Source organism: Elaeis guineensis, chromosome 7 (genome assembly GCF_000442705.2).
Source record: "Elaeis guineensis isolate ETL-2024a chromosome 7, EG11, whole genome shotgun sequence".
Lineage (NCBI taxonomy): Eukaryota > Viridiplantae > Streptophyta > Magnoliopsida > Arecales > Arecaceae > Elaeis > Elaeis guineensis.
In genome coordinates this window covers 84,395,684-84,467,772 of record NC_025999.2, presented here as the reverse complement: position 1 = coordinate 84,467,772, position 72,089 = coordinate 84,395,684, and the positions used below count along the sequence as shown (strand labels likewise).

Here is a 72,089-nt window from a genome sequence, read left to right as displayed (position 1 = left end):
AGTGAAGTCATATATATTATTTAGGATGTCATATATATTTATAGGAAGTCATACAAGACATTAAGAAGTCATATATATTATTCAGAATATCATAAAGATATAAAAAGTCATATATATCATTCAGGATGTGATATATATTCATAAGAAATCATACAAGATATTAGGAAGTAATAATACCATTCTTTTTTTGTTCTATGGAGAGAAGGATATTCTTGTCATTGAAAATTAGAGGAAAAAAATTAAGCGGTATTAAATATCTATCCCATCTAAATGCACTATGTGCCTAAATATTATTGGGTGGTGTGCATCTATTGTACTGCACGAGGTGCACAAAGCATTAAGCTCAAGGTTGGACTGCATTAAACCCAGGTTCGGCCCATTTCATGTTTCAGGCCAGCCTGGCCTGCTAGTCTTAAAAGCCAAACGAGGCTTGTTTGAAAGCCTCTGGGCCCAAGCAAGCTGGGTGGGCCGTTAAGCCCATGAGCAGGAGGATAATTGGGCCGTTAAGCCCAATTTAAACTTAGTTGACAGGTTTACATGTTAGATCTAAAAATATGATCTATATTAACTTACCTATAATTCTAGGCCATCATGTAGGAAAATAGATAACATGTTTTAAACTTGATTAGTGTCCGTACAAGATATGTTAAATACGAAAGTATGTGATGCATGCCATACCTTTTTTTTCTTGGACAGATCATATTTCCAGTCCGAATGAATGTATAAGCCCAAATGATCGAACCGGCCTGATTGTATTAGAATTGTGTTGAATCATGAGTTGAGATCCAAAACATCTGCAACACCACTCAACCTGCTCCCGTGCCCTTCTCATTCCCTTGCCATCTCTCTTGATTTTTTCACTTTCTTCATTCCCCTCTCTACCTATACAATTATTAGCTTAACAATCAAGTGAGATGTGCATGGCGATGAGAGATTTGCCGGAGCAATACAAAAATGTCATGTCAAAAACATTGCATAGTTGATGCACAATTTTAAATTCTTAGCCAACCAGACATTTTAATATGCCACATATTTCATGATTTCAAGATTGGATGAATCAATGCTATTCAACCATTCATCCATGATTCATGGATGAAAGATCTCATTAAACATGTATAGATACTAGAGGTGACAATTAGGTTGAATCGGATCAAATACGGATCGGATCCATACGGATCGGATCAGAAAATTATTAACTCAAATCCGATCTGTTTATTAAATTGATCAAAAATTTAAATCTGAATTCAACCTGTTTATTAAACAGATAATCCGATCCGATCCATTTAACCAATTTATTAAATAGACACATGAATCAAAAATAGGTTAAATATGTTAAATTAGGTTAAACGGGTTAAATGAGTTAAACGGATTAAACATATCAGGTTAAATAGATCAGAAACAGGTTAAGTAGATTTTTAACACATTAAACAGGTCTTAAACGGGTTAAACAGGTTAAATAGATCGATTTAAATGGATCAAAAATAAGTTAAACAGATTAAATAGGTTAAATAAATTAAATAGATTATTTGATTTAATCCGACTTAAATATTAAATGAATTAAACGGATTAAATGGACCAGATATCTAAAACTAAATCCGATCCAAATATTAAACGAATTAAATGGATTAATCCGTTTATGATCCAAATTCATTTAGTCTAAATCGAAATTTATTTATGATAGATTAAATATAAATTAGATTAATAGATCGAATTATATTTTATCAGTCCTAATCGATACCCCTCCATGCACTTTTATCCATTCAATAATCGGATTCATCTAATCTTTCATAACGATTAAGGAGCTATACAATGCAAAATGAGTAGGTGATCTTAAGTAAGGCCTCGGTGCATCATGGTCATTTTTTAATACATCGTGATGGATAATTGGGTGGATGGTGAATAGAGGTATATTTTTTTAACACAAAAATATAATAATTTTTTTTAATAAAAAATATTTAAGATTTATAGCTAGCGTTGGACACTTGGACCAACCCACTTGTAAATTATTGTGTTGGACCTCTTCACCTCAAGTTCCAATTTTACACTTAGAGGAAGCATGATTGCATAATTTAAGTGCATTGGACAAACTTTACTTTCATCACCGAGTAGTTTTTGCGTATTTTTAATTATTATTTTTATAAAAATTATTTTTTTTGGTTTCAAAATGATGTTGTTTGATGTTTTGGTTCTGAACGGGAGCATGAGACGGGCAGTAATCTAGATGAATATATATCAGATATTCAAAATGTATGCATCAAAATTCAGTAATTATGTATTTATATTTAGATCCAGAGATCTGAAAATTTTTAAATATATACTGATATGAAAAAAAAATCTTGCAAAATAAAAAATTGAATAATATTTTATTCCGATTTTATTCAGTGTTCCTGCCCAACCTGTCGCTGTTAAAACCTAGTAGCGGTGCGCCAACACAAAAATCAATTAGCGAATGTTGTACTCGTCCGTTCATTCGGGGTGCGCCAGCCACCCCGATACCGGTTGTATCTTCCGCGAGAACGAACGATTTCCCTTCTTTTGAGACGTTGACCGTTAGATTGCGCAATATCCGCTCCTATCTGTGTAGGCACACGGAGGAAGAGATCGTAGTGCTTTGAAAGCCGTGCAAGTAACAAGCCAACGGTTGATATCGAAAAAAAAATAATCATTCTTTCGCGCGAAAGATACAACCGCAGCCCTCCTAGCCGTCACTCCTTCCTGTCGTTCCCGCGAGGCCAAAGCTATCCCATCTATACGGAAGATAGAGGAAGAGAGGAGGACGAAAGGGTCATCGAAGGGGCGGAGATGATGCATCGCCCGCGAGGCCTCCTCTCCATCGCGCGATCCCTCCACCGCCCCCCCTCGTCCCCCACCTCCGAGCCCTCGTATCCACTACTTCCCTCCTCCAAACACTAGATCGGGACCTCTCTGCCCAAACCCTAGCCCCCTCATCTCCCCCTCTGCCGCCGGCCCGGACCCTCGCTGACCTCCGGCGGCGCCTCGCCGTGGAGTCCCCCTCCCTCTCGGACTTCGTCTACTCGGTGGAGGTCGGGACGAAGAAGAAGCCGCTCCCGAAGCCGAAATGGATGAAGGAGACGATCCCTGGGGGGGCCAAGTACGCGGCCATAAAGGCGAAGCTGAGGGAGCTCAAGCTCCACACCGTGTGCGAGGAGGCCAGGTGCCCCAATCTCGGGGAGTGCTGGTCTGGCGGGGAGACTGGGACGGCCACCGCCACGATCATGATCCTCGGGGACACCTGTACTCGTGGTTGTAGGTGAGATTTTCTGGAATTCTATCTATCTCCTCATCCTTTTCCTGGTGTTTTTTTTTTCTTGGTTGGATTTGGCTGTTTTTTCACATTATATGAGACCGTAGAACAAATATAAGAAACAGTTTGAGATGAAAAAGAGTAAGCATTTTAATCGATTACAATAATTCTTAAAGTTGTTCAAGAACTTGAGTGTAAATCATGATGGTTTTCCTGTTGATTTTGGCATCAATTTTCTTCTTAATTTAGTGAATTGCTGAACATTACATGTAAACAACTGGGCCAGTCCGAGGATCAGATAGGGTACATGTAACTCAGTGTTCGGTTAACATTTTAAACATGGTAGAAAAGATCGCAAAGGCAGCATGAGGATCATAGGAAATACAAATGGGCCTACAAAAATATATGCTGATAAATATTTGTACGAATATGTGCAATTTTCTTGATTTATGGATTGAACTGTGGGTAATTCTGTCAGTTTTCTGAGGGGTAATAGAACAAGAATATGATAATGGATAGCAGCATTGTAACCAATTTGCTTCTATGTTAAGCAGGTCGACCAAGGGTCTATTCCCTGGCCTGGTGACTGATTGGGAAAAGAAATAGAATCTGCCCATGATTCTTGTTGACTTGAAAAAAGCGTAATATATTGCTTTGCAAGGTAATTTGTGTGGGCTCTGTGACTGCTGAATACACATATGATGAAGGGATGCATATAGGATGTTTTGTAGTTGTCACATTCTTTTATCACTTATGTGTTACTTCCATAAAATTGCTATACGGTCGTTACCATTGGTTGGTTAGAATGTCAGCCATTTTAGAGGGTCCAGGACATAAGGCTGCCATGCAAACGATAGTACCGACATGGATATTTGGTCGATGCATCAATGATGTTGTCATGATTGAGTAATGCAAAGGAATTGCAAGTCCTACACCATTCAGGATGAGTGTTGGTCAGCTATCTTAAATAATATGATCTTGCATAGAAGAGATCTCATATGATCCTGCATAAAAGAGATCAAAGATGAGGAAATGGTCTTGGATCAATCTTGAAGGATTGCAAAAGAAGAGCAAAAGATCTACGATAGCTTGAATGGAAATTGTAAACATCATGATCACAATCCAAGACTGTTTTCCCACCAAATATGGGGTCAGCTATAGAGCTCAACTCTTAATTGGATGGTTCAATGGAATGATTGAGCAGTTTTTGTTACCGGATGTAAGCTTGACATCAACCTTGTAAGGCTGGTGCCATGTTCCTGTGCATGGCAAATTTGGACAAAAGAGAGACTTGTCATGAAACCTGTATGGTCAGTAGGCAGATAAGAAGTTTTAGAAAGCGCTACTGAAACAGTTGCTATTGCCTATAAGGCCTCTTGGCCATGCATTATGATAATCAAGCTGGAGAATTTGCTACTTGTGATAAGCTGCTTCTGGAAGCTTGTTTTATCATTTATAAGTCAGAAAAATAATTTGCGTTCTGTGCAGTGCTCCACTTTAATATATGATTTGAGCAAAATCATTTCTTTGAACCATCAACCTTTTAATCCCAGTGCGATTGAAGAACAAATAGAAAAATTGTGATAGTAAAGGCTAACATTCAATTTTTTGATATATGAATTCACAATGGATTGCTCGCATATCCAAGGCAAGAAGGTAACAGAGAAGAGTCTGTTTTACTTCTGGTATGGTAAACCACCAAGAGCACCTCTAGTAACATAAATAATAATAATAATAATTTATTATCATTATTATATCAGGATCAGTTCACTTGCTACACAAAGTGGGATTCCATTTATATATATGGGAATAATAATCAGGGCCGGTCCTGACATTCTTTAGGCCTGGGGCCAAATAAAAAAAATGAGGCTTCTCTATTAAAAATTAATATATTTTAAATATTAATTATCATTAAAAAATTAATCTACGTGCATTTTGTAATGCAAAATTTCTTATAATTTCTTTGTAATCAATATTTGACAATAATTTTTCTTCAATAGGTATTATAGCTAAACCATTTAATCTTTCTTGTAACATCGTTGATCGTAAATATGATTTTAATAATTTTAATTTTGAGAAACTTCTTTCAGTAGAGGCAACAGTGACAGGTATGGTCAATAATATTCTATATGCAATTGATACATTTAGATAACAATTCATTTAATTAATATAATTAAATATATTCATAGCAGTATTTTTTTCTTTTGGCATAATTGCTTTTAGAACTTTTAATTCTGAAAATAAATCAATCCCATCAAGATCATAATGATTATCATTTGTTAAAATACTTTGAAGATTAAGATAAAATTTTTTCAAACTTTCTTCGTCCAATGAAATTAATGTTTTGAAATCAAACAAAAATCCAAAATTATTTTCATATAATTGAAATTGTTCAAACCTATGTTTCAATGAAAAGATAGCTTGATCTACTAAATATAAAAAATAATTAACTTTAAATGATTCTTCTGGTGATTGTTCAATATCCACTAACATCTTCATCAAATTATCTTTTCTTTTTACTTGATATTTTATACGAAATATAGGATCAAGGGAGGTGTTGCGAGGCGATGAGAGGGGATGAGAATTGAGAAATTACGAGAGAAATCGAGATGACGAGAGCTAAAAAGCTCTTGCCAGGAGCTGTTGGGGAGTTGGGACTCCGGAGAGGAAGAATGATGTTTGGTTTACCCAAAAAAAGAACAGGGAGAAAGGCGTTGTGAGGTGATGAGAAATTACGGGAGAAATCGAGACGATGAGAGCTAAAAAGCTCTTGCTGGGGCTTGGGAGCCATTGGGAGTCGGGATTCGGGAGAGGAAGAATGGCGTTTTGTTTGGGGAGTCGGGACTCCGGAGAGGAAGAATGACGTTTAGTTTATCCAAAAAAGAACAGGGAGAAAGGCATTGCGAGGTGATGAGAAATTACGGGAGAAATCGAGATGACGAGAGCTAAAAAGCTCTTGCTGGGGCTTGGGAGCCGTTGGGAGTCAGGACTCGGGAAAGGAAGAATGGCGTTTCGTTTACCCAAAAAAAAAAAAAAATTAGGGCCTGGGGCGGTCGCCCAATTTGACCCGCCCCAGGGCCGGCTCTGATAATAATAACCAAACAAAAAATTTAGTAGCATATGTTTCATGTTATCTTTTGTGCTGAGGGAGAACCATTCGAAACTAAAAGTGGATTTTTTAGGGAACCTATTTCTCAAAACACCAATTGCATGCTGGAATCTGGTTTTGTATTTTCCTTAAATGGTTCAGAAGTGTATTATCTGAACTTTAACTTCGCCTTTAAATCATAAGACTTTCTGGAGCATTACTATTGACTTTCCATATTTGACAATTGAAAAACCCTGCTACAGGTTTCATCACAAGGAGATGAGAAACTAATGAGAATTGAAAGCTAAGTTAATTTGATAATAAATTCAAGTTTGATGCCCAATGGTTTATGTGAAGTGGGCATGACAATTACTGCAAGTAGTGCATTAGTTTTTAATTTCATGATATTGGATGTCAGATATATATGGTAAAAATGTGCTTTTTCTACATTTGATCTTTCATATTTGCTCATATTAGAGATAGTATTGTATCATCTCCAGTTTTAGACATAATGTTATATGAACCATCACTGATCTGGTTTTGAATGTTTTGCTGGTTTGAAGCTGAAAAAACTGATTTTTTTTGTTCTATTAATTTTCTGGATATTCTAATTCCTGATGTTTTTATCTTACACATTTTCAGGTTTTGTAATGTAAAGACATCACGCGCTCCCCCTCCACCAGATCCAAATGAACCCTCTAATGTTGCTGAAGCAATTGCCTCATGGGGTTTGGATTATGTGGTGATTACCAGCGTTGACCGCGATGACTTGCCTGATCAAGGAAGTGGACATTTTGCAGAAACAGTGCAAAAATTAAAGTTTCTGAAACCAAAGATGCTAATAGAAGCACTTGGTATGAATCATTTATGCGTTATGTCATTTAATTATGGCCATTTTAAATAAATTTAAATGGATTCCTGCCCATTTAGAAGCCACTGATATCACAATAATGGATATCTGGATACACAACCACATTGCATCTTGGGCATGAATGTATGACATGACCGCATCGATTCTCTAATTCTTTTGAGAATATTGAGCAGTGTTGCTGAGTCCTCTGACCTCCATAATTTCATGTCCTTGCAATTATTTTGGTGCATGAAAAATTCCTGCTATGCTGCTATGTACTTGAGAAAAAAAGCTTTGTGCTGTTTGATTGCCTCATCTTCTAGAAAATAGCTGAGGACATGCTGTTTTTGTGAGTTGTGATAGCCTATTTTTCCTTTACAGTCTTCAAATCATTGGTGCTTTATCTCATGCATAGTCAAATGATTGTGTGTTCTGCTCGGCTGCTAGATGCAATGAATGCCACATCATGACTTAGTTTTGACTTTGGCTTTTAAATCACTCTTTTGGATTCCTGCATCCTTGATTTGTCTGTATTAATGATTATGCAGTTCCTGATTTTCGAGGAGACCCCAGCTGTGTGGAGACAGTTGCAAAATCTGGGTTAGATGTTTTTGCTCACAACATCGAGACTGTTGAAGAGCTGCAGCACATGGTTCGAGATCATCGTGCTAATTTCAAGCAATCAATTGATGTCCTTAAAATGGCAAAAGAATATGCTCCTCCAGGAACTCTGACAAAGACTTCAGTAATGCTAGGTTGTGGGGAAACACCTGATCAAGTGATTAGTACAATGGAGAAAGTGAGGGCAGCTGGAGTTGATGTCATGACATTTGGTCAGTACATGAGACCATCAAAGCGGCATATGCCAGTCTCTGAATATGTTACCCCAGAAGCATTCGACAAGTATCATTCTCTTGGCATGGAAATGGTATTTCTTTTGGACATAGAGTTGCATGCTTATTGATCGGATAATCAGTTTGTCGTTGAGTCTAAACAAGATGATTAATTACTTCATGTTAGTCCCACTTGTTTTGCGACCACACATTTTATGAAGTCTAAATTAGGGAACATATAACTGAACAATAGAAGTTTTCATTTTGCCTTCTTTGTAGGAAATCCATGTTTAACAAATTTAACCATACAGACTAATTTAACTACCTGCAAAACAAATTTCAGGCTCGATTGTGTGCATACTTTCTAACACATTATTACACTTATCAGGCACAAATTAAGGTGTAAATGAAGTTGAAATATGACCTATATGATGCTTCTGTTGCAGGGATTCCGATATGTTGCATCAGGTCCTATGGTACGTTCCTCATATAAAGCAGGTGAATTTTATATCAAGTCGATGATTGATGCTGATCGAGCGAAGGCTTCTATAAATCCACATCATGGGTCTTAAGCTGAAAGTTTTCTACCAGCCACTTTCCATAACCATGTTATCTCATTTGGCTTTTTTGATCCATATTGTAGTTTGATTCAGGTTGTTATCATCTTTGTCACTGCATACCATCCTTTATGGATCCAGCTCGTGCATACGCTCTGCTATATTATGTAACTTCATCAGCTATGATATTCACATATGCTTCATTCATTTAAAGCAGGAATAATACAACCAATACTTTCCTGTATCATTTTTCTCTGCGTCTTTCTTCCAGACTCAACCAGAGGTAGTTCACTTTGAATAAGTATTAGCTCCTATATGATGTCTTGGTATGCCACATTGGATCGTCTATATGCCTGTCTTGAAGCATGGGCTTGAAGGTCAGTGTGGTGCCATCTTTTAGTGTTAGTTGCTTGTTTCTCTGGTTATATTTGTCTTTTATCCTAAGTATCAGATTGGCCTATGTGCAACTACCATACTCAATATGATATTACCTGTAAGTAACATCTATCTGCAACCGATGTTCATGAGTATTTTTTTTCAAGTTAGAACCGGTCTCGGCAGATGGCCTGATGGAGCTAGCGAGAGGTAAAATTCCAGGTTAGTGTTATTTCATCAAAGCCTCTGGTAAGTGATGGTATTACATTTTAGTACCTCGTTTGGTGGGGAAGTGCTCTTCCCACCTAGAGGAGGTTTTGCAGCATTCTGTTTAATTCTTTTAGACGAAGTTTGCTGTATTGTATCGAATTGAGCGATACGAGGCATATCGTACCATATCGATTTGGTATTGGTATATAGTATAAGGTGCATATTGACAGTTGGTTTGCTGAATCGATTTTTTACTGACACAATAATAAGTTGGCACTGGTATGGGATCTAGTATCGGGATGGTAAATTTTGTTTCTAGATGAGATTAGTTTGGATAGAAGATGATTGCAGTACTATTGTCAACTGAATTGAAGGGCAAGAAGATCTAGAGCTGCCTGTATTATATGACATTTGGGTTTCTTTCTCTCCAAGAGAAAAGCAACCAAGTTGCTGATTGCCTGCCATACTTAGCTTCTGACTTGAATGTGCCTGTTAAGTGGTTCTCTGGTTTTCTGATTTCCTTCCCATGGTTACTTTTCTCCTATGGATTGCTGCTGGTTGTAGGTTTTTTCTCCTTTTCTTCTACCCCCAAATCTTTTCTCAAATTTAAACTGGTCTTGACATGCCTTCTGCCGATACTTTGCTCACTATTTTTATTTTAGAAAGCCCTTGATAAGTAAATATTTTATCTTAGCATAATGTTTTTGGTCGAAAACTTTCCATCCAACTGCTAACAAGTCCTTCACAGCGCCCCGCTTGACCACACGATCCCAAAATTGCCGATTGGTTATATCTCATGGAAGTCCGCAACAAGTAACTACATTACAATTTTTTTAGCACCTTAACTTTTGAAGGTTGCACATTGATACTTTAGTTAAGACTTTAAAAATGATTTTACTGATTAAGCATTTACCTGATTTAGGATATTTTTTATAGTCACACCCATGTGTGTCTTATTTTTCCTCTTTTCTCAAGATTAGATTTGAAGTATTACTAAAATTCATTAATCCTAACCATATATACAAGCGGGCAAGCAACTAGCTCTGGGATCCGTTTGTTCCTACTCCGGAGCTTCGAGCTATTTGGATCGGGATCATGGATATCCATAGGTCCTTTTATGCAGAATACTTGTTTGTCAAGAGTGACTCGGCCGCGATTGTGATCTGGCTCCAAAAGTATGTACCAGGAGACACCAGCTACCCCTCCTGCAGCTACTGATTTTATCATAAGACATTTTTTGAGAGACAGACACGGCAATTGATTGGGTAGCGATTTTTATTGTGCAGCATTTGGAACCGTTTATTTGGACCGATATGCAAGATGCCTCTAATCCATTTAGGAATATTTTATTTTTTAATTACTTTAGATGTATGATCTGTGTTATTAAAAAAAATATATAAAATTTCAAATTATCTATGCATAAGTCATTGCCTCTATCCTATATAGAAAAGTTCTATGTTTTTCTACAATATTCGATTCTATTTTTCTATGCATTACATCACGTAAGACACAAGCCTGTAGTCGCTTTTCATCATCTTCCATTACTATTATTTATCAAGTTAGAAGCGTTTGCATCTGGCTTATAAAACCCTCCAAACCAATGCTTTCATTTTTTTTTTGCTTTTCAAAAAAATAGTCAGCATAATTGATGTTTTGATTTTTTTTTTATCCCATCTATGCTTATCCACACACGTATTTGCACGTAATAAAGCACTTATAATAGATTGTACAAGTGGAGTTTAGTGAAACAATGAAAGTGATCACTTGTTTCATTGAAAAAATAAAATATGATAGTGGGGTATTTTAATTACTCGTATCGATGGGATATTAGGGTTCTTCTTTATCCTTTTTCTGGTCTCTGCACATCTTGAAGGCAAGTTTATCGTTAAATAGTATTTAACTAACTAAATGGTCTAAATGCTATTCACAGTGAGATTTAATTGAAATAAAAAAAATATTTCATCAATATATAGGTTTTTCATATAATGCAGCATATAATATTTTCATTAACTAATGAATCTATATCCATACTAATCTTTATCTTCGATAACTTCTTCATTTAAACTGAAAATTTGACCATCTAAAAATTTTATAAAGTATTACTTTTTTTAAAATGTTCCCTAATAAAAAATGATTAAAAAATAAATGATAGTATTTGAAATTAAATTATCTTTAGTATAATCTTTTTATCCTTATTCCATCATTTTGAATCCATATCACAGATAAAATCCAACGCAAATCGAAGCTAGAACACAAGTCCTGAGCACAAAATATATAAGTCTTTATTGTAAAATACAAACATCGAACAACATAAATACATTAATGCCATAAAAATATTAAAAAAATAAAAAAATTAAAGTACTTGCAATATTTTTTTTAAAAATTATAGGAATATCTCCTCAATTTTAGTTTAATTTCACTTACACCTCTTGTATTTTAAAAAATATCAAATTGATCCTTCTAATTATCGATATGTTCTAATATGGTCCAATCATCTCGCCCACCACCTACTAACCCAACTGATAAATAAGTGATCTAGATTACTCTAGATCATATCCGTGACTTTCTTCTTCTCCTTCCCTATGCAAACCCTAGCCGCTGCTTAGGGTTGAAGCTCCCTTGGCTCAGTTTTATGCTCCAGAAGGTCAAGGATACTCTTCCTATTCCCCTCTCCGGTGCCACTTCACAGAGATAAGTCTCTTTTATTTTTGCTTAATTACTTTCTACCACTTTTACCTCTAAAGTTACCTCTTTTATTGCATCAAGTGTTACATCCCCTCCTACTCTAAAGGATCCTTGTCCTCAAGGATCAAACTAAGAGAACTGGCCCTTGAGGACCCTGTAATCCTCTTAGATGGCTTCTTCCTCACTGAGGTTACTCCATTTGATGAGTACTTGGGTGATTGCTCTGTTCCCTCGGTGGATCATTCTACGGTCCAAAATTTTCTTTGGCTGGACTAAAGACTGCCCGTCTTCCTTGGTGAGAGGGACTATCGGTGAGGCTTACTGTGGATTCTGAATCCCTCTTTTTAACATGAATACATGAAATACTGTATGTATTTGGGATCCTTCGGAGAGTTGAAGCCTATAAGCTACAGATCCGATCCTTTTTAATATCTTGAAGGGGACGTAATATCATAAGGTAAGTTTGAGATTCTTGCGGATTGCCACTATGCTTTGTTGATAAGGCTGGAGCTTAAGGTATGTCATATCTCCTTCCTTGTACTATGTCTACTCTTCTCTTATTTGCATTTTGTTTCATGTGGTTTTGAGCCTCTCTAAGTCTGTCCCTTAGCATCTGTATCATTTTGCTCCTTTCCTTATTCTAGTCTTCTACTATAGTATGTATGCCCATTCCCAGATTAACCATCGGATACATCGGAGGTGGGTGATCATATAAGGCTTGATAGGGTGTCATCCCTAGGGAGGAGTGGTGGTTGGTATTGTACCACCACTCAGCTAGAAATATCCATTCGAGCCATTTGTGGGGACTATGAAAGCACAAATAGCGCAAGTAAGTCTTTAGACATCGATTCACTTTTTCAATTTGCCTGTCTGTTTGTGGGTGATAGGCAGTGCTCAAGTGTAATTTGAGCCCCATTAATTTGAACAAATCTTGCTACACTTGACAGTGAATATCTTATCTCTGTCTGATATAATTTCTTAAAGCATCCCATGCAACTTGTACACAGTATCCAGGAAGGTCCTTGCTACATCTTGTGCTGAGTAGGGATAAGTTAGGGAAATAAAATAGACATATTTGGTGAGTCGATCTACTACTATTAGTATAGTATCCTTCTCTTCAGATTTGGGCAGAGCCTTTATGAAGTCCATACTGATTTCTTGCCAAACTTGAGTCAAAATTTGTAATGGTTGTAGCGGCCCAGCATAAGAGGTCCCATCGATTTTATTCCTAATACAAATCTCGTATTCTTTTACCTTTTTCTCCACCTCTTGTTTTATTCTGAGCCAATAAAATAATTGCTTGATCCTCCTGTAAATATGGTTTATTCCAGAGTGTCCCTCCAAAGATGATGCATGCATCAATTCTAGGAGTTTTTGTCTCAATTCCTCTGTACTTCTAATATAAATTCTCCCTTTGAATTTAAGCACCCCTTGCTTGTAGGAATAATTAGGTTGTGATTCAGGTTTAATAAGTACCTTTGCCATGATCTGTTAGATCTGCTGGTCCCCTTCATAGCTATTGGCAATCTCAATGCTCCAAGTAGGTACTACTGCTATGATAGCTTGCATGTTTTCTTCCCCAAAGCTACATCTAGATAAGGCATCCATAGCAAGATTTTCTTTCCTTTTCTTATATTGTATTATATAATCTAACCCCATGAGTTTCAACATTCCTTTTTGCTGAGCAACAGTGGTTATCTTCTGCTCCAATAAGTATTTGAGGCTCTGGTGGTCGGTTTTGATGATGAAAGCTCTGGGATTGATGTAATACTTTCATTTAGACATCATCAGCAGGATGGCTAAGAATTCTTTTTCATATGTTGAGAGTCCTCTATGCCTTTCACTTAATCCCTTGCTTAGGTAGGCTATGGGTCTTCCTTGCTGTGTGAGTACTGCTCCGATCCCATACCCACTAGCATCCACTTTTAGGATAAAGGGTAAGGAATAGTTGGGCATTGCTAGGACTGGGGTTGTTGACATTACTCCCTTCAGTCTTTCAAATGCCTCTTGAGCTATCTCATTTCAATGAAAATTGTCTTTCTTGAAAAGTTTAGTTAGGAGTTTGTTGATGGTCCTATATTCTTTTATGGATCTCCTGTAGTATCCTGTGAGTCCCAAAAATTCTCTCAATTCTTTGAGTGTAGCTGGGGTAGGCCACCTTTTCATTGCTGCCATTTTATCTGGATCAGTGGCCACTTCTTCTCTTGAAATAATGTGACCCAAATATTCCAACTGCTACTGCTTGAAGAAGCACATGGATCTTTTGACATATAATTGGTTCTTCCTCAATAGGGTTAGTACCTCTTTGAGGTGTCCTACATGCTCCTCCAATGCTTGGCTATATACAAGAATGTCATAAAAAAAACTAATACAAATTTTTTGAGATAACTAGAAAAAACCTTATAATGGCTTGGAATGTTGCAGGTGCATTGATTAGTCCAAAGGGCATAACCAAGAACTCATAATGCCCCATATGAGTTCTAAATACTGTCTTGTGCACATCTTCTAGACTCATCCTCACTTGATGGTATCCAGATCTTAGATATATTTTAGAAAAATATTGAGACCCTTTAAGTTCATCCAAGAGATCATCGATTAAAGCAATAGGATATTTGTCCTTAATAGTAGCTTTGTTAAGTTGTCTATAATCCACACAGAACCTCCAACTATTGTCGTTTTTTCTCACTAAGAGCACTAGTGAGGCATAAGGGCTGGTACTGGATTGGATGATTATAGACTTGAGCATTTTTTGTATCCATCTCTCTATCTCATCTTTTTGCCCAAAGATGTACCTGTAAGGTCTAATATTGATAGGGTTGGATCCTGGCAATAGTGGTATTTGATGATCCTATGGTCTGTTAGGTGGCAAATCCTTAGATTCTTGGAATACATCTGAGTACTGCTCTAGCACCTCCTTCACTGAAGAAGGTATCTCCGCTTCGACTTTGTCTCCCTCAGAATTCACCCGGTGCCCAATAACACAGCAATTTTCCTTCAGCCTTGCACCACTGTGTGGCAGTAATCTTTGGAGTTTAGCCTTAGTAAACTTCAATTTTGACCCTTCTATTATTTTCTTAAGAGTCATTTACTTCCCATCCTTGATAAAAGTTATAGAATTATCTTGATAGTCAAAGGTCACCTTCCCATATATCCTCAACCAGTCTATTCCTAAAATTATGCTTGATCCATCCAGCCTAATCACTATTAAATTAGCCTGATATGTCTCTCCTTACATGGTCTACTGGAAGTTAACATATTTTAATTTGCTCAGGACTTTGTATCCATTGGCCATGATCACTATAAATGGGATTGCTGGAGTAAGAATAGCCTTTACTTCTTTGGCCACTTGAAAGTTTATGAAACTATGAGTGCTGCCAGTATCAATCAAAATGACTACCATCTTTACCAGCTTCTCCTCAGATTTTAATGGTTTCATGCTGATTCCATCCTACTAGAGCATAGACTACAGTCCCCAACTCATTCTTTTTTTTCCTCCATCAAAGTCTCCTCTTCTACTTCTTCCTCATGTAATAGGTTCTCATCAAAAACCTCATCTGCTTCTACTGTAGCATAGAATGGGCTGATTTCTGTGAACACTGATGGTTGAAGTGGTATTTCTCTCCACATCTAAAGCAAAGTCCAGTTGCCTTTCTTTGTTCCCATTGCTACTTACTGACTCCCTAAGGCAAGTTTGGATTTTTAATAATTGGAGACTTAATATCTTCTCTATGTATAGCTGATGTGGAAGTATGGCAGCCTACTGATTGTGTTAAAGTTGTTCTATTGGTCATCTTACTCTTTTTCCACATAACTGACAGTGCTTGCTCATGGAGCTTGGCTTGTTCATATACTTCTGCTAGTATTGTTGGATGGGATAGGTCAATAAATGGAACTAACTCTTCCTTTAGTTCACTAATGTAGCTTTTTATAAAGTGCTGTTCAGTGAGAGCTGGGTTGTAATATAACATTCTGACCGTCATATCCTCAAATTTTTCCTGATGTTTCTCCACAGTTTCCATTTGTACCAACCTATTGAATTTTTTGACAAACTATTTTATGCTGTTGCTATCAAATCTTCGACAGATTGCCTGTACTAGCTCTTTCTAGTTCAGATTTAGTTTGTCAATGAAGTAACCTTCCTTTCACTGATGTGCCTTCCCTATAAAATGCATTGTGGCTATCTCCACCCAGTGGAGAACTGGTATCTGATATATTCTAAAGTACTGTTCATATTTACTGTTCCATTCTCTAGGTTCCTTTCCACTGAATGTTGGAAAATCAAGCTTCGGGTAAGGTATGTGAAAATCAGTTTTGTATTAGGTTTCTTCCATTCTGTCAAATGACCTGTGTGGAGTGGGTAACAATCCTTCATCGTTGTCTTCATTTGATATTGCTGAAGTACTAGCACTAGGATGTTCATATGTATTTATTTTTCCTTCTCTTATGATTATGGGAGTGCTGTGTGTAGAAAATTGGTTAGTAGAATGAGATACAGATGGCTGGAGGGAAAGAACTTTAGCAACTGCTCATGTTTGTGAGTCTGTTTCTGTATCATAATTTCATGCCTCTTTGCTGCTTCAATCTATAATGCTTCATATCTTTATTTTTCTTCTTATTGCATTTCATCCGACTGTCTCGCCAAAACTTCAATTTTAACATTAAATTCTCTTGTAACCTATTGCAATCTCTCTTCCATCTAGTTGTGATATTCGATGGTAAGCATTTGCATTTTTTCTTCTAAGATTCTAAGATTTTCACTAATATCTTTCAATTTGGTTCCCTCTGCCATATTTTCTTCTACTGACTTAGATTGACTGTTGTATTTGAATCTGTTTCTGTGTTTCATCCCTATTTTGAGTTCTTTTGAAATTATTTTGAGTAATTTTTATAAACACTTGTTGAGTGCTTCTCATGTATGCTCCTGGCAACAGTAAACAATCAACCAAGGTGGCCAATGATGTTCCTTTGAGGCCTGGTTGCTGTTCCTAACTATTTGAACAATAATCACCCCCCGATCTTTGGTACAGTTTTTAGATCTATTACTATTTTTGTCTACTGTGAATGAAATTCAAGCTCAGGCTTAGTATCTATTATCGAACTACAAAGCTTGAAGGATCTATGGATTGTGGTGTTCATGCTCTCAGATCCGAAAATCTCAGCTGCTCTGATACCAAATTTGTAACATCCCTGTTCTCTAACGATGAATGTTACTACCTATAATGCCCTAATCATAGGTATCTTCAGGTACAGTGAAGAGAGGGAAGGGTTTGGATTGAGATCAAAGGGGAAGAAAGAGGCTTTGGGGAGTGTACTCAGAGAGTTAAGAGAGAAGAGGGAGAGATCAGGGAGGTAGATTTGGAAGAAAAGGAGAGAGGAAGAAGTTTTGGAAGAAAAATATCCATTCATTACCTAACTCTGTTATCCTTGTTATAGCCTATTTATACTCAGCTATTCAGCTAAAATTACAAAGAAATTTATATGAAATGCATAATGAAATATATGGGTATTTGATTAATTTGTTCGATAGTTGGATAGTCAGGATTGGTCTTCCTACGCTCCACTTGGGCTGGTTGGATGCTTCTCTATCGATTGGACTTGGGCTGCTCTCGCTGCTTCATAGCGGGTTGGAAAGGTGGATCAGATTTGGTCTCGCCTACCACCCTCTAGCCCGACTGATACATAAGTGATCTAGATTACTCTGGATCTTGTCCATGACTTTTCTCTCTTCTTTTCTTTCCCTGTGCAAACTCTAGAGCTATCGCGTAGGATTGAAGCTCCCTCGCTTGCTTCAATTTTGTGCTCCAGAAGGTCAAAGATACTCTTTCCGTTTCTCTCTCCGGTGCCACTTGACGAAGACAAGTCTTTTTTATTTTTGTTTAACTACTTTCTATCACTTCTACTACTAAATTTGTCTTTTATTGCATCAGGTGTTACACATTTATATTGAAGATATCTATCATATGCACAATGAGATTTTTTTAGCAACATTCTTTAATTAGAGAATTTTAATCCACCACGAATCAATCATTTAATCTTCTATTGTGTTCGGGAGTCTATACATAATGAACTATTAAAACTTTTCGCTTCTCTCCTCTTATGATGAGATTTAGCAGTAGTAAGATATCAACTTTGCTGCCCTGAAGATTTTTTTTAAAAAAAAAATAATAACTTGGTAATGGTTATGTGAATTAACCAGTTTATATAATGCCATTTCCCATATACGCATCTCACATTCTATTACTTCTTGATTCTTGTTGGGTGGATGTCTGGCCAGGACACCACCTCCCAAGATCTTTTCAGTACCACGCGATGCAACAGGAAGAAAGAAGAAACAAAACAAAAGAAAAAACAATCAAAATACATGGATCAGCCACAAAAGGGCTCGCTTCCACGGGGCATGCAAACTTCACTATGAAAAAGAAAATTTTACAAGAAGAGACCTCACCCTCAACCCTTGTACACCCAGTTCTCTCTCATCTGAAGTTCCCTTCACAAAAGCTCTCTCTCTCTTGAAGACCCCCTGAACCCCTGAAGTGCCTGGCGACCGCTGTCCAGGAGCCTCCTGCTCCTTCTCTCTCAGCACTCTCGCCTCTCTCTCTCTTCTCGAATTCGTACGGACTTCGTACGGTGAGAAACCTGAACCACCTTTTCTCTGTTCGTCACAGGACCCTTTTAAAGGGTTAAACAGAGTTTAAACCTAATTAGATTAGATTTAAGAGTCCTAAACAAGCCAAATCAGCCTCCTGAACCGTCGGATCGTCACCGAAAATCACCTGGGCCCACCGATCGCGCTCCGGTCCATAGGCCCCGTCGTGGACCGTCCGATCCACGGTGGACCGGGGCAAGGGGCCAGCAGGGTCGGCAGGGCCTGGGACGCGCTTGCGCGCGGGCCTGCACGCGCCTGGGCCGCGCGCCCGGCTGGGCCGCGCGCCCGCCTGGGCTGTGGGCCTGGGTGCCGCCGCCTGCGGCCGTGCCGCTGCCGCTCGCCGGCGGTCCTCCATCGCCTCGATTCTCGTGATGACTTCAAAAGCTCGTATCTCCTCCATCCGAGCTCCGATTCAGGTGATCTTGGTCTCGTTGGACTCCATTTTTCACCGTGAACCTCGCTGTGGGCTCAACATGGACTGAATCTCGAGGCATCAAATCCTAACAATCTCCACCTCGACTCGATATTCGGCCTCCTTCAAACTTCGAGAGCTTCTGGATCTCCGCGCCCCCATGCCCTGGGATAATCGCCTGCTGATCATGGATGGGCAAACATGGGAGTCGAGCCAGGCTGCTCGATCCCATCTCCGTCGTATGCTGTGCTCCTTCTAACCTGAGACCTGCTCGGGGCATCATCCTGCGGCAATAGGAATCTCACCTTGCGACGTCGCCTCTCGTCCTCCCGAGTCTCCTATCTCGTGCCCGATCTGCCTCCTGGAGCTCCACCTCGCACTGGGCTCCCTGCCAGGTAATAATATCCTCTACTCCCCTTCTTCCCCTCCAGCACAATCCTATCGCCGTGTAGCACTCTCAGGATTCCTCCACCAGCTACCGTCCTGTAGCCTCTCGAATCCAGTTTGCTAAGTGAGATAAGATTCCGCCTGAAATCGGATATGTATCGGACCTTCCCCAATCTCCTCACTGCACCGTCATGTGTCCTCCAGCTGACCATCCCAATGCCTCTGATCGCACAGCTCGATCCATCCGGCAGATATACAGTGCTCTCACTGTTCTCCAGGGAGTCAAACTGCTCCTTTCTGCAACACACATGATAGGGGCATGCAGAATCTAATATCCACTGCTGGGAAGAAGTAGATACCTCGTCAGATATCTCCAGGACATCTCCATCTGAATCGCTGCCGGTCGTCGCTACAGCAGCCACCGTCCGATTTTTCAGTTGAGGGCAATCTCTGGCTAGATGCCCCAACTCCTCACACCGGTAACACCTGGTTTTGCTCAAGTCCCTCCTGGAGTTGGATCGCCCTCGTTGCGATCTCCTATCGCTCCGTCTACCGCCTCCTGCTCCTCCAGAAGCCACCAAAGCTGAGCTACCGTCACCTGAGCTCGAAGCTGGGTTCTCCCTCCTGAGAACCTCATTCTGGAGTATCGCCGCGGTGACCTCGTCCATCTTGATAGTGCTCTTTCCCACTAGAAGAGCAGTCACCAAGGACTCGTACGAAGGGGGAAGCGACGCCAGCAAAACCAGCGCCATGATCTTCTCCTCAACGTTCTCGCCAACGCTGAGAAGGTCGGTGAGGATCTTCTGGAAGTGACTCAAATGCTCCTGCACGCTCTGTCCCTCAGTCATCCGCAGTTGGTAAAACTGCCTCCAAAAGAAAAGAGTGTTGGTGAGAGACTTCGCCATGTACAACTCCTCGAGCTTCGACCACAGCACCGTCGGGGAAGTCTCGCTCAGCACATGGATCACCACCTCATCCGTCAGGTACATACGGATGGTACTCACCACCTGCATCTGTAGCTGTTTCCAATCTTGCATCTCCATGGTGGTCGGCTTCTCATCGCACAAGAGAGCATCGATTAACCCCTGTTGGATGAGCACGTCCTTCACCCTTGCCTGCCACAAGGAGAAATTGCTCTTACCATCGAACTTGTTGATCTCCATCTTGATTGTTCCTGTTTTCTCCATCTTCACTCTTGCTCACCACCACTGCAATCTGCGTCCTTTAACCACCTTGCTCTGATACCACTTGTTGGGTGGATGTCTAGCCAGGACACTACCTCCCAAGATCTTTTCAGTACCACGCGATGCAGCAGGAAGAAAGAAGAAACAAAACAAAAGAAAAAGTAATCAAAATACGTGGATCAGCCACAAAAGGACTCGCCTCCACAGGGCATGCAAACTTCACTATGAAAAAGAAAATTTTACAAGAGAAGACCTCACCCTCAACCCTTGTACACCCAATTCTCTCTCACCTGAAGTTCCCCTCACAAAAGCTCTCTCTCTTTTGAAGACCCTCTGAACCCCTGAAGTGCCTGACGATCGCTGTCCAGGAGCCTCCTACTCCTTCTCTCTCAACGCTCTCGCCTCTCTCTCTCTTCTCGGGTTTGTACGGGCTTCGGCGAGAAACCCGAACCACCTTTCCTCTGTTCGTCACAGGACCTTTTAAAGGGTTAAACAGAGTTTAAACCTAATTAGATTAGGTTTAAGAGTCATAAACAAACCAAATCAGCCTCCTGAACCGTCGGATCGTCACCGAAAATCACTTGGGCCCTCCGATCGCACTCCGGTCCACGGAATAGTACCGTGGACCGCGAGAAATGCGTGGGAAACACCCACGCGGTCCACAGGCCCCACCGTGGATCGTCCGGTCCACGGTGGATCGGGGCAAGGGGCCAGCAGGGCCGGCAGGGCCTGGGCAGGCGCGGCCCAGGCCCGCGCGCGGGTCTGCACGCGCCTGGGCCGCGCGCCCCGCTGGGCCGCGTGCCCGCCTGGGCCACGGGCCTGGGTCGCGCATCCCGCGCGCCGCGCCTGCGACCGCACCGCTGTCGCCCGCCGGCGGTCCTCTGCCGCCTCGATTCTCGTGCCGACTTTAAAAGCTCGTATGTTTTCCATCCGAGTTCCGATTCAGGTGATCTTGGTCTCGTTGGACTCCGTTTTTTGCCGCGAACCTCGCTGTGGGCTCAACGTGGGCTGAATCTCGAGGCGTCAAATCCTAACAATTCTCATCTTGATTTTTTATATATGCAGGTGTTGTTATGTCTAATTTTGTATAATAAGGTATTCGAAGAAATTGAGAAAGATGGAACCAAAAATTGACATGGAAGTTATAGATACAGGTCTTGCCTCTATTGCTTATATGGTTACTTGGCTGATCCAATATCATCCTTTGCACCATTAGCCATGCAATTCTAAATGATGTAAATGCCTTTCTTTCTCAAACCTTTCCCAAAATCCAAAGAAAAGTGAATAGAACGAAAATAGCATGAGGAGATGGATGCACTTTGCCGCCCGCTGTGCTATTGCCACCGCTCGCTCCGACAACAACCCCATCCTCCTCCGTCGGCAGAACCAGGCCCTCTCCAAGCTCATCCAGAGCGGCCGCCTCCATGAGGCACAGCAGTTCTTTGATGCCCTCCTCCACCGCAATGTCATCACCTGGAACTCCATGCTTGGTGGCTATGTCCGCCACCGTGAGCTTGCCCTTGCCCGGAGGCTCTTCGATGAAATGCCACAAAGAGATGTTGTATCCTACAACTCCATGCTCTCTGGTTATGCCCTCTCCAGGGATGGTGGGGAGCTCAAGGAGGGACGCCGCCTGTTTGATCAGATGCCACTAAAGGATACTGTGTCGTGGAACACCATGATCAGTGGGTATGCGAGGAATGGGAGGATGGATGAGGCGATGCACCTCTTTGATACAATGCCGGAGAAGAATGTTATCTCCTGGAACACTATGATCACTGGCTTTCTTGGAGTTGGCGATGTTAGAAGGGCAACTGAGTTGTTTGAGAGGATGCCAGTTCGAGATGCAGCATCCTTGAATGCTCTAGTGTCAGGTCTCATTCGGAATGGCAGACTTGAAGAGGCTGAAGAAATTCTCATTCAGAGTGGGACAATTAACAAGATCGAAGGGGCTGTTGATGCATATAACACTATGATTGCTGGCTATGGCCAAAGAGGAAAGGTTGAGGAAGCTCGAAGACTATTTGATTTGATTCCTTACCAACCTTATCAAGAAAGAAAAGGAGGTGAGGAAATAAAGAAAACACGTCGCTGCCTCAAATGTTTCGTGCGGAATGTGGTGTCATGGAATTCTATGATCATGTGTTATGTGAAAGCTGGGGATCTTTGTTCGGCAAGAGCTCTCTTTGATGAAATGCCTGAAAGAGACTTGTTCTCATGGAACACGATGATCACAGGGTACGTGCAAGCACAGGAGATGAAAGAGGCACGATCACTCTTTCAAGAATTGCCAGATCCAGATGCCAGGTCATGGAATTTGATGATATGTGGGTTTACTCAGAAAGGTGAGGTCGAACAAGCACGAGAAGTTTTCGATAGGATGCCTCAAAAGAGCACTGTTTCTTGGAATACAATGATAGCAGGATATGAGCAAAATGGAGACTATGAAGGAGCCATTGAGTTGTTCTCGAAGATGCGAGTGGTTGGAGAAAAACCGGACCGGCATACCGTGTCTTCGGTGCTTAGTGCTTGTGCTGGGCTTGCCACACTGCATTTAGGGACTCAAGTCCACCAGCTTATTACTAAGACAATAGTAGCAGACATTCCGATAAATAATGCCCTCATTACAATGTATGCACGGTGTGGGAAACTGATGGATGCAAAGGCTATTTTTGATGGAATGGAAATGCAGCGAGATGTTGTCTCATGGAATGCAATGATTGGAGGCTATGCACAGCATGGGCTTGCAAGCGAGGCTCTTGAGCTCTTTGAAGATATGAAGAGGAGGAAGACAAGGCCAACCCATATAACATTTACGGCTGTGTTGAATGCTTGTGGCCATGCAGGATTAGTGGATGAGGGAAGAGGGAATTTGATTCCATGGTTCATGAGTTCGATATTGGCCAAGAGTCGAACATTATGCTTCACTTGTTGACCTCATTGGCCGGCACGGGCAGCTTGAAGATGCGGTCCAAGTGATCAATAACATGACCGTCCCACCAGATAAGGCGGTATGGGGAGCCTTGCTTGGTGCTTGTAGGGTTCACAATAATGTGGAATTGGCTCAGGTAGCTGCAAAGGCCTTGGTGGAGATTGAACCAGAGAGCTCTGCTCCATATGTACTCCTGTACAACATGCATGCAGATGAGGGGAGGTGGGATGATGCTATTAAACTGAGGGAAATGATGGATAAACATAGGGTTTTAAAACAGCCTGGTTATAGTTGGATAGAGATGCATGACAATGTTCACATATTTGTTTCAGGGGATAGGTCCCATCCTCTTTCAAATGAGATATATTCATTATTAGAGAGTAGTAACAGGGTCATCAGAGACTTGCAGCTTGATTGAGCTGCATAGCAATGTACCAAGTTATACTTATAAATGATTCATTTTGTAAAAGTATTTGTATCCATATAGTCAACCATTTTGATGTTCAAATGCAATAATCTAATGCTTCATATATATGAATAAACAGATCCACTCCAACTTTGACACAGCTTTCTGCAGGCACATTCTTCAAGTCTTCCTCTCTCATCATCCTCTGCACTTCAGCAGCTTCCTCCCATGAGTGGGCCTCTGAGAACATGTACTCTTCACATCCTCTACAATATCAGCCTTATGTTTAGAGCAATGTAATTTGGATGCGCTCAACAATATTCTCCACACTACTGCATCGGCTTAGCATAATTGGGTTCGATCGAAGTTTTGTTCACCACGGTCCCAAGTCCAGTCTTCACTAGCATCCTCTCAAACAGTGCCACACTTTGTATACATGGTGATGAGACCGTACCCAGCTGCAGATTAATATCGAATCCCCTTACAATTATATATCACCATGAAGCCATCTTCCAAACCTCAAGCCAACAATTTGCATCTGAGAAACACACTAATGATTCCTCCAGAGGAAGTTGTTGACTTAAGATGATAAGATGGTATGCCACGACACAACGTTGGGTTCTCAGACGTTTTTCCAATATCTTTTTTTCAGGCATCTTTTATCTTCTGATGAGAACCAAAAAGAATCATGGGAGCAGTTTGGACAGAACCGAATTGAAACCAGTCATATTGGTATGGACTTGTTTACCATGTTGAAGGGCTGAGAGGTGATATTTATGTACGTGAGAAAACCAGCCTTTTAGAACAAGATGATAAATTGCACACATCCGCCTCTTTCTAATTTATTATGGATAGTGAAATATTCTTAAAATATTTTTTTGGCTGTATAAAAGCAGGCACCTGGGAATTATGGTATTATCAAAGATATGTTGACAAGTTTGATAGACTAGGATCACAATTTAAGGAGGTGGCCAGCTTCCTATGGCCATTCAAGCTCAAAACCACAGAGAGATGTCTGCAGCTTAAGTGAAAACCCTAACCCTACAAAAATGGTGATGATCCAGACAATTGAGAAAAGCAACAAATGAACTTAATAGATAAGTTGGAGCAAGCTAGGTGTGCATTATCATGGTGCTTGTGGGCACTGAGTGACATGATAATGGCAGTCTAAAAAGAGATGGGCCACTCCTTTTTTCTTGCACAAAAACAAAACAAAAAAATCTGCAAATGATGTACATGTTACTTAATTTGTCCTTGCACAAAGAATCTACAAATGTGACCTTCCTAGGATTGGTGAAGGAAGCATCACTGTTGTATTTGACGGACCCATATTGTGATGGTCTTTGATTAGCATTCACAGCCATGCCTTTTTTAAGGTAGGTGGAATACTTTTTTTTTTTTAGGTAAAGGGGAATACTTTACTGATAAGAATAAGTCATTTGTACAAACCAAGGCAAAGAGTAGAACTGCTGAAATGTGACATAGATACAACACAAAACCAGTAGAATCAAAAGGATAAGTGTAGTCCTTGACCAAAACAACGATGAAAAATATAAAGGGAAAGATGAGCAGGCAGAACTGAAAAGTTTGTTTAAGAAATCTTAGAGACAAAACATGATCCAGAAGCTGAAGTAGCAATGAAGCCGAAAACTGCAATTAAGCAAATCCATAACTGCTATCCAAGCATAGAACTGCTGCAGTATATGTTGATACATAGAATAAGGCAACTGATGTTGTTCAGACCAACTCCCAACAGTGAGACGGTAATGGACAACATCACTTGGGAGAAACAGAAAGCAGCAACTAAAGATCGCAAACTTAGTAACCCAGAGAATAAATATAGAAGTGCTGATACAGCTCCCATCAAGTGGCTCATCATCTGGGTTAAGTTTGATAAGCATAAAAATGACAAACATAGAAACAAATATGAAAATGTAACCCCTATCGGTAATGCTGAACATAATCCAACAGGTGAAGTAGAAATAAAGCATAGAAATGCTGTTAAAAAATGCATAGCTGACAACCAATCAGAACCCTCTAAAGATCAGCATATGGAACACTGAATTCCATGGAAAGAAATCATAGACTAGTGATTGCAACATGTGCTAAAGTAGAAAATTAGTGAATTGAGACTGTAGAGGCCAGCTTATCAGAACGATAAGAAAAACAGCATCAAATAGGTGATATAAAAAACAGCAAGCAATGAACCAAAGCTTAGAAGACCAGAAAATCCAATCAATATAGAGCCCATCAGGAAGTCCATCATTTCCATCAAGCCAAACATCATCTGAGAGTAAGAAACACAACAAAGTGCCTTTAAAAGTAAAATCATCACAATCCTGATCAGGTAAAACATCAATTGGGGACAAAGTGAGAACAGGAAGACTATGTAGAGCAGCCCATGATGACATTAATAAGGCAAACCAAGGTATGAGAGTGAGATGTATCAAGGTCTGCAATTCAACCGAAATCCAAGAACAATAAAAGTGAAACAATGTGTTCAATATGTCCCAACCAATGGTTGAAAAAGATCAATTCCCATCAGAAACAAATAAGTAGAGAACATTATATGGGAGAAAAAGATAAGCTACATCAAAAGCCAACAAAATAAAAGAGGAAGACCAACTCCTATCAGCATACACATCATCTAGGGTTAAAGCTGCCAATGATAGTTTATAGAAATGAAGAATGGGATGCATCATTTTATAGAGAAAAGCAACCCCAGTCATCCTATCAGCATATAGATCAGTCGGAAAGAAATGGATACTAAATACCTCCCCGAGGCTCAGTAATTTGAAGCTGGTCATGCTTAATGATCTGAGCAAAAGAGAGAGGCAAAGGATCCCCTTCAGAAAATGAACAGTTAGAAAGAAGAGCTTGCTTAGACAGCCAATCAGCTACTTGATTTTATTCATGGTATATATGTTTAAAAGTAAGGCCCAAAAATAAATTAAGAGATAAGATGATGTCTTTATAGTAAAAGAGGTTAGCAACATCACCATAGAACTGCGCAGAGAGCCAATGAATAACTGTAAGAGAATCTCCATAAACATGTAATATTTGATTATGAAATATATGAGCAGCAGTAGTGATGCCATAACAAGCAGCTAATAGTTCAGTGACAAGAATAGAACAGGGATTAATCCTGCATCCCTGAGCCAACAGAACATTACCGTAAGTATCTCGAATAGTAAATACAATTCCGACAGCATCAAATTAGATAGCAGCATCGAAATTAAGCATGAAATCTCTGAAGGGAGGGGGCACTAGGAGAGAAAATAGGATAGAAAAATGTGCTGTGGCATATGAAAAGTGCCCCAGGTCTTTGGAGACATATTAAAAGTAGATGCATCTAGATCAGCTATATAGTAATGAAATTGCTGCATCAAGTGCTATGTAGTGTGATGATTTTGAAAAATTCTAGCATTTCAAGCATTCCACAATAGCCAAGCCATGATACTCAGCACTGCCTTAGTCCTCTTCTTTACCTGAGATTGATTTAGTAAATAAAATAGGGCTGACAAAGAATGAGGACAAACTAAAATCAATATACTTTGAAGCAGACTATTTAGCAAAGCTGAGTAAAATGACAAGTGACTATAACATACTCCAGGTCTTCAACTATTCCACTGCATAAGTTACAACAGAGTAAGAAATCAGAAAAAGTTCCATGAAGATTAACTTTGCATGAGAGACAATCCCAGCTTAATTTTCATATAAAGTATTTGACTCTCATAGAGACAGAAAGATACCAGATCCATCTATAGAAAACTGATTAAAGGATGAATCAGCAGACGTAAGAACCAATACAAGATCGGAAGACAAGACTTTAGGAGTATTTGAAATAGCCCAGCAAAAAGAATCTGGCTAAGGATACTGTGACAAAAAAATCTTAAGATAGCACTCGTAAGGTCCAGACCAAAATAAAGATCAAGAGCTTGAACATCCCACTTTCGATCAGCAGTAATGAAGTTAGCCACCAAAGCTGAAGAAAGATCACAATTAATATTTATATAAGTTAGCAGTCGAGATAAAGGCACATTAGTGATCCAAGAATCAGAATAAACATGAATAGAAGTGCCAGAACCGATCATCCAACGTAATTGATGTGCTGAAATTGAATTCCAGCTTTGCAAATTTTGTGCCAGATGGGAGAAACTTTACGAGGTTTACTATAAGCAGGCCAAATGCCTTTAAATTTATACTTTGCAATAACAAGCTGAGCCCATAAAGAAGTAGGATGAAGTAATAGATTAATAGCGAGTTTACCATGAAGAGCCTGCTGTTTAACTCTCAAAGAATATAACCCCAAACCACTATATTTCTTTGGTTTGCAAATCTTTGACCAAGAAAATAAATGAAGACGTTTCCTATTAAAAGAATGCCCCCACAAGAAAGTACAAATTCTTTTTCAAGATAATTAAGTGCAGAAAGTGGCACATAAACTGAAGACATAGTATAGAGGGGAATAGAAGATAAAATTGAAATGAGTAGAGTAGCTCGACCAGCAAATAAGAGATATTTTCATTTCCATGCATGAAGCTTGCTTTCTAACTAGACCATGAGATGGGAAAAATCATTGAAAGATAAGGGCGAAGCTGATAAAGGAATGCCTAGATATTTCCACAATGTGCGAGTATGAGGAATACGCAAGATATGCAAAATTTGATGCTTTGTAGAGGTCTGAATTTTAGGACTAAAATGAATATGCGACTTATCATAATTAATTGCTTATCCTGTAACAGCACAATAGGCTTCTAAAATAGATTTTGAGATAATAGTATTACGAACCGAAGCTCGAGCAACTAACAGGCAGTCATCAGCATAAAAAATATGAGAGACAGCAGGCCTAGAAGGTGTCGGCTGAAAAGCTTTAAGCACATTAAGCTGAATAGCCCCATTCAAGTAGATGGTGAGCAATTCAGAGCCAAAAATAAATAAATAAAGAGATAGAAGACAATCTTGACGAAGACCATAATTTATAGAAAATCAATAAGTCGGTGAGCTATTCTCAAGGAGAGTAAATTACGGTTGAAAAACACAAACCAATATCCAAGAAATAAATTTATGGTGAAAGCTGAAAGCTATGAGAAGCTTACGCAAATAGAGCTATTGAAATCTATCAAAGGCTTTCTTCATATCAATTTTTATTAACATTAAACTATCGAAAGGAGGCGCAATATGCAAAGAATGCATAAGCTTTTGGCCAAGGAGGATATTATCAATAATATTACGGTTGAAAACAAAAGCAGCTTGTGAAGGAGACATAAGAGAAGAAATAAACTTACACATGTGTCCAATCAAAATTTTCGCAACAATTGTATATATAATATTGGCAAGACCGATGGAACGAAAATGCTGAGCTACAGATGGATTAGAAATTTTAGAAATAAGTACAATATAAGTATGCTTCCAAGAAGCCGGCATAGTAGAAGATTGGAAGCAATACTTAATAAACTACATCTGATTTCAGAAGGTCCCAAAAGACTTGAAAGAAGAAAGATTATAAGCCATCCAGCCCAAGAGCTTTGTCGAGGTGTAAAGAGAAAATGGCCTCTTCAATTTTTTCAACAGAAACTTCAGAGATTAAAGCTTGATTTTGCTCATTAAAAAGCCTATGAGGTATATATGGAAGGTCTATGTCAAGAGACTGCCACGTACTATTCCAATGATGGAAAAAGTGCTCTTAAAGAATAGAACAGATGCCTTCTTCAGAGTGCACTACAGTACCATCATCCACCTATAATTGAGATATTCTATTATGCCGACATCTTAGAAGAGTTTAACGATGAAAGAATCGGGGTTAGCATCACCCTCACATAACCATTGAGATCGTGACTTTTGCCTCCAGAAAACTTTTTGCATGCAAAGATTTTTGTGATAAGCTCTTAAAGAAGATAACAAAAGCATATACTGGTTATGAGGCAAAGGACCACACTGGACTTCCTTTTCTTGGAGAGAGAGAATACGAGAATAGAGGATATTGACAGTGCAAAAAATATTATCGATCCTCTTTTCATTCTAGTGCATGATTTTCTTATGAACATTATTAAGTAAAATAGTAAGCTTGTCAGTAGGAGGGCCATGATAATCAGTAGATCAAGTAGAGGCTATAGTGTCTTCAAGATTGACACACATCAACCAAAATTTTTCAAATTGAAAAGAAAATAATGCCTCTTGTGGATAGAGGCGAGAGTGAGAAGAAGAGGATAATGATCCGAAGCAAAATATGCTAGGTGCATAATCCAAGATTCAGGAAGAGATCAATCCAATTAGCAGATACAAAAGCACGTTCCCACCTTTTTCAGACCCCGACCAACTCTGCTTCATTATTACACCATGTATATTTAGGGCCATGAACTCCATGATCAATCAGCCCAGTGTTCTGAATGAAATATTTAAATGCAATGATAGATCGATCAAGCTTAAATCTCCGCCCTTCTTCCTTATCCTCTGCAGAGAGAATAACATTAAAGTCTCCTACTAAGAGCAAAAGCAACTGAGTTTGTGAGGCTTGCCAAACAAGGTCTTAAAGTTTGCGCCGTTGTATGCCACAAGTACTAACATAAGCAATAGCAATAAGCCAAGTGGGACCTTGCAACAAGGTGATGAGGCCAAAACAAACTTGATGATCTATATGCAAAAAGAAAACTTGACCCAATGATGTATGTCAAAAAACTATAATACCTCCGGATAGACCTACAGAAGGAATCATATAGTGGTCCCATTGAGGACCCATAACATGTTGAAGATGAGAGCTATCAGTGATGCGAGTTTCGACAAAAGCACATAACATTGGGTCATATTGGACAAGTAGAGTTTTTATATATTTTACAAAAGACAGCTTAGCCGCACCCCTACAATTCCAAAATAGGAGATTCATGAGGAAGGAGGAGGGGGGATTGGGGTTCTAACAGCTCGCTCTGACACATAGCCTCCTTCTGAGGGTCGACTAGGCCAAACGTATCTTCGAAAGGAACATTAAGATGTTGACAAAGATTATGCAATAATGATTGATGTTCCGAACATACAGTACCTTGCACTAGATGAGAAGATGAAGCAGAAGAGGAGATAAGAAAATCTAGCTAGATGAAGATGCCTGAGCAGCAGACGAACAACCAGACCCTGATGCAACCACATGCCAGACTTCTTTCATGGGATAAGTATTCAAAGATTTAAGAGCTAGATGGGATGAGTCAGATTTGTGAGCAGTTTGAGGAGCATTAGCCTCATCGGATTTCTCTAGAACCACCACTTTACTCTGAGGCGATTCAGACCCAAGGGATCTAGATTTTCCTCTACTTGAAGGTGGTGATCTCTTATGTTTCTACATATATTCCCTGATATGTGCATAGGCTGAAAAGATTGAGAGAAAGGTTGGTCAATTATGGATAGTGGCCCGAATTTGGATTCAATCAAAGGGATGCCTGAAGGGTGAGCTGATCCAGGAGATGGTGGAGATTTTTTCTTGATGGGCTTCTTAAGTTGGATCCAAAAGGAGGATGAAGGATTAGGGTCAGTAGCAGGTGTGAGAGATCTCTTCCGGTCCACCTGGAGAGGAACAATTGGAACCCTAGTTATCCGAATTCAGAGTCCCAACAATGGCTTATCAGCTGACTCCTCTGAATCAGTGCAGAAACAAGTAGCTATGACTGTCCCAATCTTCCCACATCGATAACAGACATCAGGAAGATCTTCATATATGAAGTCTTGCCACATAAGAGAATTATTTATCTCTATTCTGGCTCCAGGGCAAATGGGTTTGGAGAGGTCTAACTGAATACTAATTCGAGCAAACCCCAACCTAGCATTGGATTCAGTCCATTCATCTGAAAAAAGTGGTTTACCAGCAACTGAGACTAGTTTAAACAACATGGATTAGTCCCACAGCTCCAATGGGAGGTCCGATAATCGTATCTAGATAGAGGCAAATCTCAGATGATCATAACCTGATCGAAATGAAAGCCTCCAAGCCTCCATAGTAAGCAACTGTCCAGCTAAAGACTAATGATCTTTGGCCAAAATGGTATCCCATACCTCAATAGAGGGAAGAGAAAAGAGTAACAAACTTTCTGATAAAGGCAGCACCCGAAACTCCCCTTGGATATTCCATCGCATCTTCAACTCCTTCTGAATGAACTCAAGAGAAAAATCCTTATCAAGAAACTTACCGACTATAGCTGATTTTCACCAGAAAGCAGAACATTGCAGTTCATCCACTGAAAAGGAGACCACAAAGAAGAATCACACCTCTAGGGATTCAATAGCTTCTTTAGAAGCTCTATTGGACTCCCACTTGAATCGTCGAATATCCTGAGCCACCTAAGATCATGAACGCTCGCTGGAGGATGGAGTTGGCCGTTGAAAGGCAGAAGGACGCGGAGGAGAGAAGCCCCTCCTCCATTCGCTGAATGACCAGCTAAAGGATGGAATGAAACAGGCAAGGTAGAATCGAGCTGTGAAGAGCAAGTCGAGGCAGGCTGAGACTGCCCGACCCTCAAGTCGATTCCGTGCGAGGATGGAGAAGTTGGAAGAGAACCCGTGGAATGCACCAAATCAAGGTCTACTCGGCCAGCTGCCCTCGAAAGGGAGGAGGATGAGGAAATCCTAACCCCTTTTTCTTTCCTGTTGCCGATGGAAGACTCCAGAGACATCATGACTCTCTCAATTAATGATAGGTATAATACTTGAACACTGGTTTAGTGCTTGTCTGCCTACCTCCAATATGCCTACATGTGGAAGTCGTTCTACAACCATTGTTCGCTACACAACCATAATTCCAGTAGAGATCGGAGTCCATAGAAAACTCGGCTAATATTTTCCTCAACCAGAATAACCATGCCCAAATCTCTGTTACCATTTGGTCAACAATAGGAGATGTCCAGTGTATTTTCTTTCTCCACTTGACGTCAAAGATAATACTTCTTATAATTATCTATTTTATGACTCACATGTATCAACAATATATTTTCCTAAGACTTCTAGTAGAAAAGTTGAATTCATCTTGTAATTATAAGCTACTTAATGATAAAAGTTGCATGAAGCTTAACTTGAAGCTTAAATTGGAATAATTTTGGTTGAAATAAATCAGAGCCCATGGTCATCTCTGGCTTTCACAACTTCTTTTATGATGCTCTCTTTAATAATTTGACAACAGAAATTCTTTTACTTCTAAATTACTTATGTATAAAAAAATTATGTGATTTTCAAATTCTAATCTATGTATCAAATGGTCAAAAAAGACATCATTATATTATTTAATTTATTTATTTTTTACCACTCTCTATAGGTTCAGAGTTTCTAAATCACGTAATTATTTTGTGTATTACTTGTTTATAGATAGTGGATCTTATCTAATAACCGGATCATCAATATCGAGCTCTTATTGTCGGTATGGATCTGACTTGAAATTCAATTAACCAAATTTTAGTCTACCTCATTTTATATATAGAATAAAAAGGGTCCATAAGTAATAGAACGGGATAATGGATGTTGCTTCCCTCCAAATATCCCTAATTATCCAAGTACGCCTGAACCTAGAATTGAACTCAAATCTATTGGTATAAATACCAGTGATTTTTTTTGGGTACAAATAAATGCCAGTGGCATTACCGGCTTCAAAGGTGTAACTTGATGAACATGTAGTTATGATTTAGAATATGGAATTATCACTTACCGTAGTGCCGTAATCAAATCGTCTAGAACTATAACAGCCTACCACTCGTAGCCATCTGATGGTGATCTCAAGACCAAGATCAATTGGAAGACACCCACGCCAGAGGACAACCAGCCCGTTCCGACAACTTAGATATTTATCGGCAACGATGATACCATCGACCCCGTATCGGCCGCTTCGAAGCTCCCAAAAGTGGCGTTTCGTGCCAAATGACGAAACTGCCCCCGCTAACCAACCGAAACCTGTGGGCGTTTTGGTAATCTCAAGACTCCTATAAATATTAGGGGACGCTCCTAAGGGAATCTCACCTCGACCCCCTACTCTTCGAGATCTCTCGGTTGTGGAGGCCGGCCCTTCTTCGATCCCCTTCTCGGTGAGATCCCTTTCTTAGATCGGTCCCTTTACTTTTGTTCAAATCGCTGGGTTCTCTAGATTTCGTGTTTTTCTTTGTTAGATTTCTGTTTGAGTTCCTTCCTTTTTTTAGATCTTTTTTCTTTGTTGGTAGAGAGTGTTGTGGTTTTAAGAATCTGAACATGTAGACTAATCGTCGCAAATTTGTGAATTTACTGTGGACCTTAATGTTTTTATTTTTCTAGGTTTGTGATCGCAAAATATGCATCTAATTTTGATGAATTAATTGTGAAGGAAACAAAGGTACACTCGCTTAGATCTAACTTTTCAAAATCTCTTCTTTTGTTTTCTCGTAGCTATTGTTTTCGATGGTAAAGAGAGGTTTGTTTTGCTGTCGGCTTCGTTAAGCCTAGAATCCGCATGGGATTAAACCAGTCTTAAGATTTTTTTTTTTTTTTATTCTCTGCTTTTTATATGTTTGTAATAGGCCCGAGAGATCTGGAATGTCAGTATCTAATTTGTGCACATGATAGAATATAATATATGAAGTCTTCTTCCTGTCGCTAATTTGTCTTAATTAATGGAAATTACGGCGAAAATAGAAATAACAATATTAATATTTTATTCTTATATAAATTCTTTTTCTAACTGTAACTGACTGTGTTTAAATCCATTATACTGCTTAAACGTGTGATAAACCCAGGTATCTTTGGCGTTTCGTTTCTTTCTTGTTGGTGAATAACAATAAAAGCATTAAATTTCCATGAGATTTTCAAATAAGGACGAATATATATATATACACACATATATATATACATATATACATACACACATATATATATATATATACATATATACATATACACACATATATATATATATATACATATATACATATATATATGTATATATATACATATATACATATATACATATATACATATATACATATATACATATATATATATATATATATATATATATATATATATATATATATATATATATACATACATACATACATACATACATATACATATATAGATACATATATATACATACATACATACATACATACATATACATATATACATACATACATATACATACATACATATACATACATACACATGTACATACATACATATACATACACATGTACATACATACATATACATACATATATATATATATATAATATATATATATATATATATTGCTTGTATATTTGATAAACTATTCAAATCTGCTTAAAACTGTAAATATAATTAACATTTTTTTTTTTTAATTGTTTATGCATTATGCTTTGTCGAATCCAATGCATGATTCCTTCTTGCAGGTGTTAATTTATTTGTTTGAATACGTCCACCTGCTTTATCAAAATTTTGTTACTATAAAAACGTAGATTGGATCTTAAGCTTCAGATGCATCAAGTTTGTCTTGTTCAATTTAAGATAATCTATTAAATTTGTGGAATCTTGGTAGAAATTTCAATGGAGAATTACTAAAACTACTGCCTAAGTGACTAATGGCTGACCTCTGTATTTGAATATGCAAAATTTAACTATTTAAGTTATAGTGTTCCCCTTCCATTGTCAAGTTTAATCTCATATAGTCTGACTGACTTCCATCATTATGTATCTGCCGCTATGATTTCAATTAGATACTGTGTCACTTGCACCCTTCTTGGTAGGGATAACTGTTTTATAGTTTTCCCATTTTCTGACCTTTTCATGTACATGTGGCTCATTATTTCTTCCCTGCTAAGTTAAGAGTTGCAATTTTTCCTCAGTTTCTCTGTTGACTTCGTATTTGACACAATTCAATCCTTTTATGGACTTCACAACCCTGTGATATTTTATCGACCTCATACATATAGTTTAGTAATCAAGACCTAATAATTTTGCAGATCTTAGTTCTACGCAAACATAACAATGGGTAAAGAGAAGGTTCACATTAACATTGTGGTCATTGGCCATGTCGATTCTGGGAAATCCACAACCACTGGGCATCTCATCTACAAGCTTGGTGGCATTGACAAGCGTGTGATTGAAAGGTTTGAGAAGGAAGCTGCTGAGATGAACAAGAGGTCATTTAAATATGCTTGGGTGCTCGACAAGCTTAAGGCTGAACGTGAGCGTGGCATCACCATTGATATCGCACTGTGGAAGTTTGAAACCACCAAATACTACTGTACGGTCATTGATGCTCCTGGACATCGTGACTTCATCAAGAATATGATTACAGGGACCTCTCAGGCTGACTGTGCTGTCCTCATTATTGACTCCACTACTGGTGGTTTTGAAGCTGGGATTTCCAAGGATGGTCAGACTCGTGAGCATGCCCTTCTTGCTTTCACCCTTGGAGTTAAACAGATGATCTGTTGCTGCAACAAGGTAAGGATGCATATTTTATATTTCTCTGAAGAAATTTTTACTTCATTGTGTGTATTGATAACGAGGTTTATACATCTCTTGACAGATGGATGCAACCACACCAAAATATTCCAAGGCAAGGTATGATGAAATTGTGAAGGAGGTCTCTTCATACCTCAAGAAAGTTGGCTACAACCCTGAAAAGATCCCCTTTGTTCCAATTTCTGGTTTCGAAGGTGATAATATGATCGAGAGATCCACCAACCTTGACTGGTACAAGGGCCCAACCCTGCTTGAGGCACTTGACATGATTCAAGAACCCAAGCGTCCATCAGACAAGCCCCTCCGCCTTCCCCTTCAGGATGTCTACAAGATTGGGGGCATCGGAACTGTTCCTGTGGGGCGTGTTGAGACTGGAATCCTGAAACCTGGAATGGTTGTCACTTTTGGCCCCTCTGGTCTGACAACCGAAGTCAAGTCTGTAGAGATGCACCATGAGGCTCTCCAGGAGGCCCTTCCTGGAGACAATGTTGGCTTTAATGTCAAGAATGTTGCTGTCAAGGATCTGAAGCGAGGTTATGTTGCCTCCAACTCAAAGGATGACCCAGCCAAAGAAGCAGCTAGCTTCACCTCGCAGGTTATTATAATGAACCATCCAGGGCAGATTGGGAATGGTTATGCCCCAGTCCTTGACTGTCACACCTCCCACATTGCCGTCAAGTTCGCAGAGATTTTGACCAAGATTGACAGGCGATCTGGTAAGGAGCTGGAGAAGGAGCCAAAGTTCTTGAAAAATGGTGATGCTGGTTTTGTGAAGATGATTCCCACCAAGCCCATGGTTGTGGAGACTTTCTCTGAGTATCCTCCTCTAGGGAGGTTTGCTGTCCGGGACATGAGGCAGACAGTTGCAGTAGGTGTCATCAAGAGCGTGGAGAAGAAGGATCCTACGGGAGCCAAGGTTACCAAATCGGCAGCCAAGAAGAAGTGAACCGAGATGAGCTCGGCATTGGTGGGTCATGGGGTCGTCGGTCGTCTTAGTGTCATCAGTTATTGTCATTGTGGGTATGAGTTCATCAATTATGTATCTGTGGTCCGGATGCAGAATTGGGTGCTTGACCGACGGTGGCATAGGTTTGAGTTTCTGGTTTTTATTACATGATGGTTGCACTGGTTAATGGTTATAATGCTTTTCAGTATCTTCAGTTTTGTTTGTGCTAGGTCATTTTGAGATAACCTATTTCCGATTTTCTTATGAATGGACTCTAGTATTATCACATGAGAGAGCTTTGGTTTTGATGAATTAAGTGAATCTACTTTTATCTTTTATAATATTCTATTTATAGTACTCTTGAGTTTTTTTTGGCAGCAATTTGATGTCCGCTGTTGCGAGAGTGATGATTGTATGTTGGCATTGTTATTGTGGCTTCTTTCGGTCTGTTGTGACCAAACATGTTGTAAGATAGATATCTTTGCTGCTCATATCTCTGATTTGGTTGGAAGTTGCATGAGTCTGCATTTTAGGTTTCACTGGAACTTGTCCGAGTTGAGCTTGATCCAACCAGAAGTTGGGGGTAGTTAGAATGGAAAAAACTTTCACATCCAACCAGAAGTTGGGGTGATAAAATTATCAGCCGCAGGGTAACCTACACCTCCTCTGTGAGACAAGGTGAATGTTGTGAATCAGCTACTTGTCTTCATTAGTTGTAACAATTAAAACGCCCTGTATGTAGTCATACCAATAATGCTGGTGTAGTTTCCCTCGGTTCCTGCCATTGAATTTCTATCCATGGCAGGTATCATGTTCCAAACAGCATGATGGAAAGTTGCGGCAAAATTTGTTACTGTATGATAGCTAATATATCTAAAGTTCCATTATTCACATTAGCAAAACAAATTCCAATAACTTTTTTTTTTCTTACCAAACAAGGCAAGCAGCCAGGCCAGGCCACTAGTTTTCATGGTTTGATGAAATCTGCCTACATTCATCATGAGGGAAAACAAACTTACCATTGTAGAGGTGGTTCTTAAGGATCAAATAATATAAAATAAGAAAAAGGTTGAAGATAGCCCTTTATAAAATACTTGTCCTTTTTACGTTCAATACACAAGATATGTCAATGGTATAGACAAAGAGCACCCACAAATACAACGAGTGATGCAACGCATTCCTCCAAAACTAAAACTTTCAGGTCCTCAATTTGTCCATCACTCCATTGCCAGGAACACCAATACCCGCAGTCCATACGCCAAGAATTCTTACATTTAGAGCCCTTCTAAAAGAATCTGTCTATCATAAAAGTAGGTTGTTTTTTTTTGAGGAACATCATAAAAGTAGGTTGTTAATAGATTCAGGGTTCCTCCTTAGCTTCCCTGAAGATTCTACAATCAGGGTCCTTCTGAACACCCCAAAGTAGAGATGAGCGAACAAATTCCAGCTATGTAATGGTGATCAATGTCCCAGCTAGCCATAAAGAATTGCTTAAAATGGTGAAAAACAGATGTTGCATTCCATTAAACGTCTCTAAGACTAATCTGCTCAAAGACGGTCAAGAGAGAACTATGGATATTTGGATAATTGATCCTTATTTAAAATCTAAGAGACCAAATTAATGCTTTGGTTGCAACAAAATATTTGAGTGTACCAAGTAGGAATAGTTGTGACATTTTCTTGTGATTAATTCATATTGATTGTTTAGGATATCTGTGAAGGTTTTCTGTTCAGCAACGTAATGCTTTTGCTTTTTCTTTTTTGGTCAGAAATGGTCCTAATTAATCTTAGTAAACAAGAACATGCTCATGTAGGATTACAAGAGCTCTGTTCTACTAAAAATAAGGTTAATTTGTTTTTATGCAGACTCATGCATTGACAGAACTCATTGTGTCCTGACACAAGAGAATGCCTTAAGTGATAGTCCTTGATAGCAGGAATCCTCTACCTCAAGCATTGCACCCGCTTTGGAATCTTTGCAGACTTTGAACCTGCACCTGCTTTCTAAGCACATCCTTACTTCCAAGTGTTTTGTTGAGTTCCTGCTCCCAACTCCTGCAACCATGTGATGATCTAATGTAAGAAACGAGCCATTCATACGACATCTTGTGGTAAATAATTTATTTATTGCAGCATAACTGCCGAGACTTTTATCTACCCCTTTCTTTCTGGTTTTTGCTTTTTGTTAGGTCCCCATTTCCATTAATTGATATACGATCTAATATGCCAAGTCAACCCTTTAGACCCGCATCTCATGGCACAGCTTGCTTCGTACTCAAACCTTCCTCCTGTTTCACAATTAAGTAATTCATGTAGATTCAAGGCCTTCAAATTGAGCCTGCATTTGTTGTAATCTAAAACATATACTTAAATAGCTTGAGAGCTTGTAATTGCTGATCCTGTAACTGGAGCTCTATTTAGACTTTAACAGCTTAGGAAAAGAAGGAACCTGTTAGCTTGTATAAGGAGTGAACAGTCAACTCATTGTATAAGGAACCTGTTTTGAGTGCCAAAAACTCCAGAGGAGCCTATTTTGGTCCTCTTCTACACCTCTTTCTTCTCTATGGTCTTCTCTTCTTTATCTCTCTCTCTTTTCTCTCTGATATCTTTCAAGCTGTAATAGCAAATATCTATACTTTTCCACTGCTATTAACCTTTTCTTACTGCTTTTTGTTGTGTTTTAGACCAAATCCAGGTTAAAATTTGATCTGAACTCTGCGTATAATTAGCTTTATTGGCCTAACATCACAAGTACACATTACCTTACCTATCGGAATCCTGCATCAAGATACAACAAGATATAAACAATCATCAAGTTCTTTCACAGGACTTACAACCACACATGGCAGGAACATTGGGCATAGACCTATTTCAATTCATCCAATAAAAGCATCCCCCATTAAAAGAAGGAAGATATATTTACATTTAGGTGAGCTTTTTTGATTGTGCTAGGGGTTGGGGTGGTCATAAGTTTGCTCTTCAGTGTTTGTAGTTGATCGGCAGCCAAGCAAATCCAAAATGAGAATATTCTGCAAAAATAAACTATTTGGCAGAATATAAAGCCTTCCTTAAAAAGCATTTGCACAAAAGGATTTAATTGTAATACAGATTATGTTCCATCTATAATGTCTGTCAAATTGAAAGAAGAACTGATCAGAGAGTTACTATGTTTTAATTCATGCATGCAGACAAAACCCAGGTTTTGTGCCCATAAAGAGATTGTGTGTTGGCATCGGATCTGTTGCTTATCTTGTCTGGGAAGGAAATTCTATCTGCCTGTTTATTTTGTCATGTTTCTGCTTACAATAAAGGTGAATGTTGCATCATGTTTCCATGTTCAGGTGTTTGCATGAGAATTTCTATCCTGGCCCAACCTAAGCAATCTAATTACTAGTACTTGCATCTTCATCTCTTTCTATGGCTGCTTAACTTGCCCTAATTCCTTCCCTTCCAAGAACTGAAGGGCTTTGATGAATCCCTATAAGTTAGAGGAAGATTGCCTTGTTTGTAATGGAATTTATATTTGCAGTCTTTTATAATGTTATCACCATTTGGACTATAGTAAGAATATCATGATTTTATGAAAAATAGAAAATCGATTAATTTTTGCATATGCATCATCCATTTCAAAGAATGTAGCAAACAGTTACAAGACTAGATACTTAGAGACATACGGTATGTAAAAAAAGAAGAAGAAGAAAAGAAAAAAGAAGTAATTAAAAAAAAAAAAACCCACTTGCTATACTAATAGCATCTTCCATAAAGAAAACCCAGCTCTTAAAAAAGGGACTTTTTTTTTCCAGTTCACTTTCCACACAGGCTTGGGCTTCAAGCATAAGATATTCATAACAATTAAGTTATGCAGGCTGCAGAGACTCTGAATATTTGGTTCTTTATTGAAATTCAAATTTGGGTTCTTCAATTAAACCATACTATAATTTGCATTTTTGTGGATATTGGGACATTAAGGCATTTTTATGCATATACATAGCTTTTCGTTTGCTTCATGTCACGCTCCCGATCCGAGATTGTGAATCGAGGGTCATGGCAACCGCCGCATACTCATAGAAAACTCTTCCCATAAACATGCAAGGCATCTTATCATGCTATCCTAAAATAATAGCGGAATAATTAGACAATAATTTAAATCCAAAATATAACGATCTAAATTTCTTTTTTAATATCTCAATAAATTCAACAACGATTCATAGGCTTTACATCAAATACAATAAGCCTTTCAACCTAAAATAAAAGAATGAAGATTCTGCTTCTGATCACTCTTCCATTCATATCTTGTATCATCTTAATTCCTCAACATCTGTAAAAACAGTAAAATAGGAGGTAATGAGCTAGACAGCCCAGTAAATAATGATCACTTTTCAACAGATTTCATCAGATATTTAAGTAAATAATAATTTATAGAAAATAAGCATATAGAGTTCATCAATTTAAAATCAATTTCAATTATGTAACATAATTCATGCCAAATTAATTTCTTTTTCGAAAATTCAAGTTTTTTTCCAGATTTCAATTTCTTTCGTTCTTAAATTCTTTTCGTCAACCATGAGCTATGACCACATTTTTCCTGTGGCAGGGTCATACCACCGCGTATCTTCTTGCGGTGAGCTGCGAATCATCTGGCAGCAAAGTCTTTCGGAACCGCTGGTCTCTCTGACGGTTTGTCGCTGGTCTCTCTGACGATGTAAACCCTCAGGACAAATCAATTGCCAACGTATATGCCCCCATTGGCGGGGTCCTTTACATAATCAGGTTGTCAATTCATATTGTTCTTATATCAGAATTCTTCATAAATTATGTTTCATATTCTAATTTCGATAATAAAACATATAATCATGTAGTATCGAAATCAATCAATATAATGCATCATGGAATCAATATGTTCAATTATGCTTCATCATAACATTTCAAATAAGATATTTTCATAACAAAATACCATTCATCCAATTCATGCATCGTTTCACAAATCATGTCAGAAAAATACATTATAATTTGCCGATAAATCTAGAAAAAGTGAAACATTACTTACCTCGAACGCATTCCAATAAATCCACATAATTCTATAAATTTTCTTCCAAAAATTCTGTTCGTAGATCATATCGCGATATCCCATGATCAAACATCCACAATCCTATACAGAATCAATTTCAATAATTAGAAAAAATACGAATACCATATTTCAAGGGTTTAGATTGGGTCCGATCATCTAATTTCATCTAATCAAAATCTAATTAGGATCTAAACGATCCAAAGTTTGACTATCAGATCAAATCGGATTCGAAGTGATAGGACCGAGGTTTCTTCATCGATTTCATAAAATCAAATAGAGAGAGACAATTAGACGAGAGAGAATTCATGAGGTACAATTCGAATTGATCAGATGACACAATCCAACATTACGATTGGTCCAATATCTCGATTGGTGAAATCAACATGATCAAATCAAGTCATGACTAGATCGGGATCATGGATGATCAAATCTAAAAATTCATGGTCTGATCAAGGTGGGTGCCAATACACTACTCAACAATCATGGATCAAGATTCTTCATCAGATCAGAAATATTAAAAGAATTTTTTCATTGATAAATCGATCAAGAGAGAGAAATCGATCGAGAGAGAAATGGCTTTAGAGAGAGAAATGGCTTTAGAGAGAAAATTTTAGAGAGAGAAAATTCATCTTGGACTACTCGGACGATATGATTCAACAAATCCGATCGATCAGATCAAATCATGCTGAAATTATCATGTGGATAATTTAATAAAATTATAAAAATTAAAATCTAAAAATATCTAATTTGATCAAAGTGGGTACCGGTGTACCGTCCGACGATCGCAGATCAAAAAACCCATCACTAAGATCATTTAAATTCATCATCATTCTTCTCAAAATTCTAAAAAATCTTAGGAGAGAGAAATAACTTAGAGAGAAAGTCCAATTCTAGAAAGAGAAAATACTAGTTCAGGCTGAAGGGAGAGAGGGAAGAGAGAGAAACTCTCTTTCTCATATTTTATTATTTATATCATTATTTATTAATTTATTTATTTTATTTTTTTCTTTCTTTTCTTTCTTTCTTTTTTTTTCTTTTTCTTCATGGAAGATAAAGGAGAAAAAATCCTATTTATTATTATTATATTATTATTATTTTATTTTTCTCCTTCTTTTTCTTTTTTTTCTTTTTTCTTTTTCTTTTCTTTTTCTTTTTTTTCTTTTTCTTTTTTTTTCTTTTCTTTTTTTTCTTTTCTTTTCTTTTTTTTCTTTTCTTTTCTTTTCTTTTCTCTCGGGCTCCTTCCTGGCCGAAACAGGGGACCAGCAAGTCCCCTCCCTTGACCGACCGTTCAGGCCACGGCCGACACGGCAAAAACCGACGGCAGAGGGGGGCAACTCTCTCGAGTTCGGAGAGGCAAGGCCGGCGGTCGGCAATGATCGCCGGCGTCGAAAAACCAAAGGAAAGAAGAGATCAAACAGGAGTCCCTTCTCCGACAAAATCCGACGACACCCGTCGCCGGCAGTCATGCACAGAGGCACGGGAAGAAGGAGAAAGAAGAGAGGAAGAGGAGGAAAGCTTACCTCGGCCTCCGGTGATCCCGCCAGCGAGAAATCGTGGTGAGCACGAATCAAGGGCCACGGCATCAATTGGAGGAATTAGGGAGGAAAAGAGGGGAAAAAAGACCGGTGAGGGGTCTCTTAGGAAGGGGGAGGTCTCTTTATAGAGAGCCCTAGGACTCCTGATCGTCCTAGGACTCCTGATCACGGTGGTTTAATCGGAGAAGAAGACTCCTACCGGGAGTCTTCTTCCCGGTTCCCCTGTTCTTATTTTTTTTTTGTTTTTTTTTTTTAAATGGGCTTAGGTCTTCTCAATTGGGCTTGAGCTTGGGCTATAACATTCTTCACTCCTAAAAAAAATTTCGTCCTCGAAATTTTTCATACTTGAGTCTTCGTATTTCCTTACTTGAATCTCATCCACAAATATTTCAATATTCTAATTTTTGATATAAAATTCATTCTTAAATTATTTCATAAGAAAAAAAATCAATACATGAAATATTAATCTGAAACGGAACCATTCACTTTCTTATTTATCAAGATCAACATCTCAAAGATTTTCAATATTTCAAGATTTCGAAATTATGATCTCATTTCCTGTAAAAATTAATGTTCAATATCTCATGACTAGATCAAAATCAAATCTATTTCTTGTGAATAGAAGAAAATCAATATCTTAATTCTTGAATAAAAATTTTATTTTTCATCATCATTTATTAATTTTTCAAAATATTAACCACTCTTAATTTCAACCCATCATAAGATAGGAAAATATACTTCTATGAATCATTTGATGACATCTAGAAGAAAATCAATATCTTAATTCTTGAATAAAAATTTTATTTTTCATCATCATTTATTTATTTTTCAAAATATTAACCACTCTTAATTTCAACCCATCATAAGATAGGAAAATATACTTCTATGAATCATTTGATGACATCCTAATCAATCAAAATTCAAAATATTTTCTCTTATTCATACTTTCAAAGATTGAACATTTATCATTTCAATCTCATTCCCAACTTTTGATATTTTAATTCTCGATGTAACTTCATCATTTAATCATTTCATAAAGAATAGATCAATATCATCGGTGTTGATTAGAATCAAAAATCACTATTTCTAGTCATCAAAATTTTCTTACTCAAACCCTCAAACTCTTAAATATTCTAATTCTTGAAGCAAATTTTATCATTAAGTCATTCCATAATAAAAATCAATAACTCAAAAATTGATCTAAATCAAAACTATATATTTTTTTTTATAATCAAAATCAATGTCTCTATTCTAAGTATATCAATTTGCTTTATCTAAATATTAACTATTCTTAATTAATCGATTCATTATCAAATTAAATTATAAATAACTCCAATCTATCTTTTGTAGAACAATCGTCAATATCAATAGATAACCTCAATCTTTTTCATTTAGTCAGAGAAATAATAATAATAATCAAAAGAGTTCAAACTTCAAATTTTATTATACCCTGGAGCTAAATATTTGAGTATAATAATTTAAGATCAAAATCATCATTCGATAAACGATCTCAAATTCTTTCTAATAAATAGAAAATTATAAAATTTAATTTTAGGATAGAGAAAATTTATCTCTAAATATTCTAAATCTAAAATTAAAAATCAAAAGTCCACTCATCTTAGAATTAGGATGCTAATTATTTTTGTAGCATAGTAGGTGGAAGCACTACTTTTAAAAATCACATTAGGATATCTAAAATAATTCAAAATTTTTAAAATATTATTCTTTCTAATATCAATAAATTTTTTGTATCAAACTATATCATCTATCATAATTCTTTGACTCAAAGAATCAACATTCCTGACTTACTCAAAGTAATCCAGATTATCATGCTTCTGCTGCGCATTCTGTTCTAACAATCAAAATTAATTAGGTTCACCAAAAAATTTTGATCAAATTATTTCTTTATCTTATCAATAGAAAAGATCTAAAATTTCAAATTTTAATTGAAGTCAAAGATTAACTTTCGATTCTCATTCATACCTTTACTGGTGTACAATAATCTTGATTAACTCTTGAGTCCAATATCATATTTAAAACCATATAGATTTACTATAATCAATGTGAATCAAATTTTAATTCTCATATCAATTCAATTCGATAATTTTCAAATCAAAATCTTTATAAGTCAAATCAACGAGAAAATCCTTCGATGCTCCACCAAATTTGGACATAATCTGAATATATAAGAACTTCAAATCATTATTTTTTGTAAAATTTCTATAATCAAGATCTTTAATATCTATCACGTATCTTTTCACAACAATCATACAAGCCTCAAAAATCAAATTTCCATTTAATAGTAGATTCAATTAGGGACCTCGTTAACAAAAGCAAAGAAACTCTATATCAATTCTTAAATCTAAAATTTTTAAATTATAAATTCACATGATTTTGATAATTTTAAATAAATATAAATCAGATCTTTTATCTTAATCTAAAGATATCAATTTTTCATTAACAACCTTAACAATAATATCAGAAAATCTCTTGATCAACTTAGATACGAAATCTTTAAATTGAAATTTCATACACATCATGTAGTCTCCAAGAGACATAATAAGATCTATTATTTAGATCTAAGGATGATGATTAAAGATTCCAATACGATGAATATCCTATAATCTCAAAATCAATTTAATCAATAAGACATAGGTTTCTTTGCAATATCCTTAAATATACATTCATCATAATATGCCACTTTATATATAATCCACATACCAAATTCAATTTCGATAAATATTCTAATCAAGCATCATAAAAGATTTTTCTTAGCCCATTCTGGAACAACATTTTATTATTAAATCTTTATCTTGCCAATAATAGTCAACTTCTCAACTAGAAATAATATCATAGTATTATTCTCACATCAAATTTGAACTTACGATTCACTTGAATAACCAATGATCAAATTAATAACCACAATGCATAATAAAATTTTATGTCAATCCTTTTGTAATTACTTTCTATCAAAATCTAACTAATCATATCATGATCAATAGATCATCCATCATATTTCAAATTCTATATGTCATAATCTCTTATGATCCTTTCATACATAATCTCAATATTTAACCAAAAGTTTATAAAGATTTCTCCCACTACAATCATGAAAGATCTACACCATAATGTCCTTAGTGTCTATCCACTAATACTCCTATACACATCTTAGTTCATCTACTAATGCTCTAATACCATATTAATTGTCATGCCCCCGACCCGAGATTGTGAATCGAGGGTCATGGCAACCGCCGCATACTTATAGAAAACTCTTCCCATAAGTATGCAAGGCATCTTATCATGCTATCCTAAAACAACAGCGGAATAATTAGATAATAATTTAAATCCAAAATATAACGATCTAAATTTTTTCTTTAATATCTCAATAAATTCAACAACGATTCATAGGCTTTACATCAAATTCAATAAGCCTTTCAACCTAAAATAAAAGTATGAAGATTCTGCTTCTGATCACTCTTCCATTCATATCTTGTATCATCTTAATTTCTCAGCATCTGTAAAAACAGTAAAATAGGAGGTAATGAGCTAGATAGCCCAGTAAGCAATGATCACTTTTCAACAGATTTCATCAGGCATTTAAGTAAATAATCATTTATAGAAAATAAGCATATAGAGTTCATCAATTCGAAATCAATTTTAATTATGCAACATAATTTATGCCAAATTCATTTTTTTTCGAAAATTCAAGTTTCTTTTCAGATTTTAATTTCTTTCGTTCTTAAATTCTTTTCGTCAACCATGAGCTATGTCCATATTTTTCCTATGGCAGGGTCATAACACCACGTATCTTCTTGCGGTGAGCTGCGAATCATCTGGCAGCAAAGTCCTTCGGAACTGCTGGTCTCTCTGGCGGTTTGTCGCTGGTCTCTCTGACAACGTAAACCTTCAGGACAAATCAATTGCCAACGTATATGCCTCCATTAGCGGGGTCCTTTACATAGTCAGGTTGTCAATTCATATTATTCTTATATCAGAATTCTTCATAAATCATGTTTCATATTCTAATTTCGATAATAAAACATATAATCATGTAGTATCGAAATCAATCAATATAATGTATCATGGAATCAATATGTTCAATAATGCTTCATCATAACATTTCAAATAAGATATTTTTATAACAAAATACCATTCATCCAATTCATGCATCGTTTCACAAATTATGTCAGAAAAATACATTATAATTTATCGATAAATCTAAAAAAAGTGAAACATTACTTATCTCGAACGCATTCCAATAAATCCACATAATTCTATAAATTTTCTTCCAAAAATTTTGTTCGTAGATCATATCGCGATATCCCATGATCAAACATCCACAATCCTATACAGAATCAATTTCAATAATTAGAAAAAATACGAATACCATATTTCAACGGTTTAGATTGGGTCCGATCATCTAATTTCATCTAATCAAAATCTAATTAGGACCTAAACGATCCAAAGTTTGACTATCAGATCAAATCGGATTCGAAGTGATAGGACCGAAGTTTCTTCATCGATTTCATAAAATCAAGTAGAGAGAGACAATTAGAGGAGAGAGAATTTATGAGGTACAATTCGAATTGATCAGGTGACACAATCCAACATTACGATTGGTCCAATATCTCGATTGATGAAATCAACATGATCAAATCAAGTCATGACTAGATCGGGATCATGGATGATCAAATCTAAAGATTCATGATCTGATCAAGGTGGGTGCCAATACACTACCCAACAATCATGGATCAAGATTCTTCATCAGATCAGAAATATTAAAAAAAAATTTCATTGATAAATCGATCAAGAGAGAGAAATCGATCGAGAGAGAAATGGCTTTAGAGAGAGAAAATTCTAGAGAGAGAAAATTTTAGAGAAAGAAAATTCATCTTGGACTAGGACGATATGATTCAACAAATCCGATCGATCAGATCAAATCATGCTGAAATTATCATGTGGATAATTTAATAAAATTATTATAATTAAAATCTAAAAATATCTAATTTGATCAAAGTGGGTGCCGGTGTACCGTTCGACGATCGTAGATCAAAAAATCCATCACTAAGATCATTTAAATTCATCATCATTCTTCTCAAAATTTTAAAAAATCTTAGGAGAGAAAAATAACTTAGAGAGGAAAGTAGAGAGAGAAAGTCCAATTCTAGAAAGAGAAAATACTAGTTCAAGCTGAAGGAAGAGAGGGAAGAGAGAGAAACTCTCTTTCTCATATTTTATTATTTATATCATTATTTATTAATTTATTTATTTTATTTTTTTCTTCTTTTCTTTCTTTCTTTTTTTTTCTTTTTCTTCACGAAAGATAGAGGAGAAAAAATCCTATTTATTATTATTATATTATTATTATTTTATTTTTCTCCTTCTTTTTCTTTTTCTTTTCTTTTTCCTTTTTCTTTTCTTTTTCTTTTTCTTTTCTTTTTCTTTTTTTTTCTTTTTCTTTTCTTTTTCTTTTCTTTTTTTTCTTTTCTTTTCTTTTCTTTTCTCTCGGGCTCCTTCCTGGCCGAAACAGGGGACCAGCAGGTCTCCTCCCTTGACCGACCGTTCAGGCCACGGCCGACACGGCGAAAACTGGCGACAGAGGGGGGCAACTCTCTCGAGTTCAGAGAGGCAAGGCCGGTGGTCGGCAGTGATCGCCAGTGTCGGAAAACCAAAGGGAAGAAGAGACCAAACAGGGGTCCCTTCTCTGACAAAATCCGGCGACACTCGTCGTCGGTAGTCGTGCACAGAGGCACGGGAAGAAGGAGAAAGAAGAGAGGAAGAGGAGGAAAGCTTACCTCGGCCTCCGATGATCCCGCCGGCGAGAAATCACTGTGAGCACGAATCAAGGGCCACGGCTTCAATCGGAGAAATTAGGGAAGAAAAGAGGAGAAAAAAGACCGGTGGGGGGTCTCTTAGGAAGGGGGAGGTCTCTTTATAGAGAGCCCTAGGACTCCTGATCGTCCTAGGACTCCTGATCACGGTGGTTTAATTGGAGAAGAAGACTCCTACCGGGAGTCTTCTTCCCGGTTTCCCTGTTCTTGTTTTTTTTTTTTTTAATGGGCTTGGGTCTTCTCAATTGGGCTTGGGCTTGGGCTATAACACTTCATATATCATATATCACTAGAAAACAAGAAATATCTTAAGAAAATAAAATTTGGGCAGCAGAAATTGTTGATAAGTTGCATTCTATCACTACCACTCACCTCAAGAACCTCAATAAGGAGCATTTTAAAGACCCAAGGTTCATGGAGGAAAAGCTGATGCCCATTCATCTGCACCATTCCGGCAGCTATATCTTGTGCACGGTTATGAGCTGCTTCAGCTTTTCTTGCTGATGTTTCAGCATCCTGCATTTTAAGGAACAGCAAGGTTTGCTTGAACTACTATGGGTAACTATTTTAATACATCAACCTCCTGATAACTGCAGGGAGAAAGAACATAGTTAAAAGCAGCAGTTATGTCATTTGATACGTGTAGACAACAATGTAGATTACTTGACAGCCCTTTTAAAATCAAGGTAAGTGGTAAAGCATTTTTTCCCCCTCCTAAGTGGTATACATCTTTTTAGGCTAGAGGAAAGAAAGACAGCATAAAAAACCCAGGTCATTCAGCCGCACAGGCCATATAGATATCATAGTAAATCTTGTGTTCAAAGACATAGATTAATGGTTTCTATGGCAGGGATTGAAATTCCAATAAAGCTTTAAACATCTGTACGTCTAAGAAACCAACTTGCCAAATCCCCAAAGCAGAAAAAGTATAAAGGAAAAGAGTTTTATGCTCATATTTATCCAAAACAATGTCAATAACAAAACAAATGTACCCAGTCAAATCTATCAATGTAATTGCATTCGAATGGAAATCAAAATGGACCAGGCATGATGGAGAATAGCAAGGCAAGATCAGCAGTTATAGAAATGATCCACACATTGGTGCACTTGTCTTAATCCATACAGCAGCATACAACTCATGCCTGAAGTGAAATTTGCATGCTCAAATGCACTTAATCTACCCCGCAGTCTTAGGCTACCAAGTAGCCATAGCTAAACATGATTCCAATCATTGACTCACCCTGGTATATGTAAATTGATCACTTAATTTCAATGTATTGGACGAATTAAGTAGAAAAATAAACATGATGTGCCATAAGGCTAAAGGATAAGGTCAGAGCCGAACTTTTTCCAATGAACAAACAAATATTGCTCAATATTATAAGATCTGAGTCCTAATGAACCAACTTTTCCATTCTTCAAATAGTTTTGCTGACACCGAAGAACAACCTTATGCACAATTTTTATGGAATTACATTACAAAGAAGGGTGAAAAGACAGTTAATACCACCTTTGTTCTACCATTACTAGGCAAACAGGAGACTGACAAGCAATTAGTTTCCACTCTAGTATTCAAAGAGAGGCCTTCAAGATATGTTACCTAGATACTCATGTCCAGCTCCTAGAATCCTTGTCAATATGTAGTCAACTCAGTTAAGAGTTGGGCACTTGGATACTTATCTAACCGAAGCTTTTAAAAGCTGGTATGGTCTTGGACTCCAACAATGAGTTCAACTCACTACGAAAAATCTACAAGCTAGCTTTTGTTCTTTTTAGAGATTGATCAACAATATAGGTATTAAAATAACTTTGTACAATGTCACTTCTCTAAGATCTTTCAGCTAATTAGAGAGTTTGAATGAAAAGTATGCAGTAATATCTTCAATTTTTTACGTGTACATTGGTATTTCAGCTAATTAGAATAATTTTATATTTAAATATATATTAGTTAAAATTATTCTTTCTCCCATGTCTCCTTTTCTTCCTTTTACCAAATCATGCACTTGGACATGTTTCCATGTCCATGTAACACTGCTTTCAAGACAAGTTTAGTTATTAATAGGTGGACCTTTCTTATGAGGAGGTGAGGAAGTATTCATATGGCTTAATTTTAAAATCTGCCTTTTTTTAGTTTGTTGAATTGGCATATACTCCATGAAATGATATCTGAATTTGGTTTTCTGCAAATCTTACTTGGATAATACAATAAAAATTTGATAACAATTTCCCTTTTTCCATCAACCGCCTTCACCACCCTATCCCATTCCTGGCTCTTGCTTATCGCCAGATGCTTTCAACTTGATCCTTTGTTATTCTTTTAATTTTCTCAACTGCACCTCTACAGTATAAAATTATAAACCAGCCTTGAGGGTGAGCGAAAAATATCATTCTATTTTGCGCATTATTTTGTTCATATAGTTTAGCACAATCAAAATGTCTCCACACTACTAAATGACCAAAATGGGATATAAAGAATTGGGAACTACTTCTGCTACTACTACTAAACAATTGTTACCACAGGCCTCGTATATTTAATGCATGAAAACAACTAGTTATCGTAACCTACCATCCAGCACAAGCATCACAAAACATCAAAGGTCGACCTTTTTTTTACAGAAAAAAACTCAGGTCATAAATCATAGGCTTCTCCCAACAAAGAAGAGAAATGACATGTCACAGGGCTTCTTTCTCCTAAATTATAATGGAAAACATTACTGAAACCCTAAAAATCCAAGCTTTCTTAGTGTAGAACTCCAATTTGTCCATACATGAGTTGAATTTTTGTAAAGTTAGAAATAAAGGAATCCAACAATCGAAACCCTAGAATTGATGACAAAGGTCGGATCTTTTGGCATTTCCAAGAGAGAAACTGGGCTTCTGAGATCAGTCTGGGCCTCTGCCCAACCCCGATCTCATCATTCTCTCTGATGCTCCTCATCCACCCCCATGGTAACGAACGGTACAAGTTTGACCGAAGGCCTCAGAGGAATTCATGCACTAATCTATATAGTTTCTATCCTGAGTTCGTAAACTCAACAGCTGGCATTGAACTTCTCTAAGGTTCACACTTTAAAGTTTGGTTCAGCAGATGATCACATAGTGTGTACCCACCCTCAGCTTTACTTGGAATAGACATCCTACTGAAAAAAATTATCATGATTAAATCTATGCTTTTCAATTTGACTAAATCCTCTTTATAATTTCTAACACAACTTAAATTTTTGGAACATCCTACTAACCTTTTGCAGCATAGCCAGTCAAGCACTCCCAACAAAGCCAATGGCCATTATTTCCTTGTTGACATCAAACTGGTATCTTTTTGATAAGGATTGTTGAAAAGTGATAGCATCCTGAATTATACCATGGAAGTCAGGTAGATGGAAGTAAAATATAGTAAAAAAATTCACAATGACACATGTATGAGACAATCATTGTAGTGTACCAAATATATGGTCTCATGAGCCTATATTTTTAGCTGAAACTATGATTCAGGTCTTCCAGTCCCACTTCCAATATATGTATGTTAGTGAGTAGATAAATATGCTGACAACTAATGCAGACAATTGAGATCATGAGTTTTTTTGACATCTATTAAGAGTTACAAGAATATTTGAGCCTTTTGAGGTATGGGGGCAGCTATAATCAGTTAATCACTGAGCAGCTGACTAAATTCTCTCTTACCAAATAATTATTCTTGAAAGTGCAGGTTTTTCATCAGTTCTCCTTGAGCTCATTGAACTCCTGAGCATGGTAACACAGCTTGCAAGCAGATGTTTTAAGACTGTTGATATTGGTTGCTGAAACCCCATTTCTAGTCCATGATTTCAGCTGGACCACTGAATTTGAGTTGTTCATTGTTCTAATGGATATAACCTGTCATATTTACACTGAATCCAAGCATGGTGATCAGCTTTGGAAAATAAAGGGCCTCCCTTTGCCAACTGCTCAGTTTATTCAATCAAGCTAAAAGCAGGCTTCTTCTTTATCTGCCCTTTCTTCATCTGCTCCCTTACTGTCCTTGCGTCATCCCATCTCCCCCTTGCCGCATATATGTTAGAAAGGAGCACGTAATCCCCACAATGGTCAGATCTTAGCTTCATTAAATTCGTAACTGCAATCTCAGCCAATTCAACATCCAAATTCATCCTGCAAGCACTGAGAAGGCTCCTCCAAATTATGGCATTCACGTGTATTTCCATTGAGTCTACCAGCTCAAAAGCTTCCTGTAGCCGGCCAGCCCTGCCAAAAAGATCAATCATGCATCCATAGTGCTCAACTCTCAGAGCAATGCCATAGTCTTTCTTCATGGACCTGAAGTAGTGCAAGCCTTCCTCAACCAAACCAGCATGGCTACAAGCACATAGGACACCCACAAAGGTGACACCATCTGGCTTTAGACCAGTCCTCTGCATCAAGGAAAACAGCTCGAGTGCATCCTCGGCATATCCGTGAACCGCAAGCCCTCTGATCATCGAGGTCCATGCCATGGCATCTTTCTTCTCCATCTTACTGAACACTTCTCGGATCCCTCAATCCACCCACATTTTGAATACATTTCGATCAGAGCTGTTCCTAGTATGGATCAAAGTGGGGAAATCTTTCTTCTGCATATGAATGGATTGTCTTTCCAACATCAAGCGCTCCCAGATGTCCACAAGCACACAATGCACTAACCAATGTTGGCTCATCTGGTCTAAGCCCTGATGCCTGCAATTCCTCAAAAAATTGTAAAGCTTCAGCAAACCAACCATTGCACACGTAGCCTCCTAAAAGAGCATTCCAAACACCAATGTCCCTTCTCTTCATCTCATCAAACACTTGTCTAGCCAATTCCGAGTGCCCACTTTTCGCATACATGTCGATAAGAGCAGTGCCCACATTGATCCCCTTTCGAATTGCATGGTCCTTTTGCCAACGTACCCATGAATCTGCCCCCCAAAACAAAGATCTTTCGTTTGAGCACACGCCGTAAGGGCAGTGATAACAGTCACATCGGTCAGCTCGACGCCCTTTGACCACATCCGATACAACAGCTTTAAACCTTCAACCGGAAGGCCATTTTGGACGTAACCTGCAAGCATTGCGTTCCAACCAACGACATCCCAAAAGGGAACCACGTTGAACAATTTTCTTGCAGAAGTAACGTCGCCGCATGAGGCATAGGCATGCAACGCAGTGTTAGCAACGTAGTTGTTCGATTGGTTTCGATTCACTATTACGAGGCCATGGATTGCTTTGGTTAGCCTGTGAGCATGAGAGCGGGCGCAAGCCTTGAGTGCAGAGGCATAACTGAAGGCGTCGGGCATGACCGAAGGTGTCTGGAGCATTAACGCGAACAGGAGGAGGGCATCACGAGGGGCGGAGCCGAGGGAGAGACCACGGATGAGGGTGTTCCAGGTGAAGAGGTTGGGAGCATGGGGACAGTGGGAGAAGAGGAGCATGGCATGGGGGAGGCCTCTTTGTGGTGGTTGAGTCTGAGCGCAAGGGTCTCTACTAGCTTGCCGGTGAGGAAAGGGCTGGTGTGGAAGCCTGAGGTGGTGATGGACGCTTGGATTGTTTGAGCTGGTGGAAGGTGGTGCATTGGTTGAGGAGGGCAATGAATTGGTTGTGGGAATGATGGGATGTGGAGGTGGTGTAAGAGAAGGCCCTGCGTGGAGAATCCTTAGCCTGGATAGGATGGTCTTAGTTGGTGCAATGGTCATTATAGTAGGGTCTATTTTCTGGTTAGGTAATTAGTGGTGCTCTTTGTAGAGCTTTCATTTTGGTTGACAGGCTTTTTTCTTTTTTTTTTTTGGTCACAGGTGGACAGGCTTTTAAGTTTGCCGATATTAATGGGGAGTGCAAGCGAGGATAAATTGTAGAAATCGTTCTCAGGGCCGAGCCTGGTGCAGAGACAATGGTTCATGCTCATCCAGTCCATCATCACCAAGAATTAAAGAACCTTGCTGTTGTCAGTAAGCTGGGGACGATTAGCTAGATGAATCATATTTTAATTTCTCCTTTAGTAGTGAAAGTTATGCATCTAGATATTTGACCAACAAGATTTTGCAGTGTGGCAACCAAAAAAATGAAATAAAATTTAAATTTTTTAGATAGAGATAAAAATAAATTAGATAATATATCTATCTAGATACATTCCATATACTAATCTATCCAAAATAGATAAAAATCTGAACATTTGATTAATATTTTTATTTATTAAAAAATAAATATAGATTAACATAGAAAATTATCCAATCTATATCTATATATGCGTTTCTATTTACAATTCTATTTGATTTTATATAAAATTTATTATTTTTTAAAAAATAAATGACAGGTTAATTAACAATTTAAGTTGTATTTCCTAATAGCTTAAATTCTATGTTCACAAAGTTCAATTTTGGTTTTATATTCACAAAATTTAATTATCATTAATTTATATCACAAAAATATCCTGATTTTTTTCAAAAATATAATATAATTTTTACATCTAATTAATATCTATATTTATTTTATTTATTTATTAAATTAAATAAATATAATATATTAATATTTGATCAGAGATACTCCGGTTCGATTCAACTCTAGCTCGGGCAATAAGACAAATATTTTGAGGTAAAGAAAAAAAAATCCTATGGACGATGGGGAAAGAAGACAGACAGTGAGCTTGAAATTTTTTTTTTTTTTTAATTCTACTAGCTCCATTATCAGGAACAGAAAGTAAATCTCAACAAACATTATAAAATAATTTTTTTAGATGTTTGTTTTATTTTTCTTCATTTTTTTTTCTGTTATCTTTTAACGCAGAACAACATAAAGGAGCAAAAATCTGATAATGCAGCTCGATGTCCTTTCAAAATATTTTTTTTTAAATTTTTTAGATTGTATTTATACTCATTATGTATGAATATTTTATCTTCAAAAAAAAAAAAAAAAGAAAAACATGATGCCATTCCAATGCTAAAACTTTTTTTTTTTTTTCTGAAAAATCCCTCACACGCAACATGAACCGCATCCAGGTCAATTAGTGCGTCATATACGGCACGCCTACGCGTGAATTGAATGCTGTCTGGCCCACTCCATCAAGAGCCTGTAGCCTGCCTGTACCTATCATTCATTGGCCTATCTGTGATCTGGTAAAGCAGATTTGGATTCAGAAATTACCATCCTTTCCGCAACCAAAACGAGACAGTAAGATCCAATTGCAAGCTGAAATATAGAGCAATGTGACAGATCCGCAATAAGATAAAACCTTTCCCTCCCACAAACCAAAAGAAACAATCCTGTTTTCTCCTAAACCATAGATGAAAAAGAACCCACAATCGCACTCACAATATAAAACTAGAAACCATCATCCTAGGATACCAAAACGGAATAGATAGATTTACCAATTGTCAAATAAAAGAACCAAGTAAGGTACCCAGAACAATCATAACAGCAAAGAAAGGATCCTTTGGCTATTAGCCTACATAGAAGGAGACCAGACTATATTCTTTTCAAACTAGACTTCATTCTCATATTGCTGATACATCTTAAGCAGCTGAGCGCAGCCTGCCAAGGCGATATCCCTTTGGAAGCCCAGTGAGTTGGCAAACCTCTTGGTTGATGCAATGCCGTTGTTGTTGGTGAGGAACACACGAGCCCTCTCCCGGCCCTCCAGCGTCTTGGCACAACCTTTCACCGGGCTACTCACGAGCACCGCCTCGCAGGTCTCGTGCTCGTGCTCATCGGCGACAAGGATGTTGTAGGTGCCACTGCGGTCCGTCACGCCGTCGAAGCTGCACGTCTTTGCGCCGGTGGTCCTCGATCGGCATTCTAGTCTCACCTTTGCACCTGCAAAGCACCCAAAAAAAAAATAAAAATAAAAAGATGAACATAGGAAAAAAGCATGATTTTATCTTACGACTTCAGAACATGAGCGATTCCGCTTATAGAAGATCTAATTCTACCTAAACTAAATCCCTGCACACACCGTACTCTATTACTAAGAGAACTATCTTGTTTTTCCAGTTTAGTTCGCTAAATTTTTCAAAACACCAAAACTTTAGTCCTGAACGGAGGAAAATGGTGAAGGACATATTCCGTCAAATCTGAATAAAGTTATTCTAGGAAAATGCTACAATATAATTATGCCTCCATTTTATTCCACTCCTTTATTCTGAATAAGTATTTCATTTTGGCCACTAAGGTGTGGAAACTCGGCAGAAACGACCTTTACGACAGAAAATCGCTCAGAAAAGAAATGATCCATCTCTGCGAGGAGGATCCGAAGCCGTTTCGTTATCCCACCTATTTCTAGTAAAACACTTCCCACACTACGATTGGAACGCGTTTCTCATCGGATCCGACCGGAACACTGCCGAGATCTGATGGCCAGAGTCCAAAATCAAGCCAAAGAAGTAGCGAGATGGTGCGGCGGGGCGAGCTTACCAGCGATGTAAGTGCTTTTGGGTGTCTCGAAGCCAGCGCGGCAGGTGTCGCAGAAGACGCGGCCCTGGACGACGAACCCCTTGTTGGTCGCCGCCTTCACGTCGCGCGCGCCGCTTACCGCCGCCGGGAGGAAGAATGCCGCTGCCACCGCCGCGACGGCCCACGCGGCGAACGTCGGGATCTGGTTCTTCGCCATCGGCGGCAATCTAAATCAGGCAAGAAAACGGAGACGCGGTGAAGAAACTCGAAATAGGGAAAGTGAGTGATGTGAGTGCAGAGCTAGTCACGGGTGGTGCCTACTTATAAATATACTTTTGTTACGGTCACCGAAGGTGAGATCAATCATGGAGACTAAGGAGGATCATTCGGTTATTAATCATCGAATTGGTGTGGTAATCTACACGGGAGGTGGTGAGGAGACCAGGTCGGGGTGATGATAGCTGGCGTCGGTGGGGATTCACGCGGGAGGAGGTGAGGGACAGAGAGGAAGGTATGATTACCGCCCCAAGCGGCTTTCGCCTTTTACGCGCGGCGATCGCGGAGCGAGCGAGATTGCAGGTGGGATAGGAATGTGTTCCAGAAACGAGTTGAAACGGATGGAGAATCGGGCGAGTTGAACCGGGTCTACTGTGATCCGTTCGTTTGAACTAGGAATTTGGTCGATGAGCTGCATGCATGGTTACCATGCAGTGCAACTCGATGCAACCATTTTTTTATCACGACTTCTTACGAGAGTTTGTTGCATATCAGGCCTCCTTTGGATTTGCAAAAAGAGTTATAGATCCAATGATATCATGTTTTCATCAGATGATGCCTTGCCTTGCAATTGTAGATAATATGTATCATCCTGAAGGATGATTGTATTGATCTTTTTTAAGATAAACTACCAAATGTGGTATAAGCCGAACCAATAGAACACATGACATCCAAAGAAAGCATATTCAAGATGAATGCTATTCTTAGTTTAAATGATGCCTAAATATCTGAATGGAGGTATTTTGATGAGTCTGTGATAATAATTATTGTAGACTTTCCTGGCTTGAGAGGCTCTCATGAAAATTTTTATAAGTCTATAATAATAATTATTCCAATAATGCATATTTTTTTTGTTTTTACTTTCTTGTCCATAAAAATTGCAACATAAACGTCATAACATCAACTACAGCACTTGAGTAACTTATTTTTATGAAAATTCTATGTTTGATGTCATTTTTGATCATATTGGAAACAAGTGAATCGTAAATCACTCATGTACAGCACTAAGAAGAGCATATAGCAACTATTTGTACGCATCAAAGAATTGTTTTGCCGCCAGATAATATTCTCTATGATTAATATATGTATTATTCACAAAAAAATTAATAAATGCATTATTAATGTTGAATTGCATGGAAGGTAGCATTTTGCTTAAGCTGAGTGCCCGTGGGCTAATCATCATTCTTGTTTACTAAAGAGTTCATGTTATGCCTAGCCATGCACACTGTGCAAATGATGATAATATTTAATTCTACAAAATTATAGTTTGTACATTGTGAGGATGAGCATTAACCAACAGGATAGTTATTTCATCCCCTAGCAATATTCCCTTAAAACATCATGGTCCTAGAAAATCAATTAACATTCCAGTTCAACGTAGATCTATCGGAACTTGTTTGGTATTGTTCTTTTTTTTTTTTTTCTTTCCAAAAATTCAAGAAATCTGACCCAACAACATGTATGTTGAAATTTTTTTATTTTTATAAAATGCTTATAAAAATTTTAAAGTTTTTGCTAGCTAATATTTATTACTTTAGAAAAAGTAAAAAAAAGTTTGTTTAAATGCTATCTTCAGCATCTGCATACATATGATATTCACTAATGGGAAATGAAACAAAAAAATACAAAATCAACAACGATATCAAAAAGACCCTTAACACTTCTCTTCATTGCTTTTGCTCAATATGGTTTCCTTGACTTTTACTATCTCATCTTCTATATCCTCTTATCATCTTATGTGATAAGTGCTTCCAACCTCAAACTAAGCATATTGCAATCTCTATTTTGCTTTCAATATGCATGTCACAGTTGACATCTAGATTGCTTTTAAGAAATATCCTTAAAAAAAAAAAGAAAAATAAATTAAAAAGGCGGAATATTTAGCCGCTCCATTGAAGATTAAGTAAATACTCCCCCAAGAAAAGATTTTCAATTATTGGAACTATACTAATTTAATGTTACATATTTATTAAAATGTTTAAGACTTTGGGGACTGGACGCTTGTCTTCCATGGTTTGCAATCTGTGCGTGGACTTCAACAAGTAAACCTTCCCATATTAATTAACAGATATCGCATGATCAAGCTTAATGAAATATATGGATTGACTTCCAACTGCATAAATTTTTAATGATATCAAGCATGCAATACTTCCTCATAAATCAAGGGAGAGATAACTACTTTGGAAGGTGAAACTTTTATATATAGCCCTGGTATAATATGTATTGTTGAATTTTATTTATGTATGCATGTATGGGTGTGGTGTGTGTGTGTATCGAAAGGGCAAATGGCCCTATCAGTCAAGGGTTGTGATTGATCGATCTTGGTTGCCACATCTCATATGAGTCCTCTTCCTTTGGTTTTGCTTGATTAGCAAGCTCAAAATAAAGAATCTTAAGAAACTATAGTGGTTGTGTTCTCTAAAATGGTCTTGTCAAAATAGTCCAATGCCTTTTTACTTTGAATATTTGGACTACCATTTGTCAATAATTAGAAGTGTCTCAATCTCCTGATTTATTCACAAATCTTTGCTTTGCTTGATGAACGACATCTTTTGCAAAGAATACATGGTCAACCATCTTCATGCTTACTACTATTGTTTCGTGGCTTGATCAGAAGAAAGGAATTCTAAATGAAAGGCATCAATTCTTAAATGACCAGTTATTACTCAATTAACATAAAGATCTGCTAGGCTTCCCAAAAGTGGGGATGAATATTAAAATATCCTATGTGCATTATCTAACAAGTAGAGCCCTATATGAGGGTTGAACCAGTCTCAAAAAGGAACCAAGGTTGTATCTTTTGTATGAATAGGACAGAAAATGAGCTCAGACTGGGTCAACTTTGGATCAGCTATGGATTAGGCCTAAACAATATATATCAGGCCTGATTTGAGCTTAGATATATAGCCCATTTTATTTCAGACCAGGCTTGAATATATTCTTAGCCCTACTTAAGCCCGAGCCCGAATTTACACTCGAGCTAGAGCCTGATCACTTAAATGGAGAGTCGGGGCTCTTCTTCTCTCGAAGAGCCCCAATAAAATTCCAAATCAAAGTATCTTGCGACATGTCTACCATGGTCAAGTTCATGTACGAGGAGACTATTGCCTCTTCGACCTCCACCGTCTGTAAGAAGATCATCACTCTCGATCTCTGGGACACCATTCTCGTCGACGTTTGCTGTGACCTTGCCTTCTCCAACCTTGGTATCTCATTGCCACGGCTCATTTTGTCCTCTCCACCTTGTCCCCCCCACCTCTTCACCATGATGCTCGCCGCAAGATCGCCACCTACTTTGACTATCTCGCCAACTCTCTTCACTTTGTCGCTGCCAACACTTTGGATGCATTCTCACTTGCGACAACATCGTCCTTCTCTATGACGCTTCTCCTATACTCCTTGACCTATCTTTGCTTGATTGTGCTACATCGCCGCATCGTTTGTGCCACCTTTGACTATATTTGTCAGAACAAACCTTGACTTTAACCCCAAATTTAATAAGTGTGAGAAAGATGACTGATGGATTTAGATTCAAAATAGGCCGCGCTTTGGTATGTGAAAAAAATTCGAACCAAAACTCGATCGAAAATTCGAATCGAGCCGAGTTTGAGTAAAAGTATGGTCTCACCCAATCTGACCTAGTTCCAATCCTATGTATGAAAGAAGGATTTACCTTCTTTCACACGAATCCATAATTAATTCACCCACTACATATATCTTAAAGTAATCTAAACTCCATCTCTAATCCCCTGAGTGATCAGTTGCTCTGTGCTCTTTGCTCACCATAGTCCAAGTTGCTTTCTTGCTTATGTGCTTGTAGTTAGAACTTCTTCAATTGTCCTATGTTAATTTAAGGTTGATTAGAGACATGATTAGGTTAAACTGTACTGACTAGGACTCATTCGGTTCTATTTAATTGGCTATATGTTGGCCATCAATTATCCTGTGCCTATATATCAAAAATTCCATGACTTATGCCTAATGTAATAGTTTCAGATATCTATTCTATGTTAGGAAGATAAATAATAAGATTTAATAAACTAAAAAATAAATTTTAATTAAAAACTAAAATTTTGTTATTTTCCATAAAAAAATAATGGTTTTAATTAAATGACTAGATGAGTGAAAATATAATGGCTGATCTTGGCAAATAAAGTTCTTGACCATGATGATAGGTGCGGGTTAGGCCTATCAACGGTACAGATTCATTCCCCTTCCCCTTTTTCATCTCTCCTCCGCCCAACTACGAAATCCCCGCCCACCTCGCGCCCTTCCCTCCCGAGTCCGTCACGCCTTGCCCCCTTCTTCTTTCGTTTCTCCGCGCCCTCCGAAGCCAGCGAGAGGAGGAGAGGGAGAGAGAGCGGCGCGGGGAGAAGATGATTTTGGGGAAGCGGCCGCGGTCCGCCCGGTCGCCGCGGCCACGGCCACCGATGCGGCGGACGACGAGTGTGACGGAGTTCTCTGCGGTGGACCTCGCGGCTGCGGCGGAGGCGTCGGACGAGGACGGGGCGCACCGCGCCCACGAGCGGCGGAGGGAGGCGGAGCCGAGGAGCGTCCAGAGGCGAAGCTTCACGGACTTCGAGTTGGCCGGGACGGCCCAGTTCCTCAGGGCCTGTGACCTCTGCAAACGCCACCTAGACCCTGGCCTCGATACTTTCATCTATAGGTATAACCTATAAATCGATCCCAGATGGACATAAACGAGGGGGAAAACGTCTCTTATCCTTAATTTGATGTCTTCTTGTGAATTTTGCGTACTTGTGCAGGATATCCAAATACTAATGAAAAAATGGGAATTTTATTGCTTTCCGTGGATTGTAAGCATTTTATTTTCTTTGGAACGTCCAATTTACTCTGTCAAACATGTTCTTTTCGGATAGTTTGTTGGTATGTATTAGCACATAGGGATCTTTTGTTTTTTGATTTAATTTACTACAATTTATTTGTTCTTTAAGATCTTGAAATAACTATCTGGATGTTGTGTGTTAAGCTCATATGATTATTATCATTTTATTTTTATGTTTGGAGTTTTGTTTTCAAACAAAGTTGATGCACTGGTTTAAGGAAACTCGTATAAAATTAGAGTTTCTCCCTTTGATGTAGTCTTTTGGGTTGCGTATAATCCATATGAACAATCGTGTGGTTTATCTTCCTCGATTGCATGTTCTTTTATACCTTTCTTACTAAAGATATGATTGCTTATCTGGCTTTTATTGACTTTTTTCTTAGAAAGTTAAATTATAATTGTGTCGTAAGTCCATATATTTGATGAACAAATTTCCTTTAGGTCACTTAAATTCATGAGTATGGTTTAAGTTCTTTTTCTTTTCAAGTGCCACAGTGTAAAGTGGGATGGTCTTTCTAGCTGCATGCCTCCTATATGAGTATTCCATGTCTTCTTTGCATATACACATATTGGCACACCTAACAAATGGGATGGTTTGATTTCCAAACCCTAAAGGAATGTTGTAGTGGGTCCACAATAAGTCAGAATTTATGCTTCTCTCTAGATTAACTTGTTAATTACAATTGTGTCGAAGGGTCATGGAAGGGAAGAATCTAAAATCACTTGGTTGAAATTGTCCAAAAGAATTTGGAGAGGAATCCAGTGATCTATATGGTGTCAAAGTATGTTAAATAACTTACATTTGATGAGATTAACACTAACTATTATTAGATATTCATTACATCATACAGGAGGTTTATGGTTTAAGGGTTATGAAAGATGACAGGACTCAGAGAGATATCTGACTTAAGTTGTGAACAAGGATTTGAAGAAATTTATACTGACAGCCGATGCAACCTTTCATTGGCAGGAACATCTAAATAGTGTCAAAATATGTTAAATAATTAGATTTGATGGGGTTAACACTAACTATTATTAGATACTCATTACATCATAAAAGAGGTTTATGGTTTAAGTTCATGAAAGATGACAGGACTCATAGAGATATCTGACTCAAGTTATGAACAAGGATTTGAAGAAGTTTACACTGACAGCCGATGCAACCTTTCATCGGCATGAACATCTAAATAAGCTTGAAAAGCCAATTAGAGTGGTCAGAACAAGGTTGTTAGTTATGGTCTTGACCCTTGGTAATATGCAGTGGTAGAGTATAACTACTTGATCAGCAGGTTTTTATGCATTTATAGCCTGTCCCTTGAGATCTAAGATTGTATCATAACTTGACAATTGTATTGAATTATCATTTCATTAGTGATTCAAAAATTCATTTATAGATTCTTACGGAAATAGTTTTCTTTGCATGCATGTTTACATCTACATATACTTGTTCTAGACTATCAAAATATTTTCACTCTGTGGAATCCCAGGATTAGTGTAGAATGACCTCATTTGATGACACCTCCCAAACCAGGAACACCTTGCAATCTTTGACGTCCACTTGAGATGCTTAATCTTTGTTCTTATAAGGTAAGTGAGACTTATTTGTATTCACCTACTTCTCCTTCCATACCCAGGGTTGAAATTGGATTCTGTAGCCTGGAGTGTAGGCAGCACCAAATGAACATAGATGATCAGAAAGAGAAGTGCTCATTGACATCTCCAAAGACTCATGCTCCCCAAGCAACTGGAGGATCTGAAATGTCCAGCAACGGTGGAACAGTTGCTGCTGCTTAAAACTAGCACCATTCCACTATGGAATCTTTGCACCATAGTCCCTTTTTTTTCCTTTTTTGTTGTTGTTGTTGTTTGGGAGACAAATGCACAAACTGATGCCACTGCTTCCCCACACAATATATCTTTTGTTAATGTCAATGGAAGTTTTTTTTTTTTGCTAAAAAAATGGAGGTTGGAAAAGCAGCCACCTACGGTTTTTATTATATACTCAAGAATATTTACAGACAAGGAAGTTTGGCTTAGATGCCCTCACACCAGCTTAAAGGAAACAAAAACAGAGACATACAGAGATCATTCATGAACAACCAGAGCTGTGACCCAGGGGAAGGTGATAAAACCCCCATCTAACTTGCAAGAACCAACTGTAACATCTAAAGCCATAAGGCCAGCACTATAATAGCCTACAAGAGATGGACGACTTGACATGCAAACCTTCATATATTCAGTAAATTTACATACCAGTCAACAAGTCCTACAGCCCTCTTATTTTGTGCCATAACTTTGCATGCAGTGTGACAAGGCTGGAATTGCAGAGAATGGACCAGTCGAACAAATGCAAACCCTTTTTAGCAACCGAGTTAATTGAAGCTTGTTTGTTCAAAAAATTGCATGGGTTTCTCTCCTTCCAGCAAGATCAGGAAATGGCACCTATCAACATTAATGCCACAGGCTGAGTAGCTTTGGAAAATTTTCTCCTCCTCCACTCCAAGTACAGGCCTTCAAAGGAACCACGCAAGTGCGAAACACCAATCAATGGACATAACTCTTTCCAAATGGTGGTGAAAAAACTACAATCCAAGAAAAAGGGTGATCTACTGATTCAGTAGAATTTTTACACAACACATAGCCGCCCAAGTTCCTACCGAGTTTCCTTCTAACATTGTCCGCTATATTCAGCATCTTTCTCCAACACAGCCATAGAAAACATGTAACCTTAAGTGGCACTGAAAGGCTCCAAAGGGATGTGGCAAACCTACACTTCACCCCTCTTCAGTTGATTAACTGATACGTAGACTCCGGGCTAAAACCATCTTTACTGCTTAAATTCCACACAATCTTGTCTTCCTCACGGTTTAATGTGACTAAAGGTGCGTTTGATTAGTCATTAAAAATATATATTTTTTTTAATTTTTAAAAAATAAAAATTAAAAAATAATATTTGGTAACATTATGAAAAGTAAAAAATTAAAATTAAAATAATTACTTTATATACAAAGCAAAAAATTTTATTTATCAAAATTTACTTGTCTACTTTTTTTTGCTTTCTCACATCTAAAACGTCAAACCAAAAAGTAAAGAGTCTGAACGTTCTCTCTCGTCGAGCTCTTCACCTCTCTATCTCCTTCTCCCTCCTTTCCGAACCTTCTCTTTCGTCAACTCTTCACCTGTCGTTCCCAAACGTTATTTTTACTTTATAGCAACGTAGTTATCAAATATATTTTTTTTTTTTTATTTTTACTCGATAGTAAAAATAAAAAAAATAAAAAATATTTTTTAAAAATCAAAAATCAAAAATCAAAAAGTATAACCAAATGCACCCAAGGTAAGCAGGGACGTGATGGTTATGGTGATCTACATTGTCTGCCAATTGTGAGATTGGCTGTCTAGGTTTCTATGCCATGGTCCTGCAATTGAAAAAAATTCTATAATGCAGTACCATTCTTTTTGGTGCTGCAAGCATAAATAGAGGGGAAGATCACTTTTGGAGATGCACCGCAAAACCATTTATCTTTCTAAACAGAGGTATGTTGACCATTCCTAAATCCAGAAATGCAAACGGTTCCCAAAAGCTAGGAGTGCCTTGATGTCATCTTTCCAGAAATTTGAACACCACTTGGGTGGTTCCAACACATTGACAACTTTAATTTCCTGTGATATGCAAATTCGATTTGTTCCTCAGATTTCGATCTTTCATAATGTCTTCAACCCATTTTGCCAACAATGCATTATTAAATTGTGAATATCTTATTCCCGGCTGCTTTTCCTTTGCAAGCATATATGCTCTAGTTCATCTTGCAAGAAAGACCACGAGCGGTCAAAGAACTATTCCAAAGAAAGATCTTCTAGATTTATCAATTCTTTTGATCATCCAATCTAGTAATTTAAAAGGAGACATGCACTAAAAGGATAGAGAAGAAAGAACAGAGTTAATTAGTGTGAGTCTACCTCCAAAGGGAAGATATTTGCTTCTCCATGGAGCCAATCTACTTTCCACTCGTTGCAAAAGGACGAGCTATATGATTTAGGGGGTTTGACTCCATTGAGAGGCATGCCCAGGTATTTAAGAGGGGGAGGTACTTCGGAATTCATCCATTGACCGAACTCTGGCCGCTCCACAAGATTCTCTTTACCCACCCTCTATATACCCATGGATGGTTTGGTTGCCTCATTCTCGCTTGAAGGAGCAAAGACTGCCGTGTTTAGTTTTAATGAAGATAAGAGCCCAGGGCCAATGGATTCTGTGTGTTTTCTCCGGTGCTTCCAGGACTTGATAAAACATAATCTCTTTTCTCTCTTCCAGCAGTTTTATTATAGAAATTTGGATCTTGTAAGGATGAATTATGCATTCCTCACGCTTATTCCAAGAGAAATTCTTTGTGCATCATGAGCAATGTAGAAAATCTGATGTAAAGTATACCATCTTATTCGATTGATCTACGTAGTCATCACTTTTCAACGTGCATTTAATGTCTGCAAATCAATTTTTTCATTTAAAAATTTTGTATAACGAAAATACTCTAATCTTTTGAAAAAAATTATGATATTTTATAGCATAATATAGCCCAGGATGTCATAATAGGATTTTGCTATATTATTTTATTACGAAGGGTATTTAAGATATTTCACTATCATATTTTTATATTCTATTATTTTTTAAAAAATAATATCTTTTTTAATTCTTCTTCTTCTCTTTCGTAATTTTTCTTGGCCGACGCCTGCCTTTCCACCACCGCACACCTCCCGTCGCCCACCTCCCTCTCCACTGCCTCTCCTCCTTCGCCGACTCCCCATCGCCGCATTGCCCCCATCCTCCTCCTTCGCCTGCCTCTCCACTGCTGCCGCCCTTCGCCCTCGGCACCACCCGCAGCTTCTCCGCACCCACTCGACCCTCCGATGCCATTGGCAGCTCCTCCGCACCCCTTGCCCGTAGCTACTCCGTCTCGTGGCCCTCCAACCTCTGTCGTCGGCCTCCCCTGTCAGGCACTGGTGGCTTCCACGCGCCCACCACCCCCACCCAGCGCGTGCCTGTGACTCCCAACTCCCCCTCCCTGATCACGCCCCCTCTCCAGCGCCCAGGGCTTTTGCGACCACCCCCTCCCTTTCAATGCCCATGGCTCCTCGCGTTGGCCTCCGCTCCCTCCAATCAGCATCGGTGGTTTCTGTGTGCCCACCACCTGCCCACCCCGCCAACATACTCTTGTGGTTCCCACCTCCCCCACCCCCTCACCCCACACCAGTGGGTTCTGCGCCACCCTATCCCCACCGGCCCCCTCTCCGACACTCGGGGCTTTTGCGACCCCCCATGCGCAGATCCTCTGATCTCGGCCCCCCCCCACACCCTCTACCCCGTATGAGCCCGCGATTCCAATCGCCACCCTCTCCTCAGGCCCTCTTATCTAAGATGGTCGTGGTTCCTCGACCCCCCAATGCCAGCGGCTTTGCAGCCCCCCAATCCAGCACGTGCCTGCAACTTCTCCGCACCACCCTCGCTCCACCCACGGCTCCTCCGTCTTAGTGCCATGATGAAGATTTTTTTTAAAAAAAAATTTAAGAGTGGTATAAAATAGTTTTAGTTTTTGAAATATTTACCGCACCAGCTATGTACATGGATACTCATCTAGTTAAAATTCGAGTGGTCCATAATTAATCTGACGATCAAAAATGGATGAATAATAAAAAGACTAAAATACCTTTTGGAGCATCGTAGCAAAATCCGTCATAATATGGCCTAAGATATCATAATATGAGAAGGCCATTTTTGTCCAACTATTTTCAATGCGCATTAATGCTTACAGGTTGGCTTTTTTGTTTGAAAATTTTGAATAACGAAAATGCCTCTATTCTCTAGAAAAAATTTTGATATCCATGCATATTATGGACGCAGGATGTCATAATATGGACATAGAATGTCATAATTTTTAAAGAGTAGAAGCAATTTCGTCATACAATTTTTAAACGAAAAAGTCGACCTGCATGTATTAAATGCACGTTGAAAAGTAATGACTATGTAGATCAATCGGATGAAACAATACACTTCACGTTGGATTTTCTACACCATCTGTGGTGCACAAAGAATTACGCTTTGTTCTAAATAAAGAAGTGACAAAAGATCCCAACAACTTCAGGCCCACTAATCTCATTCGTGGTTGCATAAAAATCATTTCGGAGGTTTTGGCTAACCATCTATAGCCTATTTTTAACAGCCTTATTGATCCAATGCAGATAGCTTACATCAACGAAAGGTATATTATAGATAATATTTTGTGTGCAAATGAGATTTTGCACCGTTCTTGGAGACATAGCCTGCGGGGGTGATTTGTAAACTCCATTTCATGAAGGCTTTTGAAGGATGTTTGGTTGGAGAGAGTGGAGGTATGGAATCGGAATCAGAATGGATGACTCCATTCCAACCGTTTGGTTGGGAGGAGTTCATTCTGATTCCGAATCTAGAGTAGAATAGGAATGGCTCAATATATATAGAACTCAATCCCTACTCTTCTCTATGGATTCAAATTTTCATTCCAATTTCGATTCTGATTCCGATTCCGATCACGAACCAAACGCTTTGGAGGATTTGCTCATTCTGATTCTGATTCGAAGCCATTTCGATTCCCATTTCCATTTCGATTTTGGTTACGAACCAAACACCCTCTTAATGGAGTGAGTCTGTATTACTTTTTCAGGTTGCTAGATAAAAGGAACTTTCCTACTTTGTGGATCAATTGGATTTAAAATCTGATCAAGTCCTAAAATTGGTGTCAATGTAAATGGAAAGATTGGCAACTAGATTTACTATAGGTGGGCGCTTAGGCAAGGAGACCTCTCTCCTTTTCTATTCATTCTTGTAGTGGACCACTTCTGTAAAATGCTCAATGCTAGGCGTCCACTAAGATTTGTGAAGGATTAGGAAATCCATGGATTTGTAGAGGTACAAAGATATTGTAGTACATGGACAATACTTTGGCCTTTCCGAAGAAGAAGAAAAATCATTGTGCGGCCTTGAAACCATCCTTCACTGTTTTGAGCTGCTATCGGGGCTAGCTACAAGTTTCCAAACAAGCTCTATTGTCAATAGGAGGGTGTTTGATTGGGGAAAGTGGGGTCTAGAATCGAAATTGAAATGGATGATTCTCATTCCAACCGTTTGATTGGGAGGAGTTCTATTCCGGTTCCGATTCCAGAGTGGAATGGGAATGGCTCAATCCATATAGAAATCAATCCCTACTCTCCTCTATGGATTCAAATTTTCATTCCAATTTCGATTCCGATTTTGATTCCAGTCACGAACCAAATATTTTGAAAGATTTGGCCATTCTGATTCTGATTCCAAGCCATTCCGATTCTCATTCCCATTCTGATTTCGGTTACAAACCAAACACCCTTTAGAAGTAGATGGAAGGCCTTTAAACCAGCCTACTATTTTTGTGCCTCTCACTATTGATAATGATGCAGCTCAATGGTCTCTTTTAGTTGAAATGAATGCTTACAGATGTCAATAAAAATTGAATATGTTGTGTTTGTGATTCTAATGGACCTAAATTAGTCCAGAATCATCCATCTTCTTTAGGAGGTTGTTTGGTTTGTAATCGAAATTAGAATGGGAATGAAAATCAGAATGGTTTGAAATTGGAATCGGAATGGCTTGGAATCTTTCGAAATATTTAGTTCGTGATTGGAATCGGAATCGAAATTGGAATTAGAATGGAAATTTGAATTCATAGAGGAGAGTAGAGATTGAGTTTTATATAGATTGAGCCATTCCCATTCCATCTTGAAATCGGAATCGGAATAGGATTCCTCCCAACCAAACGGTTAGAATGAGAGTCATCCATTTCGATTTTGATTTCAGACCCCTATTTTTCCAATTAAATATCTCCTAGATGATTCTTGCTGCTTCTTCGGTCTTCAAGTGAAAAGAACTAAAGGAACTTAAAGAAAACTGTCAATTTCTATGGATAAACCGAGTTGCATGCTAGAAGCATGAAGAAGAACTTCTATTCACCATGAGATAGGATGACGATTCTTTTACTTTAGATTTATAGATGGAATTTTTTTTTTGGAGAAATTAATGGAGGTTGGGACATCAGCCACCGATCCTTTATTGATTATGAGGTATATACAGGGGGATTAGCAAAAGGGAGGAAGTAAAGATACACAAAGGAACCGTCTATAGTTCGGGCTAGTGACACATTTAAAGAAACCCAAGAAGGACAATCTCGATGGTTCAAACAAGCTGATAACCTCTTATGTTTATCTGTGATCTTTAAGCAGTTAGTGACCATCTTGAAATTGCAAAGATATGGACCATAAGGAGAACAATTGCAAGGCTTATTCTGCAACCATGGTAATCGAGGCATTCTTCTTGAGAAATATCCTAAAATTTCTTTATAATCTCTGATTCTGTATAAGTATTCAAGATCTTCTCAACGAACAACTGATGTGGGACTAAATACATACCCGCACGGTCCTCATATACTCCCTCTCTTTAAGCCTTGGCGTTCTTACCAGGCTAAGAGTCCAAATTCATACTTCTATTCACAAACACCACGATCAGCTTGTGGTCAACCTACTGAACTCGTACTGTAGTATCCTCTAATCCACATAGGCTATGGGTCTGATTGGCTTTGATACCATTTGTAATAATCTAGAATCTCATCCCAAAAAGACTAGCTAAAAGGCATTATTTGAATTCTCTAACACTGTATAAGTACTCAAGATTTTTTCAGCAAATAATTGATGTGGAACTAAATATATGTCCACACATATTCTCACATTCTTTCTTTCCAACTAGACCAAGTAACTACTTCAATCAACATTAGAACAACTCTTTGGTCTTCTTAGTGAAATTTTTTCTCTCTCCATATTAAGTAAAGATTCTCAAAGGAGTTGTGGGAGTGAAAGGTTCCA

General features: G+C 38.2%; 7 protein-coding genes across 17 annotated transcripts; 4 read left to right on the top strand and 3 right to left on the bottom strand.

Moving 5' to 3' along the window:
* Positions 1-2,734: 2,734 nt before the first annotated feature.
* LOC105048612 (lipoyl synthase, mitochondrial) lies at positions 2,735-8,837 on the top strand. The gene is given in 5 exon segments (XM_010927965.4): positions 2,735-2,865; positions 2,868-3,271; positions 6,996-7,207; positions 7,752-8,131; positions 8,483-8,837. Coding segments are annotated over 5 exon segments (1,185 nt in total). The 5' UTR covers positions 2,735-2,802; the 3' UTR covers positions 8,609-8,837.
* A 12,713-nt stretch (positions 8,838-21,550) lies between these two features.
* On the top strand, positions 21,551-30,172 carry LOC105048611 (pentatricopeptide repeat-containing protein At1g62260, mitochondrial). Its single transcript, XM_073261311.1, is given in 2 exon segments — positions 21,551-23,375; positions 23,377-30,172. Coding segments are annotated over 2 exon segments (2,049 nt in total). The 5' UTR covers positions 21,551-21,792; the 3' UTR covers positions 23,843-30,172.
* A 3,552-nt stretch (positions 30,173-33,724) lies between these two features.
* Positions 33,725-37,532, top strand: LOC105036434 (elongation factor 1-alpha). Of its 2 annotated transcripts, XM_073261307.1 has the most exons (4): positions 33,797-33,879; positions 34,103-34,160; positions 35,767-36,253; positions 36,339-37,532. In XM_073261307.1, exons 3-4 carry the CDS (start codon positions 35,792-35,794, stop codon positions 37,218-37,220), a joined length of 1,344 nt encoding a protein of 447 aa, XP_073117408.1. In that variant the 5' UTR covers positions 33,797-33,879; positions 34,103-34,160; positions 35,767-35,791; the 3' UTR covers positions 37,221-37,532. The 2 variants fall into 2 exon arrangements, with proteins under 2 accessions (XP_073117407.1, XP_073117408.1); XM_073261306.1 differs by lacking the exon at positions 34,103-34,160 and having other exon boundaries at positions 33,725-33,879.
* Positions 37,533-38,319: 787 nt separating this feature from the next.
* Positions 38,320-55,536, bottom strand: LOC105048771 (uncharacterized). 10 transcript variants are annotated; one of them, XM_073261310.1, is made up of 5 exons: positions 53,336-55,536; positions 52,894-53,004; positions 50,027-50,170; positions 40,144-40,249; positions 38,320-39,275 (listed from the first exon to the last, which is right to left on the bottom strand). In XM_073261310.1, the coding sequence occupies exons 2-4, from the start codon at positions 52,903-52,905 to the stop codon at positions 40,169-40,171; spliced, it is 237 nt and encodes a 78-aa protein (XP_073117411.1). In that variant the 5' UTR covers positions 52,906-53,004; positions 53,336-55,536; the 3' UTR covers positions 38,320-39,275; positions 40,144-40,168. The 10 variants fall into 10 exon arrangements, 2 of the variants coding, with proteins under 2 accessions (XP_073117411.1, XP_073117410.1); XR_012142957.1 differs by having other exon boundaries at positions 38,455-39,275; positions 40,144-40,262; positions 50,027-50,244; XR_012142955.1 differs by having other exon boundaries at positions 38,455-39,275; positions 50,027-50,244.
* On the bottom strand, positions 53,605-54,159 carry LOC140850865 (pentatricopeptide repeat-containing protein At3g29230-like). Its single transcript, XM_073260991.1, has one exon. It carries the CDS (start codon positions 54,157-54,159, stop codon positions 53,605-53,607), a length of 555 nt encoding a protein of 184 aa, XP_073117092.1.
* A 1,462-nt stretch (positions 55,537-56,998) lies between the features above and the next one.
* LOC105037876 (pollen-specific protein C13) lies at positions 56,999-58,352 on the bottom strand. The gene is made up of 2 exons (XM_073261305.1): positions 58,067-58,352; positions 56,999-57,469 (listed from the first exon to the last, which is right to left on the bottom strand). Exons 1-2 carry the CDS (start codon positions 58,260-58,262, stop codon positions 57,138-57,140), a joined length of 528 nt encoding a protein of 175 aa, XP_073117406.1. The 5' UTR covers positions 58,263-58,352; the 3' UTR covers positions 56,999-57,137.
* A 4,195-nt stretch (positions 58,353-62,547) lies between these two features.
* LOC105048610 (FCS-Like Zinc finger 5) lies at positions 62,548-65,128 on the top strand. Its single transcript, XM_010927963.4, has 2 exons — positions 62,548-62,987; positions 64,802-65,128. Exons 1-2 carry the CDS (start codon positions 62,698-62,700, stop codon positions 64,959-64,961), a joined length of 450 nt encoding a protein of 149 aa, XP_010926265.2. The 5' UTR covers positions 62,548-62,697; the 3' UTR covers positions 64,962-65,128.
* The last annotated feature ends 6,961 nt before the right edge of the window (positions 65,129-72,089 follow it).

Excerpts from the sequence above, each read along its gene's own strand:
- LOC105036434 (XM_073261306.1), top strand. The coding sequence starts at position 35,792 with ATGGGTAAAGAGAAGGTTCACATTAACATTGTGGTCATTGGCCATGTC. Across the intron at positions 36,254-36,338 it reads TGATCTGTTGCTGCAACAAG|ATGGATGCAACCACACCAAA; the intron begins GTAAGGATGCAT and ends ATCTCTTGACAG.
- LOC105048771 (XM_073261310.1), bottom strand. Across the intron at positions 40,250-50,026 it reads TCCTTATTGAGGTTCTTGAG|AATATTCTCATTTTGGATTT; the intron begins GTGAGTGGTAGT and ends TTATTTTTGCAG.
- LOC105037876 (XM_073261305.1), bottom strand. The coding sequence starts at position 58,262 with ATGGCGAAGAACCAGATCCCGACGTTCGCCGCGTGGGCCGTCGCGGCG. Across the intron at positions 57,470-58,066 it reads CAAAAGCACTTACATCGCTG|GTGCAAAGGTGAGACTAGAA; the intron begins GTAAGCTCGCCC and ends GGTGCTTTGCAG.
- LOC140850865 (XM_073260991.1), bottom strand. The coding sequence starts at position 54,159 with ATGGAGAAGAAAGATGCCATGGCATGGACCTCGATGATCAGAGGGCTT.
- LOC105048610 (XM_010927963.4), top strand. The coding sequence starts at position 62,698 with ATGATTTTGGGGAAGCGGCCGCGGTCCGCCCGGTCGCCGCGGCCACGG. Across the intron at positions 62,988-64,801 it reads CTCGATACTTTCATCTATAG|GGTTGAAATTGGATTCTGTA; the intron begins GTATAACCTATA and ends TTCCATACCCAG.